Below are 70,839 nucleotides of genomic sequence, written 5' to 3'. Positions count from 1 at the left end.
GCTCTTTTCATGCCCATGATTAGGCACGTGTGTAATTTTCCCATCAGTACAAGAGATGATGTAATTACTACGTGCCTACTGTCTGCGGATATTTTTGCAGGGGTGGGGGAGTGGGGAAGTAGGTTAGCAACGCAAAACACTTGTTATTTCGTTGTTAACTCAGTGTACCGATCGGCGAAGTGCAAGAGAAAGAAACTTAAACGTGTCATCTTGTTCTTTCAGTCACATGCAGCCAAAGTATCTGCTAACTTGGAAGTATAGGGCAACTCTGAAACACACGAAAATGTGGTCAGATTTACCTTTATCACAAAATAATGTTACTTGAAGGTGGTACGAGTAGTATAAATCTTAAAATGCCAGATGAGAGTAAAGGAGATATCACCCGACTCACACACGAGAATTACACTGAAAAAATGATTTTGATCTGGGCCCCTAGACTTTGTTTGTTGGGTTTTTGCTTGTTGTCCGCGTGAAACATCACGTGTTCGTCTGATGTTGCATCTTTATTACGAGGTCCAAAAATCGTCGCCGTTTTAGGAGGCTTTGAGTGACTGAGACTATTTGGAAAGTTCAAACCGATTTTAAGTGATAATGGGCGACATAATGCGATTTTAGTCAACTTAAGGGTACTTTAGACAACTTAACGTAAGCCGATTTGAACAAAACTAACAGAAAAACAAGAGAGGCAGTAGGCACTTTACATACTGGAGTAGGTCTTGTGACTTTGCACCTTAAAATATTATTTAAAAAAACCCAATAATCTCCGTTTTCCGCATTATTGTACATTCCGTGAAGTCTGCAACCATTCACGTTGGGCGGTTTATTTCGGTGTGAGTGTTGTAAGGTGTGCAACAAAATAAAATAAAATCAGAATTTCTAATTCCCGGCTATCGAGATAAGGAAACCATGATTAACCGATTGCGCTCGTCCCCTACCTCCCCTCCCTCCCTCTTAAGTCTTCCTCGGTCCAATTAGAGGTAGTTTAAATCATGAGCTAATCGGAGAAACTCGTTCTTTCCTGCCAGAAGGTATCAGTACTGAAAGGAAGTTCCTCAGGAGAGATGAGCGTGTTTTAAAGCACGAACAGTTAGTGCAGGACGGAAGTTCGCAAAGAGGTTTGAGAGTCCTCGAGGTCGACCAAAGTCTCTTGATTGGACTTCCAGTCGCTGAAACTTCTCAAGAGACTCAACGTGACAAAGATAAGGTCTTGTCTGGCAGAACGTCCATGTCATTACTGAAATACACAAACATGGTGACGATGAAAAGGAATTTGCTCATCACCGTGCTGTAAAAACTTAGCTCGATCAAGCTGACTTTCTCTCTTACAATACGGTTTATTATTGTAAAGGCAATGGGAGAGATATTAGAGAAATGGTATTCAAAAGTCATGAAAGATTACAATTTTGAAGGCCGTTCTAATTAAGCGAAACCATACGAAACATGTTCCTAGCACTTAAAAGAACGGTGATGACAAACTTTAAGGTTTTATTCTTCTTTTTTCTTCTTTCAATCATAAACTTGGGAGATCTTTCAGCTGTATTCGCTAAAAACCTAACTCTAACCATATCTTTACAGGCACAATTTCATAGACAAAAGAAACAAGGCGTAAACATAATGACTAAACTCTATTATTTTCCATTAGGTTTACAGCAGAAAGTATCATGTGCCCTAAATATTACGGCATCGATCTTATCATTGCGTATTTCCCATTTTTTTTCTTCTGCGGGAAGTTTCAATATATTTCAGGAACTTGTGGGCGGTGTATAATTTTCAAAACTAATTTTCTCTGAAATTGTAACTCTACCACATGAGGTACACAGTTTTTCAGAACTGTCACAAATATTTATGTACATATTAAGACCCTCCACGAATGCTTATCGGACCATCGGCCGGACAAAAACGATTTTTATCTTTATGTCTTAGTTCGTGGAATCAAGAAGTCGAAAACACTTAGGATACATTTTAAGGCTTTTCCACGGCACGTAAAATGAAGAAACAATTTAAGTTGGCAGTTAAAGTGATATGAAAATTTTCGCTAGCCAAACCACAAACTTTGAACAGTTTTTCTCAAAACACACGGTGACACAAAGTGGCATGACACCTAGTCACACACCTTTGAACAAATGTAGATTATATAGGGGAGAAAACCTTTTCACTAATTAAGTTCCATATTCACATATTGTATCTAAATTGAATGTAATTTACCCAGACAAGAGAATCTGCATATTTCCATTAGATTTCAGGTATTTCCACGAAGTGGAACGTTGATTGAAACTGAAGAACTTGAGCACCGGGAGGGGTAGCCATATTGGCGAGTACTGCTGCTTCTTTACAGGGCAACCACGTTTTTTTATTATTATTATTATTTTTCCTTTTTAAAGAAATAACTAGTGATAACAGAAGGTTGGAGAGACAGAAAGGCCTCTAAAATTTAAAGTCAACAAATTAACAGCAGCTGACCAAAAGAAAGTCGAATATGGAGACAACATCAGTTTCTACCGATTTTGGACCACATTACTGGCAAATTTGAATAATATCGAAATGCCGTTCGAGGTTTCGCGTTTTTCATCCCGCGAAGAAAAAAAAAAAACAACAACAGTTACTCCATTTCCGTCTTCGCGCAGTAAGTTTGCGTCAACATTTGAACATTACGGGAACAAAGAAGCTCAAGTTTAAATTATCAATTGCCTTCGTACAGTATCTCCAAAGTATTTCACGTTTAGAGATTTCTTGTGCAAACAGATTGTATTGCAGGGAGCAGTTGCTATCTCCTGTTTAGACCGAGCTGATAGTTGCTGAAAAGTTTAACGACTTGTTCAAACAAGCTCAAACGGTGATGGCGAGGTCAAAGTGTGAAGATTGACAATGGAGAGAACTCTATTAGTCATACAAGGATGGAAGCTGTGTTTTTACTTTGATGTTGTAATTCTGTAGAAAAAGAATATATCGCAAAGTAGCTATGGCCGCTCGACTGTTGGTTTTGTTGGGGAGCATCGAGCAGCCTGGAACATGCTATAAAATAACTTTACCTCAATGATTTTATGCCAGATAGTGATAAGGAAGTCGGGCTGGTGAATCTTGTGTAATTATCTTTTTTGTCTTTTCTGTTTTCATCACTGAAGGTCAAACAATCATTACCATGTGTGTTGACTAAATTATTGGAAGTCAATTTTAATTATAGTTTCGTTCGCTTGCTTTACTAATTAGCGACATGTTTTAAATCTACTATCAAAGAAGTCTTTCATCAGTGCTATTGCATGACATGAAGGACGGTAAACCGGCTTTCCTGACATGCTTGTTCACGATTAAGTTTGGTTATTCCGTGCATGGTCAAGCAAGCTTATTTTTATCCGTGTGAAGCCTCTTATCTTTAAGACTCTAAATGATACGCTTGCTTATTCTTCACTCGTCAAATAAAGGAATTTGTAATATTTATTTTTAGCATTATTCATGTTCCCGAAAGTTTGCTTCTTTCCCGAAGAGCTGAAGAACCCCATAGAATTACAATTTCTGCTTTTAAGATTATTTAGCGGCTATCATTTGTAAAGGTCTCTAACTTTAAATCTTATCACTCCGTATCACTTGGAACAAAACTTTTTTGCCGGTTTAAGAAGATCGTGCGGAGCGCCCTGCCTGATTCATGTAGGTTCCGGCAATTTGATTCTTTGAGAAAACAAAGTTTTAACGATAGGCAAATACACTTAAAACTGTTTACGCAGGGCAGAAACTTTCTCCAAAGCAGGATGCTAAAACACAAGAACATAACACTTTTAAAAGCTTATCTGTCCGGAAATCATGCGCAACTTAGGTTTCGCAAGCTACGTCCCATGACTTATTTAGGGGAGGTCCGACATGAGAAGTTATTAACCAGCAATAACTTAACACACAGAGAAGCTCGAGCATTGGATTGGAAGAAGAGGCAAGATATTCTACAGGAAACAGAAGTACACGGTAAATATCAAGGTAAGACTTAAACCAACCACGATTGTATTCTCTCGAAGGTCAATTGAGCTCTCAATTCTTGGTTCGCGGAAAAGAGAGAGAGAAAAAAAAAATCTTGGACATGTCCTTCGCAGACTGTCAGTTAATTGAGTTCAGAAATAGGACTTGTAACTTTTTCTTACCGTGAAGCTGTATTTAGCAATTCTTAATCGCGTTTGACAATTAAAGTATTTATGCATAAAAATTCAGCGAGGGTTAAAAATTATTTAGGCTGTCTCGTGCGTGGAATTTGTTCATAATTTGAAGTGGTCGCCAATTGTGTACTTGAAATATGTCTATGTTACAAGCCCAGCAGGCTAACATGCGAGTGAATCAAACGAGGTTTGCTATATGTCTTTAAATTCGCCCAGAAGGTTTTTATTTTCGACACATAATGATAAAACACGAATGAGTTAATAAGCCTTTTACTTTTCTTTCAAAAAGGCCACTTCAAAATGATCTCCGTGGAAACCGCCTCTCAGTCGAATTATTCTTTTGTGTGGGCCCTATCAAGTAATTTTGAATTAAAATTTCAAAATTGGTTCCGGGAAAGCATGGATGTGCCAAGATATTAGAGGAAATAAAAACATACAACAAACAGAATAGCTCGACTATCAGCTTACGAAGTCTGTGGAACAAGCAGTTATAACTTTTGGATATATCTTCGCTGCTTCCATTGAGAACAATACTTTCTGGAAAACAATCGACAACTGAATTATTTTTGACATACTCGTGATCTCGGCAGCGGGAGAGAATCAAAAGGAAACAGCCGGGAATATAACGTGTGGGAGTAAAACCGAGTTAAAGTGTTTGGAGGCTAAGAAATCTTGATAAGTTTTAATTCAATATTGCTGACACTGCGGACAAAAACTACGGTGGGATTAAAATGTGTTGTTGTTTTTATAAAAGTTCTAGAAATAATCTTGTGCAATCAAAACACGTGCACACTCTGGTTTCACTTGATGTCAACGTGCTCTTTGGCGAGGCGTTCCCTTTAACATGTTTTATCAGAGATTTTGACATACAGCGGAGTCAGGACCCTGGCTGAGTGCTGTCATTGACAGATAAATGCCAATGGCGTCAGACTTATTACCAAAGAGAGTAGATGACGTCATGCTCTCATTCGTAGCCGGTGACCGCTCTTGTGTGCGGCTAGCCGAAATGATTTTTACAAGGCCAATAGACTATCACGTCTCTTGACTGGGTTGAATATTCTGCACGGCAATAAGTCAATTTTATACGTTGAGTTGAAAATCGGAAGGTGTGAAAATTTCTCTAAAAGGTATGTGCGACAAATTCGTGACTCACAGGACTTTGCCCTCATGGCAAGGTAAATTCAAACAACGAAAAAACACTGAGGGGTCTTATATATATTTTTTTCTGATTCGACAAAATGTCGTTTTGACTGAAATGGTATTTTGCTAATAATGTGGTAGTTTGTAAATAAGAACTGTGACTTGTCAAAATAAAGGATGGCGCAGACTGTTCTATTTAGTTCAAGAATGTAAGCAAATTCATTTTTCCTCATATTTTGTCGTTTAATTTCTTGGCACGCAGATGAACACGTTTCACCAGATTAGAATCATTGTTTTGGTCATGCTTGGCATTTCCCTCAGCAACAGCAGTCCGTTGGAGAGACTGAAACGTTCCTTGGACGATGAAGCAGACAGCCCGTGTATCCCAGGGGTATGGGCATGCCCCGGGCTTAAAGAGCGCAATATCAAGACGCTCAGTGAGTCCCAGAAAACCTTCCCCGAGCCGGCCAAGGTCGCCAGTGCCGTAACCGCCAAGATGGGGGTGGAAGATAGCCCAAGCCACGATGCTGCGACACAGGTTGAAGGAGCGAGAACCGAGAACAGTGTCAACACCTATGACGATGACCAGTCAGAAGACAGCCCGGACAAATGTCCCCTCGGAGGCTTGAGTTGTCGCAGAAAACGAATGCTGAACAGAATGCTGAAGCACGTGAGACGGGTGGAGAGATCGGCAAAGAAATGTCCTCCCGGAATTTGGGTGTGCTGAGAGAAGTTTGAATATTCATCTCAGATTATTTTGACGAAGTGAGCAACAAACCAAACATTTAATACCTCAACAACTGGCATTGTAGTTTCGCTTTTTAACTTATTAGTTGTAGCTTTCCAATTCATTTCAGTTAGGAGAAATATATTTAAGCTTATTTTAAAGAAAGTACCTCTGTTTAAGGGTTTTAGGAACTAAGTTTTATTTATAGCATTCATATCACGGTGGTACTATTTGTGACAATTTATTTAGCCCTTGGGGCAAAATATCGCATTAAAAACAAGGTGGTAACTCAAATTTCTTTGTGTGTCTTTTTGTAAAGCAGCAGCCGGAAAGTACTGGTCGAAGAACGAAAGCGGGAAACAACTTAAGTGGGACTATATCTTGGGATACTTGTGATAAGTTTGAAGAAGAGGCCAGGGGAGAAAATTGGGAGGAGGGTTTTCATTCTCTCTCCTCTTTTCCCCTTTATTCGAGCAAGAAACTTCCCAACCTTGCGCCCAGGAGGGGGAGTTGAAGGTGTCGCTATTCCTTGGGGATACTCAGTGATAAGTTTAGAGTAAAGGCCCGGTGGGGTTACAGAGGGAGGGCTTTTTCTTTCGTTGTCTTCACTTCCCCCCTTTCCGAGAAGAGAACGACTTCCCTGACTTTGCCCCAGGGTAAGGGAGGTCCTGATGAGGCTGGAATGCTTATGGTAGAGTTTGGAACAAACCCCCAGAGGAGACTAATCTGAACGTCAATCAAGCTTTATTTGACACTGGCCTAAAAGATATTATGCTAAAAGGACAGACAAATTAGAGACGTTGTCATCGAGCGCTATTTTAATTATGAGTGATCGATCAAATCAACAACACATGACGGCGATTTTTCATTTCTTCACGTGCGAACCTTAAAGACACGTTAACATTATCCTTTTGTTCTGAAAACCTTTTAAAAAACAGAAAACATTTTTCGTGTTTCTATCGAGTTTGAATATAAATCTACTGGCGTTCCTCACTATACATTCTGTTGTAGATAGTGAGTAGCCTAGCATTGTGCGATTGGTAACAAAATCGCGTCTGCTTCTTTGGGTTTTGGAAGTGTCTGTAAAGAGGATATAGATAAAGTTTTGAGCGACTAGTAGATTTATACTAAAACAATTACATTATTCGCTCTCCATAAAGTTTTGAACGACTAGTAGACTTACACTAAAACAATTAAATCATTCGCTCTCGGCAATTTCCATGCGTGATAGTTGACTCGGGCTGTGCACGCGATAGACTGAAATCTCGAGCTCATAATCTAATTGTTAAACTGAAAAGAAACAGGAAGTTTGTGAGGACGAGAAATGCTGTAATATCACGAACTGCATGCGTGCTTCTTTTTTTATGCACCAGTCAGTCAGTGTTTCTACATAATGACGCATGATAAGGCTTGGCTGTTTCCGCTGGAAAGTGTCAGTTCGTCAAACTTTCACGAGTGCTTTTGAAACTGGATTTGTTCACTGAACTGATGGGTGCGCGAAAACACCTTCAAGTTTCAAACAACAATTCAATCCACATGCGAATGGCTGGTTGAGGGAAATCTTGTTAGAAGGCTACTAAGACAATTCCCTCTCGATTTCGACGAGATGATAGCTGATTTCATATGATCTAATTGTTAAGTACGGCTTTTGGCACGCGCTTCCATGAGGGTTGTTTTCTGAAAGAAAATAGTTTTCATCCTTTCGGGAGAGAGAACGAACGCCCCCACCCTTTTCACTGATGTGAGTTTCCCACGGGACTGAACCCATTTTCATTTCGTCCCCCTCTCTATTAAGCACCACCACTGACACCCTCCACGTTGAGTCAGCTCTATCAAAGATCAGCATTTAAACACGACGCATGAAAATCACGAGAATATCGGAGGCACCGTAAATTGCAAACATTTTCCCAACTGTTCTGAAACTCCCACTGGTTCGTTTGATCTTTTGCTTTCCAGGGCGTGATTAGAACGCAAGTCGCTTTATTTAATTTCCTCAGTTCCACCATATATTTTTCCGCACCGTTGTTATCTGAAATCGAATGACTAAGATATTGTGGCCTTAAACTGCAAGACGTTTAAGTCACTTATGTAGGGCAGAAACCTCACTAGAACACTGAGGCACTTGTCGCCTTGTTACGTAACAGGATAACCACAAGTTCATTTGTTGATGACGTTCTACAGTCTGTGAAGTTCTTTGAATACTTAGCTTTTGCTTGAAGGAATAAGTGGCATGTAAATGTACCCTCTTTCTTTGATAGTCTTGTTTCAGATTGCTGCTCTTAATAAGGAGCTGTGCTGTCTATATCATGTACCTTATTACATGAAATTTTCGCGACACGTTAATTTCGCGATTTTGAGGTTCGCATATTTCGCGACACGTTAATTTCGCGATTTTGCGAAAATTTTACATTTTGACTCACTTAATTTCGCGTTTTTGAGTGAGACACACTATATTTCTTTGTCAATGTTATTTAAGATGTCCCTGAATTTGATCAAACAACTTAATCAACAACGTCCAAATAAACAGAAACGCAAGTAATTATGTAAACAGTAACAAGAAAGATGTTCTCACAGTCAAAATGATTGTTATAAACGTGTGTAATGGTAACAAAGTCGCTTTTTTTAATTATTGACGTAATGTGAGTCACTTAATTTTCGCATCATGTTAATTTCGCGACATTTAATTTTCGCGTCACTTAAATTTCGCGATTTTTTTTAAATCGCGAAATTCGCGAAATTAACGTGTCGCGAAAATTTCATGTAATAAGGTATACATTTTTTGTTTAACTTGGTCAGGAATTAAACTGAGCACAAGGTTAACCCGATCTTCTACTAGGCACCCAGTCCCTATGGTGTACATTGGGACGGTTTACTACATGGAGCGTTTTCTTGCAGCAGACAATAAGAAATGTTAGCATAGGGAGAGAGTTTATTTCCTAAAGAAGAGAACTTCTATCGTTTGGGAACATCAATATGGCCACCGCGACGTCATGTGAAAACGCTTATAACAAGGTGCTCCTTGATGTAACCTCTACCCGTCACTTGTGCCACGTGCCTTTCGGAGACTTTAATAGCCTTGGCAGAGACTTTCATGGCCTTACTGAGTCAGTGCCCATCCCTGAAAACAAAAGTCAAAAGAAAAGGACAAAAAGGTCGGTCACGTTTTCAGAGATAAACTGTGAACTGTTGACACGTGTAGATCAGTTTCAGTTCAACCGCCTGTGTACATGTAATCCTAACCTTCGATCAAGCGTTCTTTTTTCTGCCAAAAAAAGAACGCCAAAAAAAGAACTCCTGATCGCAGGTTAGCGGTGTAATCTGTGTCTTGTGACGCTGTTGTGATTGCACAAACAGTTTTTTTTTTGGTAGCTGGCATCCCTTTCTCTTCAAGAAAGAGTTCTTTTTTGGGAAACGGAGTTTGTTAATTTCGGAACTTTACAACAGAGTGGATTGGTGGTAGAGTCCCGCCTTTGTGGTATCCTTAGGAGGGACTTCCTATAGTAAAGAAATGCGTGACAAATACAAGAGTGAGTAGCAGCGGTAACATATAGCAGAACCCTAGGGGAGAGAAGAGCGAGGGATAATTCACGTGCCGCCGCAAAGGAAATAGATTGATAATTCGAGACAATTAAGCGTTCGACTTTCTAGTTTGACATAGGCGTTTTTCAATGCGAACTATACCGATATTTTATGGGATATTAATCTTCCAACTCTCAGGTATATTATTAAAAATTGGATTATTAAATTATGCAGTTCAAGAGTTTTCATTGGCTTAGCCATAATGGTATATGAGCCATTATACCATGCCCTACAAATTTGGTAAGCTTACAAGTAATCTTTTGGAGCGTTTTTATTTTTATTTTACTTTAATTTTCTTTATTTTGGAGGGGTCTTTAACAAAAAAAATTATTCCATTTGCGCTTGTTGGTGGTATGAAATGATTATAGCCAACTCGGCTATCTATCATCTTATATCCAACGCGCGCTCGTGTAATAACTGTTAAATGTACATATGTTGAAAGGGGAGAAGAGATTTTAGAGGTCACGTTTCAAATAAGTATGGAAAGTCATATTTTGGGCAAGGGCGGCACACTAACACAAAATATACATTGGGAGACTGCTTTGTTCTACAACAGAATGAGTAATTGTCGGCTACGATTAACCACCTCACGTGTGACCGCAGATGTTAAAAAAGAATGGAGGACTGGGAAAAAGACAAATCAGTTGACAATAAAACGTGATTAGGCACGCACAAAACAATGGGACACGCGAATTTTTTTTTCAGTTACTTTATACACTGTTTTTTTTTTTTTTTTTTTTAATAAGAATATTGTTTTTCCAGTCGAGGCTGAATATTCTAATTTTTCTGCCGATTTTAGCTCGAAAGTATTCTAGTGAATATTCTTAGATTATGGTGTATGACATATCTGCTTTCGAATGTATTTGGTGTCTGGATGATGTTTAGAATAAAGCGGTTCTTATAATGGAATACTCGCCGCTTAATTTTTTTTTACTCATTTGGACCAGTTGAAATAGTTTGCAAAATAAAGGGATATTATAGTAAGCTTTAATATTTTGTCTCTGTCTCAGTAGACAAGTTTTAAGACCAAAAATGTTGCAAAATGACTTAAAAATTCTCATTACCGAGTTCTTTTTGAAAAGCACACGTGTGAAGCAGTGGGGGTTTTTGTTTCCGTTATAAGGAAAAGAGAATTCACAGACACAAACCAGAGGAAAGAGTACTGTGCAAGGGCTTCTCGTCAGCTACTCATTTATTTCGTTTCATTTGTGTCAGTTGTTATTAGCCACTGTCCTGAAAAGACAGAGTCGACTGTCCAGAGAGACAAACAGCAAAATGTAAGCACCACTGTAATTATATTGCAAACCTTATTTTAGTGCATGTATAGCATTTGCAGGGAACATTCACTCGCCAGTAGGACCAGTAGCGCTGAAAAATTTCTCAAGGTGCTGATCCCCGTGCTGCTCCAACAAATACAACGTATGCGTTTTATTCGAGCCCATGTGGTAATTCTGAGATCAGGAAGTCGAAGAAAGAAGGGAAAATCGTTTACTTCTCCCTCTGCTGAGAAGCATGCATACCACCATACCAGAATCAGTTAAAAGTAAGTCTTCGTTATAGGTTCTTCGGTCATGGGTCACCAACTTGCGTGGCAGCGCTTAAAGGGGAGGGAGAGGGGGAAACAGGCTAATGGGTCACAATCTTAAGCAACATTTCATGGAGATGGGGGAATGCTCAGTGAATGTTTGTCTCTAGCTCTTTTAAGGGGTCCTTTGATTTTAAAGTTGATTTTGTACTATGCAAAAACAAAGTAGACCACAACATAGCTGAATCCTCGGCCAAAGGATTGCCGATAAGTTTCAAGCCGTTATACGTATAAAACAAAGCAACGCAATCATGAACATTGTCGGGACATTTTGGTACGTACATCAACTGCATGGGTCTTTCCCCCAAAACCTGAAACGTTTGGCTCTGCCATCGTACTAAATCATCACTAAAGTGTTAACACGAAGTCCGTCCTTGAAGCTTTTCCTGTTCTTTGCATCATTGTACCTCCTACTGCGAAGAAACGGCGTCACGAATATTCCAGGCAAAAACGTACGTGCTGAAACAAGGGAGATACGGTAAATGACCTTTGTACCATAGAGAGAGGCAACCGACATGACAACTGGACCCAGTATGTCCTAGAGGAACGAATGAATATAAAATCTAAAGTTTAAAATCTCAATGGCCAAGACTGGGGCCAATTTTAATTCTTACATAATAAGATATGCTTCACTTATTAAATGTTTGACGTGAAAGTTTTTGTACAGTCCGCACGACATTTGAAACGGCACGTTTATCCTTTTGTACAAAATAACTGAGATTCTACGCGCGCTCTGATTGGTCAAAAACCTATCGTTTAGTGTACCGGTAAACACATGGTTTCGGTTACGCAGCACTAATAACCGGACAAACTGAAAATGCTTGAACTCACCAGTGCATATTTTGATTTATTACATTTATTCCATATTACTTACTAGTTTTCAGGACATTTAGTAAATAGATACTTTCTTACAACGGAAAACTTTAGATACTCTTCGGTTCCCTCAGTGTACAAAACCTACGTTTGTATAGATATATAATAAACAGATGGACACTTTATAGAGGCCATTAATCTCGAAATTCGTGTTGTTGAGTCATTCCAAGGCCAAGCTGGCATGTGGTTAAGTTTCACTTCCTTGATGGGCGGGTTTTCTAAATTACAGTGTTTCAAAAGGACTTACAAACGCGGAAACATATTTGCGGTAGCATTGTTGCTCCTAATGATTGTTGGGTGAGAAAAACCAGCGGAAAGCAAAAGCTTCCCTCTCCCGCTGACCATGTTAAAGTACTTTATGCGCAGTGAAGGATGCGCAATGCAAACCAAACATGACGTCACTGCACTCAATGAACTGCTGCTGTGTGCGTTTTTTCGCGTTTTTTCGCGTTTCTGATGAAGAGCGACGATGACAGAAGGATACCAGGCTCCGATAGTAGCTGAATCCCGAAAAGAAGGGAAAACGACGGAGCCTTCGCTTTGAAACATTCAAGGAGTTGCAGTGATAACCCTATCTCAAAAGTATTTCCTCATTTGCCATCAGGATCTTAATCCCTGCTTGAAAAGAATTGGCTCTATTCCATTTCCTTCTTCTTTTAACAGTTTTCAGATGTTTATCTTAAAGGAATTTCGATTCTCAGGCGCGAAATCCGATAAATAGATAACTTGCTAATGACGCTGATAGGCATACCTACCATAAGTTTAAATAATAAGGGAAAACCTGAAGAAAATTCATTCCCTCTGAAGTAATCCCACAATGCTGGTGTTAATGAATGGTTTAGATCTCATATCTGGCTTGATTCCTAATTATAATAGTTCGGTTACCTTTAGTTCGAAAATTAGAGATGTAACTGATTATGGATTTTGGTCGCGCTTAGGTTAATCAGGAAAGAACCCTCATGATATAACCATCACGATATCTTTGAGGGTTGAACCCGCGGAAGTAAACAGGCCGTCATTCTTTGTGGATGGTTAAGATCAATCAGACATCAAATCTCTAAAATTTCGACACTTAATGGATTGTCTTTATCGTCGTTTAAGTAACTACAGCTTCCATTTACGTGTCTGTTCAAGAATGTTATCTTAAAAAAGCGGAGGCCGCGCTCACATATTAGTTTCATTTAAGGGTTTTGTTCAAATCTTTCGTCAACCTTCATCGCTCCTTTCACATGGGAGTCCCCCGATCTTTTACTGCGAGTCTGCACAAAGCAGCGAAACCTGAACGTCCACTACTGTAGTCTAGTCCTTCATCAGTTGCTCTTACTAGAATCATCACGCAACACGCCTATATGATCATAAATATTTATAAAATAACTGAGATACTACGCGCATTTTCATTGGTCCATAGATATGTTTAGATGAGAGTATGTAAACACGGTTGTGACGTTTTCAATTCGCGCGTATTCTTGAGAAATATTTTATAAAAGCAGTAGAGTACTTTTTCCGTGTTTACATAGCCTCATCTAAACACTTGGGAGGTTGAGAAAACTCTCGAAAGTTATGCCAAGCCCCGACTGCGTCTCGGGTTTGCGTATCTGTCTCAAATTCTCCGAAGCCCCCTCGTGTTTAGATGAAGCTGTGTAAACACTAGTCTGCTGGCAGCCGGTTTCTTCTCTTAGGGTCCCTTAGACGAGTGTTTAGTCATCGCGAACACAAAAGGACAGTATGGCGGTGGCCGAGTGGGGAAGAAGGCGAGACGTGCGTGCCGCGCCCATGTCTCGACCCATTCCCCTTTACCCTAAAGCGTCATTCCTCATAACCCCTGCTGAATTTCGAGAGAAAAACAGACTGCCAGCAGTCTATGTAAACACGGAAAAAGTGCTCTATTGCCTAAATATGCACGCAATACATATGAAGTGGCGTTATTTTTGGAAAAGTGGAACTTGTCGATACCTTAGCCTTACCGTTGGGAGACAATTCAGTGCACGAAACATTGCGAGAGAGGTGTCGTAACCCTTCTTGGTGTTGTAAGCGACAAAAAGTAGAATCAAATTCTAAACGTTTGCAATGATTGCTAAACAGGAAACATTGCGAGACTTGTTCGCTTCAAGGTGTTTGAGTACGCAAGGCAAATTTTCGTGCAGCGTGTGCAACTCAGTTGCACGAAAAATAAGTTGCCGTTAGGCGGTGTCTACTCTTCTGTGCCTGCTGACAATGTTTTCGTCGATCAAATTGAGATTACTTCAATTCTGCTCCGTGAAAAGGTTTTAAAATTCTCGTGGCGGCAGAGCAGTTTGTCCAAATTAATATTCCAAACAAGAAAAAGTGGGTGACTGTACAGAATTATTCTGCGCAATTAGCAATTTTTCTAAAAATTCTTCAAAAATCCTTTGGCTGGGGGCACGGCCTGTAAAAGTCATAGAGCATTCGTTGTTACTTCATTTTAGGGGATAACGTTTGTCCATAGTTCCGCTTAGGGGTGCTAAAAACAACAATGACCGTCGTTAGAGTTATCCCAGTACCTGAGTAGAAAACTTTCAGTGTTTCTCGACTGGTTTTTGAAATATAGCCATCGTCACTTTAAAAAAGTCAACGTCATTTAATTTGTTGTATTAGAACTGGTATTTTTTGAGCCGCGCCCACAAAACTGAGGAGTTTTGAGTAACTTTAACGGGTCCTTTGTAGTAGCCTGCGTCGCAGACAGTCTAAACCGCCAATTTTATGACACGTCCGCCTGCAACGCCGGCTACTTTTATAGGGGAGTCCCCTCGGGCAAATGTCCTTCACAACGCAATGCTCGGCAAAACAATCAACCAATATCATGATTATTTCGCTAAAATTAACGAGGAACGCGGGAGAAAATTTCAGAAACCCTGTAGGGAAAGCTGGCGCGTTCGTCCCTTTCTAGGAATGCGGCAAGATTATACCTTAGAGCACGTCCGATTTCCGTAGTCATTTCTCGGGCGGCCAAGGTCCAGTGTGACCTCGAATAAGTCTGCCAAAAAGGAAAATTGTTTTTCGCGTAGTTCGAGCAAACTTGCCGCCAGAAATCTCTTCTTGTTCGTTTCTTTAAAGAGACGTTTTCCTGCATACGTGCTCGTTGAAGCAGACATGGAGTCATAAATGTCACAGAGTGTCAGACAAGAATCCAAGCTGTTATCGCTCTGACCCTATCTGTTACAAACCGATTGTTTTCTAACCTTGTAACACAGTATCTTACTGGGAGCTTCGTTTCATATAAAAAGGTGTTAAAAGCTTTGAAGTGCAGTATTTCAATGCAGCAGGCAGAACTGTACTAACCTCTTCCCTAGTGTTTCACCCAGCTAAAATTTCCCAGTCATCCCGAGGGTGTGTTAGAAAGAGAGAGCTCATTTGCACTCAGATAAATTGTCCGGGAAAAGCTGGGGATTTCATACGTGACAACAAGGAATTAAGAGGTATGTGCACGAAAACTTGCACAAGGCAGGTAGATACTTTTTCTATCGATACTGTGTTTTTGCTCATTTGAAACAGCTCGTTTAAAGCTTTCGCTGCGCAAAAATGGAAGTGGAGGTAAAGCGGCTCCACAGTGAATGAGTAACTATATGTGACTCCCATGAAGTGAAACTTGTGAAAGCAGATCGTAATTATAATTTCCTATTCCTCTTGCTGGTAGAAATATGTCATGTCACACCTGAGAGAACTTAGTGTCATGAGGAACAGACAAGCTTCCTTTGTACGAGATTAAGAAGTTCAAAAAGAAGGCATGAGACAAGTTTGCACTGCATGTTTAATGTTAAACTGCAGGTTTATTCCAATTATCGGTTAAGAATTGCAGTTAGCGTTGAACTGCCATACCTTAAGAATGTCCTCTCGAAAACAAGGCAATTCAAACAATTTCAGTTTTAAGATCATTTGATTAAGAATGGAGCGAAGGTCTACCGTGATAACCGAGGAGTCGAGAAAAACAAATCCAAATCAGTAGGCCTTTTGATTGAAGGACTATGATTCGATATTAAAAATCGCTATGATGGATGCGTTCAATTCTGGGAACTCTGACGCTAAAAGAAAACATTGTTCTACTTACGCAATAGCATTTTTTCCTCCTTTCGTCATCTGCCTGGTTAGGGGGAAAAAGAACACAACAAGTGTTTTCTTTTTCAATTTACGGTTACTGTACGTCGCCGTACGCGATTAACGCTTCTTAAAAAGTTTAAACAACTACAGTTTGCTAGAGTTCCGGAAAAAATAAGGAATAAGCATAAGTCCTATACCACTTTTTCCCACGTCTCAAGCTGAAATCATATATCTTTGGAGCTTTGACCGTTGACTCGAAAATTTCAGTGACGTACTTTGCAAAGTTGTCCTGCTGATTTCTTTAGCGGAAATTCGTCTTGATAATTCTCTTTGAAAGTAAAGGTGTACATGTTTTAAAAAATTTCGTGATCACGCTAATTATAAAGTAAAGTGAAACAGTAAGTCAGAATTCACACGAGATGACGCATGAATTGCCTCCTGCTAAACGGGCAGGGAAGGTCTCCATTGATTCAGTAATAACCTAATCGGTAATTAAGGTCAGTCTCAAGACTATCAAATATGCAATATTATCTGCTCTAAATATCGTATAGACTGGAGAATACCGGATCAATTAAGGCAGACGCTCGCGTAATGAGAAAAAAAAAAAAAAAAAAACACTGCCGCTAATTTCTGAGAAAAGAAACTTACGTTTCCTATCTTTCTCTCTTCAGTTCAGCACGGAGCAGACATGGTAATAAAGGTCGTTATGATCATCCTCCTCGCAGCAAACTTCGGGCACAACTTCCCTGTAACTAACAAGAAACTGCCTTCCACATATGATGACAAGGAGTGTCCTCCCGGATTCTTGCCCTGTATTTCAGAAAAAGACAGAGACGTTCCGGGTCCAGCCAGGGGGAGGAGTTCTCCAAGCCCAGCTTCTCCCAACACAACTACTGCAAATGCCACTGAGGCGACCGCTCCAACCCCATCTCGTGCCAGGAATCATGGCGTTACTGAAACGACAAGCAAGGTTCCTCCTGGGGAAAGCATGGAGGGGACATGGGACTCTAAAGAGGGCGAGCAGCAAGGAAGACACATATGTCCCCCTGGGATATGGGTTTGTTAAGCAGGCAAGAAAATACTCACAACGCCATCTCAAATTTGCCTTTCTGGAATTAAGTGCATTATTTTTGGCTTACTAAGGCAAACTGTGTGACTATGAGACAGAGACAGAGAAAATAAATTGACGGAGAGTTCAAACAGCACTTTATTTTGAGTGCAAGTATATCTGTTTATTCCAAGTAGCTTTAGAAAGACGCGCGACAAGGCAGAAAGCTTGTAAGTATGTCATGTGACAACAACAGAGTTCACCGAGTGCCAATTTTCTTCTCAGTTAACCTGTTATGTTTTCTCTATTTATTTATTTTGTTCGAGTGACTTTTGTTGGTAGTTATATTTAAGTTTATGTTATAATTGATGTTAGAAAGAAAAAAGTAGAAAAACCGAAACACACGCTAACAACTAGTATTGAGCATAAAATTTATTTGTTCAAACCTTGTATTTTGAACTTTAGTAAGACACATTGTTTTCTTTTCGAAAATCATGTTCAAAAAAGATTGCTGGATTATAGAAAAAGTACAGTGATGCATGGTTTCGTTTCGAAAAACGATAAGTAACAGATCATATGAGGATGGCTAATGCCCGGGGGGGGGGGACTCCCAAATAAAAAGGACGGGGGTGCTAGTCGGAAATTTTGAAAAGAACCTTTAAGAGGTACCAAAATCCTACTTTGTGGGCGTAGATTGAAATGTTTTTCACCCCTAAAAGGTACTAATTCTTTAACAACACATCTCTTGTCACATTTTTTTCGGCTCAATACCCTAAAACGTAACGTAAAAGCTCCCGCTGTGGAACTTTTGAGGCTGAACACTCTGAGAGGTAGCAAAACCGCTGTTTTACCTCCTATAAGGTACGACGAGCACCCCCGTCCATTTTAAATGGGAGTCCCCCCCGGGGGGACCGGCTAATGACGTAGACGATTGAAATAAAAAAAACTAACAACAACATGCACAATCATGGTTAGTGCACTCGTCTCCGGATTGAGCGGCCAGGGTTCGAGTCCTGGCCGGAGACGTTGTGTTGTGTTCTCACAGTGCCTCTCTCCACCCGGGTGTATATACGGGTACCGGCAAACTTAATGCTGGGGGTAACCTTGCGATGGACTAGCCTCCCATCCAGGGGGAGAGAAATACTCCTATATAGCCGCTTCATGCTACAGAAACCAGAGATAAACACCAGCCTTATGGGCCACTTGGCTCGTACACACACTTTACCTTTACCACTTCAGTACACTTCAAATTCGGCTCCATTTCTTTTGACATTGGCAAAACTTTCAGTTGCAATGATAAATGAACTGACCGATGCCGCCTGTATTATAAAGATAGTTCCTACTTCTTGGATGGTGAATCTCGTAAATTTATCCTTTCTTTCTTTTATCTCGTAACTCTAAATTTGTCAATGCATTGTTCGTAGTAACGTACGTTCATTTTAAGTGGGGCTGGATGTTTTCCAGCATATTTCGTCCCTTAAAGGGGTCTTTATTAGAGGGGGACGGATTTTTCGAGGGTGAGCGTTTAATCGAGGAAATGCGGTATTAATAAAGGGCCTCGAGAGAAAAAAACAATTCACACCGAGACGCAACTAAAGGAAACCACTAAGTGCTAAACGACGATTATAAGTAGGACTTAACTACGCAACTATAAGCCCCAGATCGTGACAGGTGCAGGAAATACCGGATTTGATGGTTTACCACCCGGGCCTAATAACAAGTTATTGTGCCGTTTTTTACGGTGACCGGAAGATCCGTTAATATAATCACCAGAAACATCACGCAAAAAAGGGGATTTGAGTTTCTTTGTTTAAAGCAGAACTCGTCAACACAGCTTCTAGACGCGAATATACGAAACTGAGACCACTCTATGACCAAAATGTTTTCTTGTTACCACTTTCTGTGTCTACTTCGTTCTCTAAGATTATGTTAGAATGAAATTATCTTTATCTGTCATCGCCACTCAAACACCGATTACCTTGTAAAAGACCTCAACAAGCACGCGACTGTCAGGAAAAAATGCGTTGGTGGATCGTTTCCTAAAATAAGATTTATTTCGTAATCTTGTTCAAAAGCACTTGTAAAGAGCGCGCACAGAGTTATTAAATAAAGTGGGGTATTATGCAGGAATCTCGTGCAGGGATAACACGCAAATGACTCGAAAGACATTGTTGTGAATGACTAAATTCTTTACATTATATAACATCCTGAAAGTTAAAGGTCCCTGTCTTCTCGAAAATTTCCACTGTCGAAGCGATGTGTCAACCTTCGCCGCCATATTTACCATCAGAGCCTCTCAGCATGACTAACTAAGTAACGGAATTCCGTAAAACACACAAGAACCAACGTAGAAAACAACATACAGTATCTATCTATCCGAAGCTCCCTAACATATGGAGTGTTTTGAAAAATAAAATATTTATAAGTTCAGTTCTTCGCTCATTATTCACCTTATGGTTTTCCAGTGGTGACCATATTTCTACTGTTTTGAGCCGGTCACTATGACCTTTTTGGATATCTTCTATGTTACTGCACGCCTCCTATGCAGACATTCTTTTAGCTCATCATACTCTTCTCCGTAGAAGGCTACATCTCTACACCAGAAGTAAAGGATACCTTACAGTTGTAAGAAATCCTAATTTGTTCCCCGACCAGCTTTGCCGCTCCTTTATGTCAAGTTTCGAAGGTAAAAACGACCCCGCGATAAAATTGGTTGTTCGTAAATTGGAAAAGTAGCGACCCTTCTGGAAACTCCTCCCCAAAGGTAGCGAAGGTAGCCCAGGCATTGCCTCTTACACAGAAGCACGTTGATCTCTTCTAGTTGAGCTTGCCAAGAGTGCACGACTACCGGTACCCCAAAACGCGTCTCCGTAAGCGGGTGTCCATACGGTCCATAAGATACATTACTTGCAAAAACGTTCGGACGATTTTAATTTGGCGCAATAAAAAGTGTTCGAAAATAGAACCGTCTGAAATTTGAGAGGGTCCGAAATATATTTACAGTTTACATTTTACATTTTTTACATTTTAAAACTTTCAAGTAGCTCCAAAGCGCAGGAGCGAACTCTGTTTGAGATAAGTTGCGGCTTGATAAAATATGTTACTTTTTCGTCGGTATATCTGTAAAACCTTGAGGGTGCAGTAGAACTATCATTTTCACATGTGTTGTTTCTGTAAGTCTGCCCTTCTGTACGGTTCGGAAACATGGAGATCGACGAAACTACTGACCAAGAAATTGCAAACCGTTATCAACAAGTGTTTAAGGAAGATCCTGAACATCCGCTGGCCAGAGGTCATTTCAAATGAAGAACTATGGGAAAGGACACAACAAATACGTATAGAAGAAAGCATTATGAGAAGAAAATGGAAATGGTCGGGCATACGCTACGGAAGCCTGAGAATAATATCACACGTTGCGCTCTCGAGTGGAACCCTCAGGGCTCTAGAAGAAGAGGTCGCCCAAAGCCATCCTGGAAGCGAAGTGTGATAGCTGAGCTCGCCAAGAATAAGTTCACGTGGATAGAGGCAAAGCGAACTGCCAGTAATAGAGTTAGGTGGAGATCCATGGTTGACGCCCTATGCTCCCCTTTAGGAGCGAAGATGGCCTAATGTAATGTAATGTTTCCGGTAGTCTCATTCTTTGTATATTTCAGCAAAATGTCCGAATTTTTAGTCCGAAATCAGTCCGAAAATCCGTCCGAAATAAAACGCCCGAAATTTTTTGCAACAACGTCGTGAGAAACGTTCGGACTACCCTGGGTGCTAAAGATTTTTTCCTTCGTGCACGGCGCGATAGATCCTTCGGATCAGACACCAGAAACCGCGCATAAAAAGCCGCTGGGTACAGAGGGTAGGGCTAGATCGCGCGCCCTGGGCTAGATCGCGGTTTCGCCTGCCGTGAATATTGCCTCTCTTGCCAACGAAACCACTGACCACACAGGTCACTAGAGTTCATTATCAGGCACAGTGATCTTTTAAATTACGTTGCAAACAGTCACTTCCTTCATAATCATGGTTCGTTGAGGAAGCTAGGAAAAAAAAATACGCGGTAAAGAATAAAAATAATAACAATACGATCTGGAAGGTCTATTGATTGACGGGTAAACGGTTTCTTCAGAAAGACAAAAGGAAGTCCACAGGGACGTCAATTTTGGGAACATTTCTTTGTTGTTTAATATCTTTTAATGTGAATAATATCGGGGTCTTTATGCAAATTTATCTCTTGTTGTAACACGCTGTATTTCGTCATTGTCATTCACTGTGGACAGAATACCGTGAATGTTTTGGTTTCTCTGTACGAACAAGGCGATATTTTGATATAGATCTCTACAATCTGGAACATTTTACAGAGCGTAATACCTCATAACATTCCCAATTAGGGAACACTTTGCAAAGAAACGGCGCAGTGTGAACTGAAGGACATATTTGGAAGTAAGTAACTACTTGTTTTCATGGTAGTTTTCTGATCTGTTGATGAGGATGCTGTTGACAGTTTGTAGGACCTTCTTTGTTGTCGTTTCTTAATATGTGTTGTCTCAATTGGCAAGACAACTCCACGATACGATTATTTATCAACCTGCGTTGCGTAGCGAGAAGATCATGTCGTATTTCTTAACTATCCCGACAAATCACACGAAGTCAAGGTCACAAAGCATTGATTTCTTCAGGTTTTGAGCCATTTTAAACACACAAAGCGAAATACTAGCATTGCACCTTTTCTAAAACCGATTCTTTTCAAAGTTTAATTTTGCTCGGTATGTTTACTTGTCCATTAGGAAAGGTGTACCAGTTTGCGATTGACGTTTCGTGTCAATTAGTAACTTACGTCATGCACTCTCTTTCCGGATGAGTTAGAAACATTTCGTTTGATCCCTGAGCGAACCACCTCAATCAGATAACCGGTATACGACTCTACAACAATTCATGAACAGAATTTAGTTCGACGTTGGAGCCGGTTAGAAAGATCACGATGAACTGTGCAGTCAAAGGTAACGTTGTTGACTCATGACGTGTTTCTTTCTTCAGAAATTTACTTGCGAAATTGACATTGTTGGTATCAGTTAGCTGTGAAATAGGTTTCTCGCGGAGTAACGGATTTCCATTCGCAGAAATGGTTTACTTTGATATTAGCTTGCAAAGTGAGTTTACATATAGGCAAGGTAACGTTTTCATACTCCAACATCGACAACTGGTCAGACAACTGGTCAATATGAGAATACTTCGGGTAGTTGAACATCAGCCACAATCATTAAATATATTGCAAATGAATCACTAATAAACACAAAGCGGAATGTTTCATCAAAGTGTTATGATTCTAGCGATCAAGTTTATCCATCAGGCGAGTTCAATCACGTTAAATGTCAGTCTAGGAAATATTTTATTCTTTACCTGTGAAACTGCACCATGAATGAATGATTTATCGTTCGTTTATTGCATAATTTAGCGATTTTATCGCCCTTGGAACGAATTCCTTTCCAGATTTAACGCTTTAAATTAGATTTAATTGGCATTGGTAGACGGAATCAACGCCAGAAATATCCGTGTTATGTTTATTTGACAGAAAATCCTTAATGTTGACATTTACAATGAACTGGTTACGATTTGCATTTTTTGTTGTTTTGATTGAAAATTAGAGTGATGCATGGAGATCGAATTGAAAGCTGTTTGCACCAAAAATGGGAATAGCGGAAATAAGAAAGGGAAATCTAATCGTCTTCGACAGCTTCCATGTTATCCGGCGCCTGTTTTAATATTATTTTAATTCATAATATTTTATTAGTATTTTTAAATTATTAGTTTTTAATTTATGCTCAGTCCGGGGCTCACCAGTTCCGGGGCTCAGTCCAACTGGCAGTTCATGTGCTCTGCATTTCGATTTGTTGGTGAATCAATTTGTTGGTACTGTTCAGTTGTGATCGGAGCAAACATGGTACGATTAAACATACTACGTTAAAAAACCTGGAATGCGATGTCCCATAGGATAAGTTCCGAAAAAATACGATCTTAGAACATTCGCGGGCCTTTATAAACTCAAGATATCGGGTAAAGATTTTTTTTCATCAAAGCTAATGACTCTAGAAACAAACGCCAGAGATCAATTAATTCTTTTTTTTTTTCAGTTGCCAGCGATCAATTATTTTTTTCGTTGATATGGAGTCTTCCACTTTGATGTGGAGTCATTCACTTTCGATCTATTCCAGAAATAATATTTTACGGACATGAATTTATTTGATTCCCATATAAACACTGTATGATTTACAACATGTGACCATATCACTCACGATCTCCTAAAAAGCGCATTTCTAAGCACAAGGTCCCCAAATCAGGGATGTTACTTTCAGTTTTTGCTACCTTTTGACTTCAGCATTTTCTAATCTCGGTTCGTTATTTGTCTGCAGGAACTAGGTTCACCTCCTTGCAGTCATGTTTCGATTCTTGTTCGCTAGGAGAGGAAAAGGAAACATCTCACCGCCTGTAAAAACACAGCGCAACCCTCAGCTGGCGACAGAAAACATAGACATGCCAACTACAAGAACATTCGACATCTTAAGACCTGTTATTCTTGTATCTGCAGCCTTGTCAGGCTACACGCACCCAAGGTATCGAATTCTAGGGATTGTTGGAGGGTTTGTATGGCTCACTATGCTCCTCGCTCATGGGACATTGGACTTTTTAGCGGCAAGACAAGTCTATACCTATGGATGGGCCTCAGTGTCGTTAAGTCTCGTTCTTCTGTGCTTTGTGTGCACGATTTTTACCAACAAAAGAATGTTACCGTGGCTGGAGAAGGGTATGTCGAAGCTGGAAGATGAGCAAAGGTATCCGAAAACGTTGGAAAGATGCGCGAAAGTTTTCAAGGTAAGGGAATGAAGTTTTCTCAGAGTTGAATGACTCAGTTGGTTGGAACCACTACGGAAATGTACTTTTATCAAGTGCCTCACGCACGAAGTCGGAGAAGGCAGCATTTTCAAAATGGTTTTCAGTTTTGGATTGTCAAAAACTAAGCACCAAGTACTCCCCTTTCCTTCAAATGGCGTAATCTTTCACCCAACGGGGCGACACGATGTTATCTCACTTTCTTCCCGCTGTTGCATCTCGTCTACACCAACCCCCTACACTCTCTACATCCTCCTAAACTCTTTCCACTCTCCTCTTCGTGACCTCCACCTTATTCTTAGCCTGAAATGTCAGTCATGTCCTGCCCTTAGCCTAATCCTCTTCTTTGCTTTCACCACTTTTGTTGTTTTTTCATTTAACTGCAAGATGATATTTCAAGTTCTTAGCAAGCACCCGGCCATTGTACATCGGCCGTAATACTGTCCCTTAAAGTGACAAACAATTGTAATAGGTTGACAATCTGCTTGATTTTCTCAACAGTGGATACCACTTTTTACTGTGACGTTTGGTTTAATTTGCGGCGCGGGTATCTATGTCTGCCTTCACTTTGATAAGACACTAGACGTGAAGATCAACCTCAGCAGGGATAAATCTGAGATCCCGGATTACGCGCTGGTCATACTAAAAGCGGTTCGCTTCGTAGCAGGTTGTTACGTCATGGCAACCCTGGCCCTATTCTGGAGTGTCGCGGTGTGTGTTATGTACATAACTGGTTATTCCATGATAGAGTTCCACAGTAAGTACCTTCCATAACTGTACATATATCTTCTGCTAAGAGAAAATGTTGCTGAACGATGCATGTTTCATACGCGTTAGCTCTCTTTTCCAACCTCACTGAGGTCGAGGCAACAGAAGCAATCTGACAGTGCTTTCCTAGGCTCGGCTTAAAGTGAAGATACACGAGGTAGATTAAAAACCTTCTGAGCGGGCCTGTACCGTTACCCACTAAAAACGTTTGTTCGTTGCCTCAGGGTTGCCGCCCTGTAGCAACGTTTTATAGGGTGTCTGGAAAACCCGAATAGCGAAGAGCGAATAGTCGCGAATAGTGAACAGCGAATAGTCCCGAATAGCGAATAGCGAATAGTACGAATAGTCTCGAATAGTGCGAATCGTGGCGCACAGTCTCGAATAGTGACAAATAGTGGCAAATCAGTGGCAAATCGTAGCAAATAGGGTACCCAGTATCTGGCAGTCAACCTCGCAGCAACGTAGAACGGGATTTTCCCGCTAAAAAGCACAGACGCTTATCAGGACAAAGGGTGTTTCTAAACGTAATTTCTTCTGTTTTAACCGCTCCAAAAGCGCAAATACGTCTTTATTAGGTTATCCTTGTGTTTTCTGTTTTCTTAATGTCGGCGATGGACAGCCCGAGCCTGAGTCCGGAGAAGAAAAGGTAATAAATTCACTGAAATTCTGTTGCTTATTTGAATAATTAATTAACGCAGGATATTAGACCTAAAGCGGTGACTATTAACGACTATTCGTCACTATTCGCCACTTTTCGCGACTGTGCGCCACTATTCGCGCTATTCGAGACTATCCGCACCATTCGGGACTATTCGCGACTATTCGCTATTCGCGACTATTCGCTATTCGGGTTTTCCAAACACCCCGTTTTACAGATGGAAGTTAGTATATCTCTGCTGTTATTGAATTCCTTAGTTAGTCTTGCGTTCATGACGGTGGTGTCTTTTTTCAGATGAGATAACGTCGCACTTGATCAACAGAGACTCACCAATCACGTTCAGACAAGGTGTGGTGTCATTCTCAGAGAGAGGAAAATTTGTGAAAAAGTCTGCGTCTGCATGCAGGGTAAGGCAAATCTGATCCTAACATTTAATAAATGACAAATTAATCAATGATTGATTGACTGATTGAGCGCCCATTTAGTAAGTGAATAAGCGAATGATGTAGCATTGAAGCTAAGATCTCAATAGGCCATTTTCGAGTTATCGTTTACCTCTGTTTCAAAACGAGTCCGTGCAAAACTGTCCATATGAAAATGAGCTTGATGCAGATGAAAATGGAGGTGCCGGTGAAACACATTTTCATTTGTATGGTTTCGCACGAAGACTCGGTTTCACACAGAGGTAAGGGGAAACTCGGAAATAGCCCATTTCTCTCGCTTCCTGCCCCAAACAGACCAAACAGATATTCTTGTAGTCAATTCATTTCAGTCAAGCAGGTTTTACCGTAATTGCCACTAGTGAACGACATAGTCACGTCTATAAGATGGATAGCAAATGACGCAAGGTTTGAATACGAGAAATTATGTCCCTTCACTGATACATTACCCTGAATGCAACTCGTTTCTGCGGCGTAGAGTTTTGCCTTTCAGGTAATCAGTACTCTTTGTTATGATGGAAATATTGTTTATAGCTTTCCAAAAGCTTTTGGTTGAAACCTGAGTATGTGACTATTTTGAGTAAAAGCTTTGAGCAGAAATCCAGTGATACTGCTTATTATGTTGTTTAGAGTGGTTCAACCAGAGAGTTTGACCGCTACGAGATAGATTAGCTGTTCTCTCATGTGGCACATACAAGGTGGTACGATGTGTTAATTTTAGCCCCGCAAGCTTGTCCAAATAGACACCTTACAAAAAAAACACATATAATGTAGTTCCGTGTTTCTACCTAGTGTGGAAAATAATCGAGCACTGTGTTCCTTTTGTGCTGTCTCTTTGCAAAATGAACTTTGGAAAATTGTTTTCATTTTACAACTTCAACAGTTTTGTTTAACGAAAAAGACTGCTGTCTTCACCGTTTTTGTTTTCAACCTACAGGTTACCCTGGCAGTTCTTTTGGTGTACAGCATCGCTTCCCTTGCAGTGAATGCATTTCTGTTTTTGTACAAGGAGCGGCATAAAGTGTTCGCGATTTACGCATTGGTTCCCAGTATCGCAGCTGTCTACCCACTATGCATGGCTGCTTGGGTCACAAAGCAGTACTCGTGGTAAGGAGAAAGTCATCCCATCTTACTTATGCCTTTACATAGTAGTTTGTGTCTTGAAATCAGGGCTGAAATCCTAAACTTGGTACTAAACTGACTGGTAATGCAGGGTTGCCACAGGCCAGGGAATGGTCAGAGAAAAAAAAATTATTTCAGGCCAGGGAAAAGTCGGGGGATTTTATTTTGAGTCAGGGAACACTGATATTGTAACACTGCTGATTTAATACCATTGAAGGCTAGAAGAAACATTTCGGGTCACGTGTGATCTCAAGGCGAAAACTGTTGAAAGGTATAAAGGACGGCAGGACTACTATATCTGAAATTTCGTATTTATTTGGCCAGGGAAAATGTTTTGTTATCAGGGGAATCAAAGGGAATAGTCAGAGTGTTTTGAAAAGTGATGCCTATGGCAACCACCAAGTTGTAGACTTCACCCTTCCTTTGCGTTCGTTTAGCAAGTTACATTTGGACGGAACGAGACAGGAATATCAGGCGCCATAAGCTGACAAAATAATACACAAGTGCACGCTCAGTATCGAGTTATGGATTTGCGCGCGTCTGTCATAAAGAACCTGCGCCTTGCTGTTTGTGTGTTACATTCGCTTTTTAACTGATGTGTATATTACATTTTAGCATCTCTAACAACAAGGTGTATTGACTCAGAGGGCACAAGATAACAAACAACTTAAACATAAGCCTCTCAGAAGGCTTAAAACTCGGAATAAAATCTTCGTGCGCGCGTTCATCAGAGAACACAGCATCTAATTGCAGTAAAGCAGGACATAGTTAAGATAACGCATTGTTTCACAGATACAATAATGAGATAAAATTTGTGTGGGAATTTTCTCAGGTACCTTGCGGTGGTAGTGAAAGCCTGGGCCGAGAGACCCGACAGCAGTTCTGAAGACGAAGAACCCGAGCGGCCGAGAAAGAACGAGAAGCAAACGAATCAAAAGCGAGGACGAAGTCTGTGGAGAAGGGTTAACAGTGCAAAGAAAAGTTATCGTAAGGCGAGCCTCACTCCACTAAAGAAAACAAATTCCAATCCTTTGGCTTCACAGTCAGACAGTGAAGCTAAGTCTGGCGTGGAGGAAGTGTCAACGAAGAAGAGTTACGCCGGCGAATCCCACCTTCGTGCGCACGCCACTACAAGCGATCCGGAGTTCTCCGACTACGACAAACATCACGGACACGAGCCGGAAAATGACATGTCGGAAGACGACAAGCTTAGCGCAAAGGAGGCGGATAAGGATCATTCGGGAAACGAAACCCCGAAGAGATCCCGACGAGAAGTCATGGACATCGTTCTTCGTGGCGCTGCAAGGGCAGTCGGCAAGTTGAGACACAACGCAAAGAAACCCCGGTTTAACTTCGAGAAGTACATTTCTTATCTTCAGAACGTTCTGCCCAATATAGGGTTTGACATAATGGGAATCATCGTTACCTGGAACATGGTGTCGGCTATCATTTTTCTCGAGGTTTCTGTTTTGGCTCTTTTTGTGCAAGAGTCGATTTTTGGTAATTCAAAAGCCACAGTTGCGTTATAGAAATTCCAATGAATTCTGCACGGCATAGCGTGATTTGTGCTGTAGAATGGCCTCAGTGAAAGCACGGTCATCGTGTTTAAACACTAAACTTCCACGCGCAAATTTGATATTTAATATAGAGACACGATTTAGTGTTTCTTTGAGCACAGTACCTTTAGATTGTGAGAGGATAGTCATTCAAACGTTGACAATCACTTTATTCCATAGTTACATATAATTATGTTCAATTGTGATACTGGCCCAAATTTATCAGTTCGTGTAACCAGAAGAAAATCGCGCGAAACATTTGGACTCAGTTTCAGTTATAGTGTAAACAGATACACTTCGTGTATCTTAAATGATCAGTGCTAAATCTGCTAGCATGCCTTTTATGGTAAAGTGGGAGGTCTTACATATTCACTGGTATAGACAAGAGCACTGAAGTATATCAACTTTAAAAGGTTCGTCTTGCATGTAACTCAACAGATAGCTATAGAGAGTTTATAAACCACTAATTTCTCCCTAAATTCTCCCTTCAATGACGTTACATTACTAGCAAGATAGGTGAGGAGAATATTAAAATTCATCGACAAACAAAGCGATACTGTCTTGACGTATCATTGAATTTTCAATACTTACACAAGAAATATAGGAATCGGAAAGAGCAATGATTAGGACTCAAAATGTCAGAGGTACAAAAATATAACCCAGGATTTCAGGACCTTATGATACAAGAAAATACTTTATGTACTTGCAATTTCCAGCCATTTGTTAGCTGGAGTTTAATTTAGACTAAATTGATTACATTTAGGCTTTTTAAAAAAGACTTTGAATAGAATTATCATACTACATTTAAATATGGGGCAGATCAAGAGACTCAAAAGTCTTTCGAACAAATAAACGTAAAAATTTGAAAGTATTGCCATGCTTGACAATTAAGGTCCTATTCCCGTCCAATAAATGTACAACCAATGATGAGTTGGAGAGATATTTCGACCAGTCGTGGTTTAGGATCGTTAAAAAAGCCACCAGAGGTGCTCCCAAGAGGTTATAAGGCATTCATAGGACGTTTCTGAAGGGCCATCTTTAGGAACCAAAATAGTACCTTACAGGAGGCCCGGGTAGATCCTCGTCACCGTCACCCTCAAATGAAACGGTGAGGTCCACGTAGGCTTTGCCAGGAGCTTTTATTAGTTTGGTCATTCTGCGAGCAGTTTAGGAAAAGATGCATTAAGTACGTTAATAACCGGCACTGGACAAACCAAAATGATAAGGGCTTGTAATAATTTAGCGACACGACACAACAGGAAGCATATACCACGCATTACAACAAAGTGCAAGGAAGCTATACTCAGTCACTATCTTCAACATAAACGAGAATGAATGAAGAGAGAGGGGACTTACTTCTGTTCAAGGCGTTTCGAGTGCCCCGGCAGCAGAGGAACATACACAATTTTTACACCATGTACCACAATGGACACATCAAATCCGTACGTATCCTACAGAGGAGACAATAGCAGATGGAAATGGTTGACAAATACACTAATACTTCTGGGGCATTTCGCCAATACGTAAACTGAAAGGAGAATACTCAGAGCAGAGCTCTTTTCTTCATTTATTGTCGCCGTTTTGCGTTTTTACTGGTTTTCAGTGACGTTGTCAGTCTGACTACAAACATCCATGGTGTAGATCAGTCTTTCACGAGAACCCGTCTCTTTCAATTAGCCGGCACGCACCCTCTTGTTCCGAATCTTCACCCGGTCTTCTTCTTTTATAGAGGTAACCTCGATTTTTATTATGGGAATATTTTTTGTTTATAAATTTGAATAAATATGTATGCACGTATGTTCTCTCGCTCGCAGATACCGATAACCTTGCGTCGCAATGGATTCTATACATCAGATCCCAGTTGTTCGAAGGCTGGATAACGCTATCTACCTGATAAATCGCTATCTAGTGGAACCACGCTATCCACTGGTAAGTGATTTATCTGGTGGACCCGTTATCCAGCCTTCGAACAGCCGGGGCCTGGATGTTAAGAAGGCATCTGAAGCTTTTGCTCACGAAAATAACACATAAGACCACTAGCCAGGCTTGCACTGTTGACTAAAAGACCTAGCAATAATTTCTAGACCATACGAGTACTACAGTCGAACCCCTATTAAACGGCCACCCTCATTAGGCGGCCAGTAATCAAAGTCCAGATGAGGGCTTTTCTATTGTTTTTACCTCTTTTGAGCCGCCAGTCCCCTTTAAGCGGCCACTATCCACTTCCACAAGGGTGGCCGTTTAATTGGGGTAAACTGTATGCACATCCATAAAAGCTGCTTCCTCACCTTGAAATATTTCAAAAAGCTTTTCAGTTTATAATCTTGCGTACCCTTGACGACCCACTTGTCCCAGTTTGAGAAGGACAGGCCTTCCCTTTGGAATGAAATAAAACGAGAAGAGATCATCACTGTCATATAATCATGCATAACAAATATAAATATAATGGGAAATATCTCCTTAAATACTGGGCTGACCTGATTACTGTGACCTCAGGGGGGCCTGGTTCAGAGAAGATGACATATGGTAGTGCCAGGTTCATGAAGCAGTTTTTGAAGTCTTCAGCGGGACTCTTCATAACTACTTTGACCAGCTCGATAGCGACCTGAGACAGAGGCAATACACTCAGGTCTGTATTACTAAGCATCATGCAGTGATAAATGCTATCTTCTTTTCCCTGCATAGTATCGGGAAAACGCCCTCTTGCAGTACGTGGGAAGTTTGTCATATTTGGACCTACAATAGTTATGGGACGGCCTGAAGGTGGTGCTGGGATCTTATCACTCACCAGTTAAACTTTTGGCGATCTTCCAGCCGCTATGAGTTAAAATTTAAGCTCATTTTTAGCTATAAGTAAATTTTGCAGATCTCACATATCGGCAATCAGTTCAAAAACGCGCCACTTCTCATCTGACAGTTCAAATATTGACCAGTTATCAGTTAAATCCCATCCTAATCTCGAACCCAGATCTCCCACGTCAGCGTCAAACAGAGTGAGATCTACAAGAATAGCCCCATCCAGACACTCTTGTGTAGCTTTCTCTCTCTATACGTACATATATGAAGGCCTAGCTCTCATGAGTATCCTAGAGCTCAGTGTTACAACCTGGAAATCTCTTCCCGATTAGATTGAATCACTCCTACTTACCAAGCCGGCTACAGCAGCGGTAGTTGTAGCGATGGCTGGAACTATTTTACCCGCGATTTTCTTTGTTTTTAAGCGGTCAGCGGGTTCTATACTGTACATCGTCGCACGAAGGTTCTGAAACATATAAACATCGTGAAGAATGTTCAATCCGAAATCACACAAATACTTAAACTGCCAGCAATTAAAAAAATCTTCCAAAAAGGCAGGGAGGATAGAACTAGTAGCTGCTAGGTGACTAGGGACCTTTTCCATTCAACCGAAAATTCCTAAAATTTCGAAACAGGGACATATGGTACGGAAATTTCCCGGGAAAGTTTCCAGAAAATCCAATCCGGAAATTGTTGAATTTCCGACAAGCAAACCATTCAACCGAAAATACCGAAAATTTCACAAATTCCGGGAGGAAAGTCAAATCGAATGGAATTCTCTGTAAGAAATTTCCGAAAATTTCGGTGTACCTCGCATTCGTCACTGTAAATTTCCAGAAGTTCGTACCGGAACTTTTTAATCGAATGGAAAGCGTCATAAAAGAGTAAATAGTTATGATAACTAACCGAAGCCGAGGTGATGAAGTCGATGTGGCCATTGGAATCATCGTCCTTTTCAAATTCTTGAGGAAACATTGGCGATACATCTGAGAGCAGAAGTAAGGCAGTAATTAAACGCTGACAAAGTAATTTGGGAAATATCTCCTTAATCGATAGAAACTGACAACAAAGAACCGTAATAAAAACTGATGTCTGAGCGACTAATAGCGCCGCTCCCCTCTTCCTTGGAGATAACGGATTGTTGTGTGAAAGGGTCAGGGACGCTCGTCGTGTGGGTTACGAGTTTGAATTGCAAATTTTCTATCAGTGCGGCTGTTCAGGGCGGAAGGCCAATATTTTCAGCCGTCAAGGTATCGCTAAGGGTTGCACGCAAAGAAATGAAAACGCTGTCAAACTGTGTTTGGTGGTGCGCACCTATCAGGCATGAAAATGTTGTTAGAATAATATCATTTAAGTTTCAAGTAATGCTTTAGTCATACCCTTTGGTCTCCTTTAGCGGTCTACAATTCAAATCGCCGACACATAGACCCCCCCCCCCCCCCCTCCGCCCCGGTTAACAGCCGGCCTGAAACAAGTGATAGTCACAAAACGGTGCTTGCACACAGCGAAAAGGACTAAACACAGCAGCTCACATAGATGCTAGGCAAGCGTGTATATGGAGAAAATACAAGTGACAAGTGGGATATTCCATGGTATACCACGAGAGAGCGTTGTGTAACTATTTTATACCACGTCAAATACAGTGGTCAACACAATCAATGCGACATACGCGCGGCGCATGATGAAAAGGTTGCACGTAATACCATCGAATGTATAAGAGCTTTCCGGCATTCTGATTGGCTGTATTTTCAATGGCATGGTATAAAGAAACATATGTCTATCTCAGGCAGTAATACCACATCTCAGTTGCACGGATGGAGTGCCTTAGACAGTGCCTTGATTTACCTACCGTTGCTAGATTTTATTCCTTTTGCTATCAAGTCTTTAAGATCTGGTATTAACTTATTGACGTCATCAGCCGACAGATTAGATGACTCAGATTGTTTTGATGCCGTTTCGTCGGTTTCAATTTGCTACAAACAATAAAAAAATAAATAAAACAAATTAAAGCTTGTACACCTCTACACTCAAGGACCGAACGAAATCAGGGACCTTTGGCAATTCGTTAGTATGAACTATTAGAACCAAAATAAACTAAAAACGTGTGTGTTACTGTCCGCTTTCCACCAAAATTGCCTTGTTGCCTTGAAGAGAAAACAAATTTTCGGGCTTTCCTTGAGGCGAGATTTAACTCTGATGTACTAGCTCGAAAATCATTCTCACCAAGAAAAATTACCAAGAAAAATATGCTGAGGCTCAATAACAACTTTACTCAGGAGAATGTCTACAAAATGGTAAAATATTCCACTTGATGTTGCCTTACCTTTGAACTTGGCCTGAACTCTGGGACTTCGACATCCTGGAGTATTTCGATAATGCGACTGTCACTTAAATCCTGTTCAAAATAGAAATAACTGAGATGCGTAAAGTCATGTAAAAAACATCACAAGAAATTGGTGAAGATAGTTGCTGGGAGAGGAGTACAATCAAAATGCAATGTTGTGCAACGAAGTATTAATATTGTGCCTGCTAAAACGAAGATAATTACATGTAACATTGTGATGATTTAAATAATTTCCTTCTGAGTGTTATCCCCAGTAAGAAAACTGGCAGCCTGTCACTGTAAGACCTGCCAAGAGAGCTGGCTTTCCGGCCTGGAGAATAGGGCCCAAACAGAGCTACACGGAGAAAACATTTGTTTTTAACCCACTACTTCCGAACAATGCCACAGTCTTAAGTCTAAAATCTCATTCAAGCAAGTATTCGATTCGTTTTCAAACAAGATTCCATACAGCCTGCAAACACAGGCAGATTTCCGGATATTGTTTCGCGCCGCAAAAGCCGGAAATCCGTCTGTGTCCGTAGGCTAGATTCCATGTGGTTCCATACACAAGACAAAAATAAAAAAAAAATTATAATCTAAGTATAAATCTATCACGAAAGCCGTTAGCTGATTGGCTACGTTACTCACTATCTATTCTGTTGTAGATAGTGAGTAGCCTAGCAGTGTGCGCTTTTTAAAAAACTGGCGGCCGCTTCTTTGCGTTTTCGAACTGTCTGCGAGGAGGATTTCGATAAAGTTTTGAACGACTAGTAGACTTATACTAAAACAATTAGATTATTCGCTCTCGATTTCTATCGCGTGATAGTTGACCGGGGCGCTATCACGCGATAGAAATCTCGAGCTCATAATCTACCAATGTTTAATAGGATGAGTACCGGAATTGAATTCAGTATTACATTGTCCCTTAACATATACAAGCTCACTAGACAGCTGTGATACCATTTTAACAAACCTGTGTTGTGTACTTGACGCCACAAGTGTCAGCGTGAAGTTTACTGCTACTTTTTATGAAAAGCATATGTCTGAGGAGAGAAACAAACACAGAAAACTTAAGCTCATCATCAAAATTCTCCTAAGTATTTGTAGTACATTTCTTTGTGATTCACCTTAGGAGAATATAGGGTTCCACCAAGAGATGATAAGGTGCTTATTTCTTATGACATTATAGTATTAAGGAACTAAATAAGAAGCAAGAAAAAGTTAAAAGTCTAACCGCATTTTTCGCTCGGCTCTCGCCGTATTTGAAAGTCAGTCAAGCGAGTCATTCAAACTGACGCACATGGTTTGCATAATTGATGTAATCTCCTCATTTAAACTAACCCTTGAATGACACAAAGGAAATTTGTTCACACTAATGCCCAATTCACATCAACTAAACTAGTTGAGCTAAATCAGGTTGAGGTTTTTTCAATTTGTCCATTCCACTTTGCAGTCATTTTGAGAAAAAAAATTCAAACCATCTGGCTAATATATTAAGCTATACTTCAATCAAACAGGTTTTCAGCTTGTTTAGTTGTGGGGTGTGCACAGTATAAGCAACTAATTTTTAACCTTGTTTACTTAAACCACTTTTACATGTAAATACGTTTATCAAGTTGGTGTGGACGGGGTATAAAAGAGCAAAATACTGGACTATAGTTAAGCGAAATATTCAATCAAACAGAAAGCACTTACAATTCATTTTTAGTGCTGAACTGTTGTGGTATTGGTGGTCTCTTGGGGCTTTGCCAAAACAGCGCTGAAAATGGAGAGGATATTGTGGGTATTAAAAGTTAGGTAAGTTAAGAACTAATATGAAATGGCACTACTCGTAATTAACTTACATCCATCCTTGACCCTTGTATCCAAAGGAAATGCATGGAGCAATTGTTTGGCCTAGAAGAAAATAAAATTTTAAATATTTTATGAAAATTACAACAGATTTAACATTCTCTGCCGTGTTGTTCAAACCCCGATTAAGCCAACCTATAGGATTAACGAGAATTTTGATTTCAGTTTTGTAACGTTTCGGTGAGATTTTCTGTTTACAGTGTTTGTCCTTCTGTGTTGAATTATTTAATCTCAAACTACACAAACCTGCGATCGCACTAGACTCCGGATCGAGTTACCTGGGCTTGGGTCATTTAATCTGTCGTGTTCTTGGGCAAGACACTTCATTCTCAGTGTACCTCTTCACTCAGGTGTATAAAGAGGTACCAGCGAATTTACGCTAAGGGTAAACCATCAATGGACAATCAACCCATACAAGGAGTAGAAATACTCCTAGACGTTTTATGCGACGCATCGAAACGGAAACAGGTGACAAGCGACGGCACGATGGACCTCTCTAAATAACACTGTACCGATTTCACAAAGTCATCGGATGAAATCTTGGAGCCCAGATGTATCGCAGAAAAAAACCCTCTCGCACAACAGTCATGAAAGAAAAACCCCGACCCCGACCCCGACCCCCACCAGTCGTTTCAGCACAACCCTTTTCGACTGCGCTAACGTGAACTTTCTTTTTCTCTTGCCATTTTGTCTTTTCCTGCCATTTTGTTCATCATCGGACCAGCTCTCACCTTGTGGTTGTAGTACTTCTCAAATTCTATTCTACTACGAGCAACACAGCTCGCCCAGTCTAAAGGTCGCCGTTTTAACAGTTTTATAACCCGATAAACGCCTTCAGGTTCATTTCCAGATTGAAGGGTCTACAAAAGAAACCGAACAAGACAATGTATCAGCAAAAGCCACATCCACTGTATTAGAACATGTTACTCCTCAGTTTTATTTCTTTGCTGGAGTCTTGTGTACGGAGGCAAGCCAAATTTACAGCCGAGGACCAAACATTTCCTCCCCAATAAAATCAAATATAAAATGCGTGGATCGGACTTAGAAGGGGTCTGACAACTCAGCTACAATCAGGGAAAAAGGTAGTTGAGACACTTTCCGAAAACAAACTTTCTCCCTTCAAGTGTAATTTGTCCTACCTACACTCCTCATATTTGGCAACCTCCACCCTTTCCAATGTTGTAATCACGCGTCGCCAAAGCCTGTTTCAACATAAAATTGGGGTGGGGGTGAGGGGTAGCTATTGACGAAAAACGTGTTTCTTTTATCAAGGGGAGTGCGGATCTCGGTTCGAAAACGTCCCATTTCGAAAATGTCTCAACACTTTTGTTCCTGATTGTAGGTCCAAACTAAAACTTATGACGCACAAGGCCTCTACTTTTTAGACAAGAGAAGGAATGAGAGTTTATAATCACGTTTTTCTCTCTTATCTTTGTCTTTTCACAACGTTCATTGTTTAATGCGGTTGGCAGTAAATTAGAGCCTATTTTGTTCCCTGATACTCCGGTGTGCTGATAAAAAAAGATCGAATAATATGACTTTCTCAAAAAAATTCCTCGATGGTAATAATTTCATGACCTTATCCCACGTTGCATTACTGATACGTTGTAGGTTCACCTAACGCTTATAGCTGCTTAATTTAGATAAATGAAAGTTAGTTGCTTACCTCCAAAAGTTGTTCTGGAGATCCATTTGTTGACCAAAATGTCATGTACAATCTAGGCTTTTGAGTATAACAATTTTCAAACTAAAAAAAAATAGAGAACACACAATTGGTTAGTTCAGTCAAATATAAAGTAGGAAACGTTGTGGGCTTGTTGTAGTTCCCTTCCGAAGTAAAAGAAAATACTACAGAGGCAAAAATCTTGGTCAACTCAATACAAAATCAGACTAATTTGATATTAGATGAATAGTGAAAAGTAAAATTATATATTACCGTGGTCTTAAAGATCAGAGTTAAATTAAACAGGTTTAGCTTCTCATCCCACCCCGTACGTAATATAACCTTTCTTAAAACGTCACCCACCTGCATGATCGATAAGCTAGAGTGCGATACAGTACTCTTCGATTTCAGTATCATATACCTCCTATTCTACTACGACTATTACTCAGGGAAAACCCAATATCATTATGGGCAGGTATAGGGCAACACAACAACGTTACCTTATCTCTGGCCCATTGTATTGTGTGCTCTATAATCGCTGGAAACGACTTGAGTGTACAGTGCGGCACGTCTTCCTCTGGAGGATCTCGCTGTGAATAGAAAAAGAACCAATCAAAAACAAGCATGACACCATCATGCGCCGTCACTTAGCCCCAACCTCGTTTTCAGGGTCTCATACTTCTCTCACCCCGGTAGGGCGGGAATATGAGAGACCCTGGGAACGAGCTTGACTTGGCCCGCGGTTTTCGAAAGAAGACATTTTCAGACAACATGATATATCTTTATAACGTTATTCTACAGTAACATTTTATTTCCCTTTTCTGTAACCAAAAAGCGATGTATTTCAACGGAAAGTATTTACATACCTGACTGGCATATGATTCTGTAAGATGAGGAACAATGACCTGTTGACAAAACAGGTTAACATATTAAGGCAAACCGTCTGGCAGAGCCTACGGGAATCATAGTTAATCAAGGAAGGTACACGATAGTTTGATCCCGAAGACCTATGGGTAGATAATTACAAACTTTCGTCGCGCTGATTTCACCTAAATTGTCTGCTTTTAGGTCTCTCAGATAGAAGACTCTTTCAGCTTTTCCACCATCAAAGAGAATTTAACTTTGACAAGTTCACAGAGCGCCTGTGTAGTGCCTAAGTCGATCGTAAAAACAAAGACCATTTCTGCCTTTTCCTGTCTCGAAACCAAAATGGCCACCCCGATTTAGACCGGCAATCAAAGCTTGCCTGGGCCACAAGTTTATTAGTTGAGAATACTACGGGTTATACCTAGTTAATGAAAAGTTGCCTTTTGCTCGAATATCAGGTATTGACCCCAGCTCTCACCTGAACATGTCCCTTGGGTCCCATGGTTCCTGACTCCAGCAGGGCCCTCTGGGTACTCACGCACCGGCTAAAAAAAAAACAGTACAAATATCATTGTAACTTTACCCCAGGATCGAGCCCCCAAGAAGTGACGCACTACACTAACGGAAGACTACTTAGTGTGAATAGCGGCAAAGGTGTTTCGATGTTCACGGCACATTGTCAGTTTAACAAATTGACGTCAGTTTTTCATGCGTCTGTCCTGTTTTTGATCATGAATTTCGTCATAACATTGTCAAAGTGGCTGTGGATCCGCAGACTACTTTGACAATGTGATGACGAAATTCATTGTCAATAACAGGACAGACGCATTAAAAAGTGACATCAATTTGTTTTTTACGATAACAAATCCTCTGCTCTCGCTCGTTGACGCATCGCATAAATTATAAATTCATGTGTCTGTCCGCTTATTGACAATAAAAATTAACCAATGAGCGCGCGAGAATTTCTGCCGTTATCGTAAAATACGTAATGAACACTCTAGAGGCCAATCTCTAAGGTATGGTGAAGACGGTACATTTCTTCATGAATTGTATTTTGATAACCTGGGATGAATGAAACTTACCTATCCATGTATCGCCGCGCCTCTACATTGTCAAGAGCATTGACCACAAGATCCTGAGAATCAAAAAATTCGTCCGTGTACAGAGCTTCTTCTGTTTCTGGACAAACTGTGAAAACAGAACAGAAGAACCGTGAAAACCAATCAGACCATGCAGTTACATAACAAGTAATCATAAAAACCGAAGCTACTAGGAATTACCTCAAGATTTTATTAACAGCAGTGTTATTATAGTATAACGATATCTTTTGACCAGTTTTGTTGCCTGTTACTACAACATAACGCTCAACTTTTTTTTTTTACAAAGGAGGTCTGTCGTGTAACATCGACGAATTAAGTCATTTTGGTCAAGTCCCTCTTCATGGAGGTCTCAATACTGTGGAACCAATCTACTCGGCGTATTCGGCCGCAACCCAGACTAAGAACGTTGACTGTACCCTTGTGTTTTGGCCAGAGATGTTGCTAAGCAACACGACATGTCCCGATCACGATAAGCGGACGTTATAACCTCGGGAAAGCTCGTTCTATTTCTGATTGGTTAATTAGAATCAGAAGGTCTTCGGGTACTCGTTTCCCTGATGGTCGGAGTTCAAAAATGCATATGTTACCTTTGTGTTGATGTGGGTCCACATACACATCTGAGAGGAGAAGAACAAGAAAGTCACATATATTCGTACACAGGCCAAGTGAAGTTGTTAAGGTGTATTGCTTTTCCCCCAGGATGGAATATAGCAAGGTTTATCAAATTGATCCGATGATCTATTTTCAGTGACAAATTACGTTGTCTCGTGATGGCATTACATTGCCTTGCAAAATGCAAGAAAAATTGCCTCGTGTAACACGACCTTTTTCATTTATCCACGCGTTTAAAATGGCTTCCCTCTTATACGCTAGGATTCGACAAAATGATGACTGACGACGAATGTCACTGATCCGGTTTGGATCTCATGCCAATGCTGTTAATCTTAACATAGGTGCGATAATGGCCCGGGAAACATAATTTCCATTCAGTGACACATATGCATGTTAATTCCGGCGGTGTATCAGTATATCACTAGCGCTATAACACTGACTGCAGATCTGTTGCCACCTTACCTGGGTTTATTAAGGAAACAGATGCAGCAGCCGTCACAGATTTGGGTTTCTGTAAAAGGACAAAGGTTATTACGCACAACGATTAAGCGTTTGCAACACTTTTCCTCGTTAAGATCACGCAGGCAACGCACGTGTTACCTTTATTATGAATCAAAGTCTGAAACCAAGAGAAGTACATGGTGAAGACGTTACTAGACAACACAACCAACTCCAACAAGGTAACGCTGATGTGACACTCGCGAAAACTAGTGCTATGTTAGGATAAGAGAATGTAAATCTTCGTCTGAGAGGGGGAAACCAAAATCTTCGATCTCCTAGCCTTGAAAAAGCAAAGAAATCAAGACTCTGAGACGGCGTCGCCAAAACATTCGAGAGAGGGAGACCCCTGGAATTTTGTCAAATTTCCGCAAAACGCGTAACTTGAATTTTTTTAACCACACCCCACACCTAGAATAGGCAGCCCGTCACAAGCTTGTTCCCCGGCCGTCTGATCGAGATTCTTCGTCAACTCACAGCTCATCAGCGTTCTATGGAATCTAAGATTTTAAAAGCTGAAATTCAAACTAAGACAGCCCTTTCTTACGTACCTGGATGTGGTGAGGCCGAAATAAGAACTGACGATTCAAATTTGACTTTTCTATGAGGTCATTGTCCGTGACGGTCATCTACAAGGGGCAAATAAAAATAGAGCTTCGTTCAAAATTACTGAACAACACTAAAAAAAATGACATGCTAACATCAAACCAATTAGCCTTAGAGTACAGCCGTTTGTAATCGCACGCCAGCCGCTTTGGATGTGACTCAAAAAGTAACCAGGGTCAATGAGAGTCCCTTTTTAAGTTCTATTAGAGGTATGGATAGCGCCATGGGTATGATTTTCAAGCAGTTTTGGTGCGAACTAGGACAACGATTGCTCAGAAAAGTGTTTAGAAAATACACATTTTTGATCGCGTGATCAGTGCAGGGTTTGATTAACATCAGGAACTCATTTGAAGCCCTTCTCAAATGGCTACAGAAACAGTTCCTGGGCGAAGTATTGATTTAACGGTCTGGTCTGAAATAAAGCATCGAATTTGGCTCGAGTCTAAATAGGTAAGGAAAATCACATGCTGCTTTGGTCTGAAATATAGCAAGATCAAGGTCTGATAGCCTGCGAGCAGGCTCACGTTGGAGCACAAGCGGGCGCGCGAAATCGAGCGGCGAAGCCGCGAGACGAGAAATTTCACCAAACTCCCTCCCGCCGGATCGCGTTGCTCTTCGCCGCTTGCACATGTGGCTCAAAGGTGAGCCTGCGCGCAGGCTAAAGGTGTGAGTGCCGCTCTTCCCCACCACATTTTACGGGGAGTACCCGAGGGGATGAGGCAGGTTTATTCACAAACTACAAACGACTGAAATAATAATAAGACAATGGATATACCTTGCCACTGGGACTTCCTGCGATTCCTAAAAGAGCAAAATTCTTTAAAAGTTCACATCCTATAGCACCACATCCTACCTGCAAAAAGTAGAAATAGTCTTAAAGAAAATCAGAATTTTTCCACTCCAAAAACATTTCATAATGTTGCCGCGAGTGAGAATGACTCCCTTAACTTTTTAATACTGCTTCTAGATTTGACTTACTGTAGTACCTTGGTGGATGCATTAGGTTTTGGTCTTACGACCACACGCAAATGATAAAAACAAACGATTGTTTCCTCTACAAACAATTACTTTCAACAACGCTATACAAATGTGAGAACTTTGAAAAAGTTCTCTAATGTTATTTGTCAGCACCTGACTGAGACAGACTTCTTGTTGAAGTGCCTTGCAAAGTGATGCTCAACTTCATGTCGAGCGTTTTATTGCATAGAATAAATAAAGTGTATCTCACCATGAACAACTTCAGATCTGACAGTTTACTACGTAATTCTTCGCCGATACAAATGCGTAGACAATCATATCGATCTTGTCTGGAAAAAAAAATACACAGAATGTTAATTAGTTAACCTAAGTCGGTGTTACATTTAGCTTCGTTTAGAAAGGAAATGAGAATACTGTATCCAGTGGAATCTCGTTATGACGAACAGCCCACCGAAAGATTGGTAGCATGGATGTACGAGAAGACAGATGGAAGGGCGGACCGAAGGACTGGGTGTCTGTCTGCCTGGTCAGTTGACTGACTGAATAACTGCGACGTAAATATTCGATAGCCAACGGGCCGCCAAAATCTTGCCAGGGGGAGCATTTGCCCTTAAATCCGACGGGGGCTAGAGGTAGGCAAAGAGAATGACTAACAGGACAAGGACCTAAGGTAAGGCATATTCTCAGCTAGTAAACAAGAACATCAATCAAACCTGGGCAAAAACGACGTCTTCTCTAACTTCTCCTGCCCCTTGAGCACTTCAGTAGCATCAATATAGAGCTGTGAAGAACAGCAGAAAGAGTGATACACAGAGTCCTATAATCATCGGCATTACAAAAGTTGTCATGTTGACATCTCGCACGCATTTCAATGGTTTCTGATCGATTTTCCAGTAAAAGTCTAATGTTAACTCCACCCTTAAAGTGGTACTATGACGAAAATCCCATCTTTCCTATCTAAGCCATTTTAAAACATAAACAAGTAGTCTGTACGAGAAGAAAACGCTGTTTACTATTATCAAATATCTCTTTTCGTTCCAGAGATATTTAAGTTTTTAAAATATGCAAATTAGCCAAGTGATGACGTCATACACTCAACCAAATTTCCATCAAATATAATGAAGAAAGATATCTCAGCCAATTTGCATCAGAAATGTTTGATTCTTTGCAGGAAGATTCTACTAAATGTGCTCCACAATATGAGCTTGACAGTTTTGTTACCATGGCAACATACTGGGTTCCAGACCTCCCCAATATCAATGGCTTTTCTGGCCACCTTTGGCACTCCATTTTGATATTTGCTAATGGTGCCTCATATGCATGATCCAGAAAGCATATGAATATGTTAGGTCGAGTTCATGGCCTTTTTAAATATTTTTTGAGCTGAAAATCACTAAAATATTGAAATCAAGTGGGTGGGGACTGGAAAAGAGTGAGTTGCCATGGGAACAGAATTTTTTACTGCTGTAGGTGTGCTATCTGTAGAACTATTAGCCTTCCAAGTTTCAGTGGTCTGTGCTAGAAATTGACCAAGATAGCTCTATTTATATACTTGATATAATATTGGGTTGAGTATATGACGTCATCAGTTATCTCATTTGCATATTTTACACATTTTTCGAACTTAAATATCTCTGGAATGAATGCAGATATTTGCAAACGGTAAACAGCGTTTTTATTCTTTCATGCCATTCTATGCGATACACCAAAAAAAATCAAGGGGTAAAAATTTGATCATAGTATCACTTTAAAAGTCTTTAATTTTTATTGGTCTAAACAGATGAAACTCAAAAGGGAGCTGTCAAAAATGTTAAGTGTCAAAGGTATGGCTCGTAATTGTAACACATTTGAACAAAACTGTTTTCCAGTCGAATGACAGCTATTGTTACATAGTTACATCCGTATGGAAAATCACTGCAATGACAAAAAGACATACAGTGTCTAATAAAATGAGTTTTGATGGGAGGTATCAGTCCATGAAGTCTATCAGGGTATTGGAAAAAAGAAAAAGAATCTTTAGTTAGCAACCACACGTCTGTACAAAAATGATGCCGCCTAATTACAAATTGGCCTAATGAACTGTAAGCACAAGTGTATGATAAGCAAGGAGAGGCAGGTCAATGGTATGTACATTCTCCTACTTTGTGTAAGGGTTTGTTGTCTTTGTTATAGTTTTTAATCTTTATACGTACCCACTGTTTTAAAGGAGTGTACTTTCCAGTCAAAGCTTTCAACACTTCTTGGCCTACAATTCCACCAAGAGAGGCTGCTAGGGGTGAAAAACACCCTTGTGATGTGAATGCCAAATGGCAAAGTAGTTTTTCATCTAAACTGTCTGCCTAGAAAAACAAGAACATGATGTACCACCATTTTAGACCTTAGAAAATTATTTTGAAAAGCTACTCTTCTTCATCACACAGTGTTTTGAGTGCATGCGCACCTACACAATATTTCCATTATTCAGTTACAATCTTCAGCAGCATTTGACTTCAGCATTTCATATGTTCTCAGCAATGCATTGTGCTATTCCAGGCTCCAAAATTGCTTCGACAAATTTGCAATATGTATTACTTAAAGTAGATACCAGTTGAGAAACATTTAAAGAGGTAAAGAACATCAATTGAAGATGTGATAAGTTTCTCAGCCATTTTCTAGTGATACATGTTTCATTGGCACATTGCTAACCTTAGTAAGTGCTTTATCGCTGAGTGATATTGCCAATTTGTACAATTTAGTGGCATCACTACTGCTTCTGTAATAAAAAAAAGAAAACGTAATAACTTTAGGATGACCCTCTTTTACATCCAAATACACAGTCACTTTATTAGTCAATACTAGACAATTAATTAACTCTACAACCAATTAAACAGAATTAAAAACTAATTAACTTACAGCTAATCAAGTAGTACAAATACTATATTGGGGGTGGCAAATACATGTAGAACTTAGAAATTCATGGGTCTTAGCCCGGTGGGGGGGGGGGGGTAATCTCATTTAAAAGGATGGGGGTGCTCGTCGTACCTTTTTGGAACCCCTTAGGGTGTTCAGCCTTAAAAGGTCCACAGTGGAAGCTTTTGCAGTACCTTTTAGGGTAGTGAGCCACAAAGATATGACAGGAGACAATGTGTTGTTTTAGAATTGGTGAAAAATTTCAAGCCACACCCACAAAACAGAATCTTGCTTCGCCCCCCTCTTGGAAACTTTTGATTTGATCTCAAAATCTTGGAATGCTTCAATGAGCCTTGTAGTCTTGATTTTTTCCGTGTTTCTTTCTGTACTCAGACCTTATTGTTTAAGACTCACTCTCAAACTTTCAAATACGGATCTTGGCATCTCTGCAAGTCTCTGATTTTACCATTTGTTAGCCCTAATATTAGTCCAGTAAAGAAGGAAAAACAATGAAAAATGATATAATTTTAGTATTACCAGTACTTGACGTGGTAACTTTCACATGTCACTGACTACACCTGTAAAATGGTTGTATGGTGATCTATTAATCTAATTATTTTTACCTGATCTCAGGTAATCTTCCATACTGCTCTTCAAACAAGTGTAGAGCATGTATTCCAAAGTGCAGCTGCAATGGCACCTAAACAACAAACAACAAGATGACCCTTCCTAATTGAGCACCTTGAAAAATAGAGAATGGTGCAAGCTTTAAGACAGAATGGACTTTCTCAACCAGAGAAGTTCTGGAATCCACATTCAGGGAGATGCTACACTTTGTACAAAATAACTTCTTCCTGACCCTAAAACTGGAGAAATCCCTTCAATTGTATGTGGCCCTAAGTTTAGTTCATTCATCTAAAGTATGTTTTTGGTTTTTCATAGTCCACCACATATATCTAATATCACCCAGACACCTTGAGATAAATACAGTAGACCCTTAAACTGTTTACAAAGTAATAGTAAATGTTGATAGATAAGCCACCAAAACATTTCTCCTCACCTCCATCTTACTGAGATCTGCTGTGAGGATATCTGGCTTCCTAAGCTGTGTCTCAAGTGATTCCTGTAAAAGTGAATAATTAAACTATAATGAGAAGTCAGATTTTAATAGAAAGTTTCAAAGGAATCAAAGCCTTTCCCTCCTACAATGTAATCATCACAAACACTGCCTGGTAGCTAAATGGGTCCATACACTGTTTTGGAGAGAATATTAAGAATGCCAACCAAACGATTTTGTAATGATGTTCAAAGTGCAAACAACCCTGTGAAACTCCTTAGGATGGGCTAAATTGTGTTCAACCTTATTCAGCTGCAGTTCTGGAATGAATGCTCCCCTCTATCATCGAGCTTGTTTCAATTATTAAATGCATGTTGTAAGAGTATGCTCTGAGAGTTGTGATGTTATATTTATCAAGACATACTGGATAAAATTAGCAGCTGCAAGCTTAATTTCAAACATCTGTTAGTGCATAAAGATGCATCATCACATGACAAAAATACATATAAATAAATAAATAAATAAATAAAAAAAATAAAAAAATAAACAAATAAATAAATGAAATAAGATATTTTGATCAGTCACTCACAAATGTTATCAAAGAAGAAGAAGTCTTGACTTGTCTTGCTATTCCACCATATTGATAAGCATCATACTCTGGTCCAGTGGTGTCACAGATGCTGAATGCATATGGGGACAGTACTGCAAATTATTAATAAAACATCCATAAATATCACTTTAGAAAAAGCCAAATCACTTTAAATTGCTATATATAATCAAGTCATTATTACAGGCTGACAGTACGTCTGTTCTCTGCATACTTTAAGTCATGATGCCCACATAAGTCTACTCTTGAAACTGTGCAAAACCTAGTACAATGGATTGATTGGTCTGTGTTTGAATTTTGATAAAGTGATGCTAAGTTGTTGTGTCCATGGGCAAGACACTTAACTGTCACAAAGCCTTTTGCCAAATAGGAGTATAAAAGTTTACTGGCCAGTAAGCTGTTAGCACAACCTGACAAAATGTTGGGGTATAAACTGCAAGGAACCAAGATCCCATCCAGTATGAGCACCTAATGTATGCTTCTGCCTTTTTCATGCTTCAAAAACGCCAGCTCTTTGGGTTACTTTGGTTTGAACACATACCTTCACTGTTACAGTTGTTGGCCTCCCAAAAATCCTAAGAACAGAGATAAGTTTCTAACCTTTGACTGTCTGCTCTGAGCCATTGAGAGCTGTCATTCCAACTATCTCTTTAAATGTAACTTTATCACCAGTCTGTAATCCATGCATACGATTGTCCAATGTTGTCACCACACCAGGATTTGCCTGCAACACAGTTTTTCAACAAATGCTTTCAATTGATATAATGATAGCAAAAGATATGTCCAATGTACTGCAAATGGTAACAGCAGAATGGAACCAATATTTTATATTTGATACTGAACAATAAAAGAGTCCCAGTTTTTGCTTAGTCGTGAATAATTTCATGATACATGTATATTCCTTTTGATATTCCCTGTGCACCTTAGTGATGTTCCAAAGAAAGAATTCTTTTGGTTCTTCTCCTGTAGAGTCCAACACCTCAAACTCAGGTCCAAAATCACAGAATGCCCAGCTGAACACTCCATGTACACCTGCACTGATAAACTAAATAGAAATGCAGTTAAGTCACTTATCAGTTGGCACAAGTCTTTAAACCTACCCATCCCCTACCAGAATCCTATATCAACCCCCAACATTTACCATACTTCTCCCATACTACTAGAAGATACTTTTTTATTTTGTACTCCCTTAGATTCGAACACCTGGCCTTTGAATTCGTAGCATATGATTCACACCACCCTCAGTCAGTAAAGCGCAGTATTGTGAAGTGTCTGTACGACCACGCTAAACGTCTCGTAACAAAACCATCAGCAATCGCTGAAGAGAAGAAACATCTGTCATCTGTACTTGTTTCTAACGGATATCCCTCCTCTTTTGTACAGAAGATCACAAAGGCACAAACAACCCCAAGAAGAAGAGCCTGTCACGGAATTTAAATCCACTGCCGTTTGACCTTATGTCCAAGGCGTTTTGGAGTCTCTCTGCCAATGCCTAGAACAACAAGGCATTTGCACCGTCTTTAAGTCTGACACAACACTTCCGTCACACATAGCACGACCAAAGGACACCGTCAACCTGGCTAAACAAGATGGTGTTGTCTACAGGATTCCCTGTGAGTGTGGCAAAGTCTACATCGGGGAAACAGGGAGGTCTACGCAGGAGAGGATCAAAGAACACGACAGGGATGTATGACTCGCCCGTACCCAGACCTCCACCGTTTCTGAACACACCCATGAGACCAGCCACTATCCTATCTGGAATGAGGTCAAGTTTATTGGTCGAGATCCTCACTGGTACACACGTAGGGTCAAGGAAGCTATTCACATAAGACTTCACCCTAATAACATCAACAGGGATTGTGGAATTGAAATTCCTGAAGCATGGATGCCCACAATCAAAAAACACAACAACAGGAGAACGGTACAACAGCGGACCACTGAGAGAACAGCTACTCGCCGGAACAATGGCACAATAGGAGGATTGAAATGCATCAATCACAGCCGACCTTTGTGATATAAATGATACCATGCAATCAGTCGGCCTTATCACCTGAAGAAGACTAGCAGTAAGCAGTCGCAACGTCGCGATCTACATCTCAAGTGACTACATTGTGAGACAAACGATAATACACTTTATTATTGCATCAACCACGATGAATAACAACCTTTTCCTCGACAAGATTTACCTTGATTGTTGGCTTCTGTGACCTGCAAAATGTGTCTACTGCCAGTTGAAAGCTGAGTGGAGCCTCTGTAAGAATCACACACTAAAGAAGAGAATATCCAAATTTGTACACTAAAATTTATGAGAAAACAACTGTAATGGTAGCCATTGAAGTATCATGCAGGTGATTTACTGGTATTGATAGTGTGTGACCAGACTATATTGCACTTCTTCATTCAAACTAGAGCTGGCATATTGCTGGCAAACTCTGACTTGCTCATGAGTTTGGTCTGGGAAAATATTCTGCCTGAAAGAGTAGTTTACATGACTTTGTATTCACGAGACAGCCGATGGCAGAGGCAGTTATACCATTAGCTTCTAGGGAACCCAGGACAAAAAGATGTAAAGGGCAACATGTCCAGGGTTCTCATTAAGTATCAGCCGCTGGCTAAAAAAATGGCTACATTGTACTTCCAGTTCTGAACTGTCTACTATTCGTGAAATAATACTGTCAGTGTATGTGTGTAAGGTGCAAAGAGTAATTTGGGGAAAAACATAGGTTTTTTCAGAGGTTCCGATAGGTTGCAGAAGAAAGTCAAGTATTGGGGGATTTTCAGAGACAAGATTGCAGAAAAAAACGGGTGATTTCATGGGAATTTTGGGGACAAAATTTTGCTGAAAAAAGATTGATTTCTAAAATGGCCAATTTTGCAAGAATTTTCTGGGCACGTCTCCCTGGAAAGCAATCGGTTCTGCACTGATTTCAGGGTCTGCTGCTTGCCTGTGGTTTCAAGACTCCTTACCATTTGGACATGCGTTGCTGATTCAACATGTTTATCAACTACACTAGTGCTGTAGGATAAAAATTGAAAAAAAAACCCTTTGTAACCCCATTAATATTCTTGGCATTTTGACCTTTTCCAAAATCAAATTTTCTTTTTAGGAAATACCTCCAAGAGAATGCACAAAATAGCATTTCAGAACCTTGCAATTTCATGAACAAGCCCTTTACTCCCTAAATTAATGAGAACCCTGGGGCAAACATTTGTTTGTGTACATGTAGATGCCAACCAGCAAATTATGACTGTCAACAAGTATACCTGATAGTGAGTTAAGAACTCTAAGTTTCCATCACTAATTGAAGAAGTTGAGGTCTGAATGTTCACGTATGGATTCAGCTCAGCTAGCTGTGAAGCACTAGCCTCGGCTCTGGAGAAGCAAAATTTTAGATGATAAAATTACTAATTTTGGAAAAAATGCATCATTAATATTACTTTATCTTCCTTATTGCAGTGGACATATATATGCCAAATTATTTTTTTTGGGGGGGGGGGGTGGTACATGTATGTTAAATGACTGTGTGGTACATGTATGCTTTTGTGTGGTGTGTTATCGAATATCTAATTGTTGTTCTCCTGAATAAAGTCCTGTAACAAAGGTAAGCATTCCATAAAGGCCAGGCACAGCACGCCACACATTGCATGTTCAAGTTGATATCTATAAGTTGTAAACAATATTATTATAATATTAGTAATAATGAGTAGATAAATACCTATTTTTCTTGTCCCTAACATCTTTTTCTCGCAAGAAAAACTGGCTTCCCAGATCATGATAAGAGGCAACCTTGGTATCATGCAGTGTGATTGACTATTGAATAAATTAAATAGATATGGCAATTAAGGAACCTACCATACAGTATATTCAACCATATATGCTACATGCACAGACACTGAATGCAAAGAATTATAAATGACCTTTTGATTGAACTTGTCTATTGCAGAGATAGTGGCATGGTAGGAGGAAGCATTATGTCCTCTACTCAATAACTCGGCAATTCTGTAGCCTCAACCTGCCAATTTAATGAGTTCTTTTATTTAATTAATATAAATCAAATGAAGTATTTCATCTTATGGTATACACATTTCAACAAGTATATTGAAAAAAGTTTCTCTGTGAGTGCCAGGTGGGTAATTAAAAGCTATTAGAATACATGTGTTGAAAGCTGAACTTTCTAGACTAGCCGTTTTGTACTAGAGATCGGACATGACATTGCGTGACAAGCCAAACATTCTAGAAAAGCCATTTTGTATTGTTTTGTAACCCGGATGTGACGTTGCATGAATTGTTGTACCCCCCTATAGGGGTTGTAGAAACATGTGTTCAAAGAATAAATATGGAGTCCAAACATGGTGACCCGCAACGTGTTTAATTGCTAGCCTCGAGTGTTGTTTGCTTTCGTTTGTTGCCAACACCGATCGAAATGAAGACGAAACAAATTGATCAGCTGAAGAGAGCTCGCACTGGGTTGAGAGGCTGGATGAAAAGGGATTTTGGCGCTGTTAGAAACATGATTGAGTCCGACTCGCCTGAAATTGCTCGCGTGGAAGAAAAACTCGATTCAATTGTTACAAGATTGCAGAAAGCCGAGGATCTGCAGATGGAAATCGAGAAGCTCTTGGATGATGACTCGCAAGTAGGAGATGAAGTGGATGCCCAAGGACCATGGTTCGATATGGTAAGAGAACGAATTCATGATGTGAAATTATGGTTAAAAAACAGCCAAAAGCAAAATACAAGTGAGAAGCCTGAACCCATTGCACCATCACCAAAACATACGTCAAGTGCGCCTAAAATGAAGTTGCCAAAAACTGACCTTAGGAAATTCTCGGGCGATGTGTTGGACTGGCCAGAATTTTAGGACATTTTCAGAGTAGCAATACATGATAACGTTAAAATACCCACTGTGCAGAAGTTTGTTTACTTGAAGTCCCTGCTATATGGCGAAGCCGCAGAACACATTGCAAACATCAAAACTGAAGAGGCAAACTATGAAGTTACTGTACAACGCTTGACATCACGCTATGGCAAGGATGAAGTGCAAAAAACTCGCCTAATGACTAAACTAGCAGAAATGAAAGCACTTGAACAATCCAATAAAGCTATGAGAGATGCATTGGATGAGCTTTGTGCAACTGTGCGAGCGCTTGAAGTACAAGGAGTTACTACTGAACAATACGGAACCCTTTTGATGCCTTTGATTGAATCAAAACTTCCCAAGGATTAGAGATTGGTGTGGGCCCGAGAAAAAGCTGGCTTATCAAAGGAGGATGTAACATTCTCGAAGCTGTTGAAATTTTTGGAACAGGAACTGGAAATTCGAGAGAGTGCTGACCAGACTGTTGAGATAGAACAGCCATCTCAACACCACCAGTCTATCGAAAAGGAAAAACCTTTGTTGTCAACTGCATCTGGTTTAATGGCTAAATCTGTAACATGTACCTTCTGCAAGGGTCCACATAGTCCTAAACAGTGCTCTGTACCTATGTCGGTTGATGATCGCTTTAAGAAAGTGAAGGAAATAAGGGCTTGCTTTCGTTGTGCTCGAAGTGGACACCGAATGACTGCATGCAGGTTTCGAAAACCATGCCAGTGTGGACGAGGATCCCATATCCCTCAGCTATGCAAGACTGGCGGAGTGAAAATTCCAGAAGTTCAAAACCCCACTCCAAGTACGGGTAACCCGCCAAACCACCCAAGTTGGAATCCTGCTGCCCCTCCTTATACACCAGCTAACCAGAGTCATTTGCCACCGTTATCTCAACCTCCAACAGCTGCTGTAATGTCTTCTGCTAAGAATGCTGACATCAAAACTGCTGGCGTGATGATGAGAACTGTGTGTGTTGTTATTGGGGCTGTGGCTGTAAGAGCATTGTGTGACACTGGGGCCACCTTTACCATGATGCCATCATCTTTGGCTGCAAATATACCAAAGAGAGTTGTTGGAAAACATCATTTGCGGATTGAGACACTTGGAGATGTGCTGGAAGGCGAATTCGATGTTGTTGAGGTGACTGCAAGAGGAATAAACCTTCCAAATACCTTTACCTTCCAAGCTGTAGTGATGGATGAGTTGTCTGGTGTCTTTGAGAGGGTGGAGCCTGAGTCCTATCGAGCCCTTCAAGAGGTTGTTGGTGGTTGTCCAGTCCTTGCTGATCTCGCTGGCCCTGGTACAGATAATATTGGTATTGTGTTTGGAGAAGATTGCTATGACACCATTGTCCAAGGTATGACAATTAAATTGAGGAATGGTCTCAAAGGAACACCGACAATTTTTGGGTGGGTCCTTCATGGTGGAAGTGGATCCATTCCATTTGCGGGTGTGGCTGCCAGAGCTTATATCCATGCATTTCAGGCCTCTGTTCATGAACAACTGCAGAACTTTTGGACTTTGGACCACCTTGGTGTTGCACAGGAGGAAGTGTTGGAACGAGACATTGAGCTGGAGGTAAAGAATGCTATCCAACGCAACGAATCTGGGAAGTATGTTGTGTCGTGGCCTTGGAAACCTCAAGCTCGAAAGCATTTAGCACTTAACAAGGCCCTTTGTGAAACAAGGCTTCATCGCATGGTGAGAAAGTTGACGCCTGAAGAGTACACAGCATATGACATTCAGTTAAAAACACTCCTTGAAGAGGGTCACATTGAGCTGTTACCAGAAGCCTGCATTCCTCAGTCCTATCTTCCACATCGAGGAGTTGTTAAGCCTGATTGGGAGACAACTAAACTGCGCATTGTGCATGATGCCTCAGCTAAGTCTGAAGGAGGCCTTTCTCTTAATGATGCCCTTGAGAAAGGACCAAACTTGTTACCGCTGTTGTGGGGCATACTTCTCCGTTTCAGAGTTGGCAAAGTTGGTGTTGTAGGTGATCTTGAAAAGGCATTTCTGCAGCTGTCGCTTCGTGAGGAAGACCGAAATGTTTGTTGCTTCTTGTGGCTCAACCCGCAAGGGGAGATTGAGGTGTACAGATACAAAAAGGTTTTCTTTGGTGCCAAATCATCACCATTTCTGCTGCAAGTAGTCCCGAAACAGCATTTAGAGGGTTTCATCAGTGAATCACAAATGGCTTCCCAGCTTCTTCGCAACCTTTACATGGATGATCCAGTGAACTCAATGGAGAACACCAAGGAAGCAAGGGAGTTCTGGCACGAAGCAGCTTTAACCTGCGGAAATTTCGGTCCAACGATCAAAATCTGCTCCATGAGTTTTCAGACAGCCAAGTGCAGCAACTTCACAAAGTACTTGGGGTTAGTTGGGACTTAAAATCTGATGAACTTCTTCCACTTGTTGATCTGGAAGTTATGGTACCCAAGAAACTTACGAAGCGAGAAGTGTTGTCCTGTCTGTCTAAGATTTACGACCCATGTGGGCTAGTGAGCCCGGCTGTCACTCCACTGAAGATTATTGTCCAAGACTGTTGGAAAGAGAAGCTCGGATGGGATGAGGAAGTTAACCCGGATTTGCGAAGGCGCGTTGAAGAAGTATTGAAAGGGTTGTCAGGAGGAAACCATCTGAGAGTAAACTGATGGTTGGGAATAACACCCTCTCAGTGCAAGGACACAAAACTGTCACTTCACGTTTTCTGTGATGCCTCCTCTAGAGCCTATGCTGCGGCAGCCTACATTCGTGTTGCAGATACGAATGGGGACATAACAGTGAATCTTGTTGCTTCGAAATGTCGACTTGCCCCACCGAACGGAGACACGATTCTTGAACTTCTTGGTGCCTTACTAGGAGCTCGACTTCTCAATTCACTGAGATTGGAGTACAGCAGTGTCTTTAAGATTGATGATGAATTCCTTTGGACAGATTCCAGTGTTGCTCTCTTGTGGATAAGTCAGGGACCGCGTGTGGGTGGAGTGTTTGGCGCTAACCGTGTGGAAGAGATTACTGCTGTTGGTGGAGTGTGGTCGTGGGTTCCAACAGATGAAAACCCTGCGGACTTACCTACTCGGGGTATGACGGTAGCTCAGTTGTCTGACTCCAAGATTTGGTGGAGCAGCCCGGAATGGTTGAAACGACCTGAGGCAGAATGGCCGAAGCATCCAAAGAATGACACAGATGCTACATTGCTGATGATGGCCGTAGCTGATAATCAAGAACCAAAATATGTGGAGGAAATTGTTGACCCACCCCGAACAAGCAAGTACCTTCGCACTTTGAGAAGTGTAGCTTGGATGCTACATTGGCGCAAGTCTCCTAAAAGCACCCAAAATATGCTGACCTCAGAAGAGTTGCAATATGCCAAAATGGTCATCCTGAAACAAGTGCAAAGCAAGTTTTTCTGGAGGGAATTAGAGTCAATGGAAAATAGCCAACCAGTTTACTGCCAGTCTAGTCTGCGGTCCTTACACCCGTTCTTGGAAGGAGGATTAATCAGGATGGGGGGTCGTTTGCAACAAGTGGAGGCGACCTTTGAGGAACTCCATCCAGTGCTGGTTAAGAAGTGTGGTGTTGTCAACCAATTGGTGCTTCATATTCACGAACAAATGCAACACGCCGGTACTGCAACAGTTATTTCAGAACTGAGACGCCAAGGGACTTGGATCCTGCGCTCTAAGAAATCAGTCTCATCAGTGATACGGAAGTGCAGGAAATGTAGCAGGTTCTTGGCGGCTCCTGCATCTGAACAGACACCTCCTTTCCCTAGGTGTCGTGTAACTTGCAAGCGTCCCTTTGAAACAACTGGCATGGATCTAGGAGGACCATTATACCTGAAGGATAACAGTAAGGTCTGGTTCGTAGTATTTACCTGCATGTCAGTTAGAGCCATTCATTTGGAACTTGTGACGTCATTGTCTGTAGAAGCGTTGACTCAGGCACTGCAGAGATTTATGAACAGAAGAGGTGTCCCACAGTTGTGCATAAGTGATCACGAATCAAACTTTGTGGCGGCAGCTAAGTGGGTTAAAGAGAAGAATCTTGACATGAAGTGGCAATTTGTGGTGGAACGCGGACCTTGGTGGGGAGGAGCCTGGGAGAGGTTAGTGGGCATTGTTAAAGGCCTGCTACATTGCTAGTTGGGCCATGATGTGCTTTCCTGGGAGGAATTAGTAACTGCTCTAACTGAGGTGGAGAAAGTCATCAACCGCCAGCCTATCACTTACTTGTGGGAGTCGAGCAATCCTGATGGTGGTGTTCCTATCCCTTTGTGTCCTGAAAAGTTCCTGTTGCCACCGCGAGAAGACATCAAGGAAGAAGAAAGAGAACTAAACATCTCTGATGAATTTCAACAGAGAAAAAAGTGGCTGTCCTCCATGAATGACATATGGAGGAAAGAATACTTGCATCAAGTGCTGGGTTCACAAGGGGAAGTTTGGAAGACTCAGCCAAATCCTTTAAAAGAAGGAGAAGTTGTCCTTGTAGCTGATGACAGAGAAAAATGTCTAAATTGGAAGATGGGGGTTGTCTGGCAGCTCATTCTTGGCAGAGATGGAAGATGCCGTGCTGCGACTGTCCAGGTGAAGTCGGGACTGCTAACCCGACCAATTCGCAAACTGTACAAATTGGAGCTCTGTGCTGAATTTGACAATCTCCCGCCCATTACAAGCTCACCAAAGAGTACTGAACAAGATGGTGGGATGTTAGACAGTGAGGCCGAGACGATGGAGGATGAAGATGAAGAAGCTGAACCTGAAGTCACCCTTCCACAGAGGACTTGGAGAGGAAGAGAGATTGTTCGTCCAAGTCGCTATAAGGACTGACCAAGTCGATATAAGGACTGAACAAGTCGCTATAAGGACTGACTAAGTCGCTTTAAGGACTGACCAAGTTACTTTAAGGACTGATTAAGTCGCAACAGGTTACCGCAAGTTGTGAGGTGGAGGATGTTGAAAGCTGAACTTTCTGGACTAGCCGTTTTGTACTAGAGATCGGACGTGACATTGCGTGACAAGCCAAACATTCTAGATAAGCCGTTTTGTATTGTTTTGTAACCCGGATGTGACGTTGCATGAATTGTTGTACCCCCCTATAGGGGTTGTAGAAACATGTGCTCGAAGAATAAATATGGAGTCCAAACAACATGTAGTCTTCTAAATATTGGTCTTAAATGCCCACTAGTTCCAAAAAAAAAGTTTTAGGTATAATGCCATGGAAACCATTGTAAACAGAGCAGCTAGCCACTGCTATAGAATCTAAACTGACTATGCCAAAGAACAGTTTTTTTGAAACTGTTTTTTATCGTTTTTACTTCTCAGGACCTACTGCTTCAAGTTTTACCTTAATTCCAGCCAGGACAACGTTTTTGGCTGAAAAGAAATCAATAAACTAATCAGTAATTATTAAAACAGCTACTCCCTAGTGTAGGTACAGTAGCTTGGGTCAGGCCACATAGTGCTCCTGGAGAGCTGGTTGCAGTAAGCCTGCACAACCAGACCGCAGCTCAACACTGGCACGACATGGGAGGATTTTCGAAGAAGACCTGATCATATTGGAAGACATCTGAAGATTTTGACAAAATTCAGAAGATTTCCTAAGACATTTCAAACATTTTGCAGTTCCAGTCACAGGATGTGTAACTTTTCAAAAACTATTAAAAGTCAGAGAATTGGAGGAAGGGTACCCTTCTTTATATGGACTTTTCTTCACTTGGATCGGAACATCTTCCTATAGTTTTTGAATGTGCATCAGTTAAGGCTGCAATAGATTTATTTTTCAGCTAGGCAAGCATAAGGGCAAGAGTAAGGATGAGATCAGACTCTGATCCCCAAAATGTAAGGTTCACACCTAAGACATTAAACTTGGCAGGTATGACATAACAAAAAGCTTTAGCTGAAGCATTTGCTAGAGTGTCTTACCAATTTCTACTCCCAATCCGCCAAGCCCACTGAGAAACACTTTAGATTGTGCCATTTTGATCATTGCGCCATCACCAAGCATATATCGCTGACGACTGAGTAAATAAACACAGCTAAGTTATAATGATTCAATAACATCCTTACAGGCTTGCCATGTTTTGAGGAAGAAAGCTGAGAAGGAACAGTAGGCAGCCATAACAGTTTGTGTTTAGGTCCTAACTCTAAGACTGCAAACTATCCAGTGAAAATGCCCTAGACGTTGTACATGGGACCAATTTACAGGTCTAAACCTGCTAAAATACACTGACTGGGAAACGGATGCTTTACAAGTCTCTTTGGTGATATTTTATCAAATATAAAATCTTTTGTCAGCAAACAACGGTACAAAGAGGTAAAAGTATGTATTTAGTTGGCTAAAGATGTCTAACAAGCTGATGGTTGAATGGCCAGGCACCGGCCCTTTATAGGCAGGAAAATCTTCCTGAACTGAACTTCTTTATGAGAAAAAGAAAAATGTTGAAGATTGTCAAACCACGCAGGCATAGTCATTCTCACAATCAGTCACTTTGCCTGGTGTCCCATCTTTAATGAAATCCCTTAGAAATAAGAATAACTGGTTTATAATTTCTTTCATCTCACCTGTATAAAGAGTCATCAATTGCAATGTCAGTTGTGTTCTCCATTTTGTGACACAAAACAAAAAATTGATTCCTTTTTCAGTCGAATGGCAGTGTCAATGGCATTCACTATGGAAAGAAAAATAAAAATCACCTGGCCACTGGTGAAACTGAACCTATATTGTTACACTGTAGGTATGTATTCTTCTATATAGTAGTTAAAATTATGTGGTTAAATCTTCAATTCTGTGTGCCCTAATGAATAATCACAGTACAAAATAATAATGCCATCTTGGTTCATGACTAAGTACAAGGTGCATGGGTCTAGTGGCTCTGTAGTGTCAATCGACAATCTGCATTCCTTATGTTTCTGCATTTCTAAAGAAAAGTTATTGAAGAAAATGGAAATTTTACCAGAATGTTGACCCTGTTAAGGGCTCAAAGCCAGGTCAGTCCATCCAGAGTCCAAAACAGTGACCATTTGACCACTGCCCAAGGGTTTAGACATTAAAAAAAAGAAATGGTTTTTAATGCTTCTATGGTACATGTATTTCAACATAAACCTAAACCATGTCAATCATGTCTTCATAAGCCTAAACAATTTTTCACATTTTTGGCTTCATGAAAAGCCAAAGCCTATAACTGGCTTATAGCTCTTGGCTTTTAAGTTACCGTATACCTTCTGACGTGTGTCATGCCCAAGCGAAACTGAGGAACAATTAAATTAAAATTTAATTAAAAAAAAAAGATTTGCTTTGACCTGTAGCGGGACACCTCCAACAGTCCAGTTTCTGTACCAATAATGAAGTGATAATTAAAAGTGTTTTGCTTTTGTTCTTATATTGGGTACTGGTCAATTACAATTTTTACTCCGTAGCATTGCCAGGTTGTCTAAACAACAATTATTATTTGCCAAGAAACATTGTCAGGGTTGATTGTCTTGTCCAAGAACACAACACAATGTAGTGCTTAAACTCAGAATGCTTGATCTGAAGCCCAGCTCACTAATTGAAGGCTTTTGTGCAAAAAGGGCATACATGTATATAGCATTTTGGGCCGATTTTTATTTTTTGCAGGATCAAGCTAATTTTTGGCAGACTGACTTGTTTTGACATAAAAAGCATCGTTGTGTAATTGTTTCTGTTGATTTGAGCTTCATTTTCGAGAAATAATGTATGTAAAAAAACTCAGGCCGATTTTGACGCGGCGCAAACTTGAACAGTTACTTTTAGCAGCTTCAAAAGCACGGTTTTTTTTAAATAGATGTTTTGATTTTTGAAAGAAGAAGAGAAATAGACCGAAAAAAAAAAAAATCGATCGACCTCGTATCGAACTGGTGTCACGACAAAACAAACTCGAATCTGGCCGGTTCAGTGCCTTATTCGGTTGCGCTAACGAAGCAACAGCAAGAGAATTGTGTCATTATATCAATAATAAAACTAGCGGCAAATACCACGATTCGGTGACTTCATTGTTTAGCAAAACAAAGGTTTCTTTTGTTTTTCGCTCAACGAAAGATCTCAGAAAGATACCCTTGGAAAACTGACGTTATTTCTCGAAAACGAAGTGCAAATCGACAAAAACAATTACGCAACAATGCTTTTCGTGTCAAAACAAGTCAGTCTGCCAAAAATTAGCTCAATCCTGCAAAAGTAAAAATTGGCCCAAAATGCTATATATGCCCTTTCTGCAAGAAAGACTTCAATTATTAGACCAACTCACCTCCCATTTCATAGAGAGTGGTCTGCAGGTATTTCATACTTGCAGTGACCTAATAGTCTGAATCCTGGCTAGGCCAAAGTGCTTTGTTCTTTGGCATCAGACATAACTCAGTGCCTCGCTCTACTCATTCAGGTGTATAAATGGGGGCCAATGAATATAATGCTAGGGTAACCCTAACATGGCCATGGACTTGCATTCCATTACGCAAAGAGCAGAATATTACTTGCCAAAAATTTCACACATTTCATTTTCAGACACTTTTTATTTTAGAATTTCGGGCAAATTTTAGACAAAAATTTCAACATTTAACAAAACATATCTAAAGTAAATTTACGCATACAAAACAAAATTCAGCAGAGTGAAAATGCTAGTTTTACTGCCCCCTCAAGGTTTTACAGATATCCTGACAAAAAAATAACATAAATTCTATCAAGCTACTATATATGTATCTCAACTAGAATTCTATTCCTAACAGAAACTAAGAGCTTTGGAACTACTTACATTATAGAGGTTTTATACTGAACTGTAAATATTTCTGACGCATAAAATTTCATAAGAGTAAAAATTCAAGATGGCTTTATTTTTGCACACTTTTTCAATGTCCAATGCAAAAAAAGGTTAAGTGGGAGCCTGGTAACCCATATAGGCATGCAAATACATGGGATTACCTGGCCTTACACCATTTTGTCCCCATGCACTATAATGATAATCACTGTAAGTTACAAATTTAAAGAACCTGCAACAACCACTGTTGTAATCTATTTAAAAACTTACTGATGATAACACCTTTGGAGGAAGAAAATTGCCATTTTCATAAGTAGCGTGTACACGGTGTTGCTCCAGTGCTATATTAAACTTATCAATATGCAACAGCAGGTGAAACTCTGTCATTGCAAGTTCTTTGGAGTATTAATCAAAATAACTTTATCAACAGAAGGGTCAAAACCGTTAAAACGTTTAAAATATAATTTCAGCGAAGTATTAACAGATTTCTACACTATTATCACATGTAAAGGCTTAGCTTACATTTGTATTTCCAACAGTCGGAAGCTGCAAAAGGAGCGAGGTTTTTGTACCTGAACTTTCAATTTTGCAGATTAAAAAAAGGAAAATACGGCGATAAATCAGACGGTTGAGTTTACTATACCTGATTACCAAATTTGCTCAGGAAATACAGCTCCTAATAACTCGCACAAGAAGGCAAACGAGGTCACATTTGGTTCCTGAAATTGTTGTGGGCCGGCTGGCGTGGTGGAGTGGTGGAGTGGTGGAGTGTCTGCTGAGTGCCTGAGAGGAACTCGGGAGAGGACAACTCGGTCCCAGATCCCTAAGATAATTGATTCTCTCGACATGCCAGGACCTGTGTCACCTGTCTGTCCTTCATATTGAAGGTTTGAGACAATTGAGGCTTTGAAGACTAACCGCTTTCCCAACGGGTTTGACAGCTGATGGAATGACTGAACTCTTGAAAACTTTACTGAAGTATGAGATGTTCTGTTACGCGTACACCACTCATATTCCGGCATATGTCCAACAGCAGCCTCACTTCCAGAAGAAAATAAGGTTACTCATTATCCAAACGCAGTGGAAAACTATGTTTTGAAAGCCCCCTCTACTCTGGGTCCCTATTCGGAGGGCGAAAAATGCCGTGAGCTTGATCTTCGCTCGTGAAGCGCACGACCCTCACACGCCCCCCCCCCCCCCCAGGGCGTGTAAGAGTCACCATCCTCCCTCACCGTTTCTACACTCGCCTGCACACTCGCGTTCGCAAAAAAATACGACTGCTTTGCAGTCTACAAACGACAGAAAACTCTGTTCGTAAAAAAGGACCATACAAAAATTACAAGAGAAACAGAAAAGGAAAGCAAGAGAAATGTATTCACATTAGCGATTTCAGTCATTATACGTATACATGGACTAGTAAATTTTATTTTGGCAGCGAATTTATATATGCCGAGTCAGGGATATTGTGCAGTACATAAAGTCTGGATAAAGACAACTCCACGATTACGCAAGTCGCTCTAAACATTCATCATCTATACTTCTTCAGCGCTAGGCTCCTGCCTGACCCAATTATTACAGTGAGGGTAGATAAGGCCATTAAAGCTATTTTTACGTTATCAAAGTCATGCATAAATTCGTCAACTAATACTGGCTGGATAGCGAGACGGGACATTCTGGCCTGGTAGAACGAGGAGGAGAAGTTGGGGCTACCAAATAAAGTTTTACGCGGGATCTTCCGCCCCTTGGTCTAAACCTTTGCCATTTTTGACAGCAAGGGTAACCCCTTTCTTATAACTACAGTTACTGTTACATAGTACAGTAGATTAGATCTACCGCAACTCTTTTCTCTAACCTAAATAGTTACCTCTTTCGAGTAGCGCTTCCACGTTATAGGCAGCAGCTCATCAGAGGTAACCAAAGTTGTGACATTGAGGTTAGCTGTTAATGAAGTATATATTTAATAGATTTTAATATTTAATAAAGGTGGTCTGTCTTGTATGTTGCCTTTTTAAGCGTGCATTTGATTTGTAGTTTTTACTTTTTATTTGTAGCCTAATTGTATTATATAGCGTATTTAATTCTTAGGATTTTAACTTTTAGGATTTAGGATTTTAGGTTTTTAAAGAATTAGGATTTCAATTTTAAAGTATTGTAAAGCGCCATGGACAATTAGTGGAAAATGGCGGTATATAAATGTATATTTATTTATTTATTTATTTATTTATTTATTTATTTATTTATTTATTTATTTACGAGAGCATATGTACGGTTTTTTCACCCGGCGCGCGGAGACAAGAGACAGCCAGAAATACGTCTGTGTTCGCAGGCTACACTGGGTTTTAACCTTTTTACGAACCATCCTTACAGGTATGGGCGGTATTATAATTTTATTATCATTGTTATCAACGTTTTATATTTTACTTTGCTCGCCATCTCCGGGAGCCATCTATTATTTTCAGACATCTAATCCCTTAAATTGTAGTGAAAAAATAAATAAACTAAAATTAATAAATGATTAAATAAGCCTATTATAGTTGTCCATGTTGTGACTGACTAGCCCACTCTACCCTTGAAAGGTTGGCTTTTAGTACAACTTCCTGTTGCTCTGCTGAAATTTTTGCCCCTTTAACCTAGGACACGCAGGGATCGTAAGTTTCAAAATGTTGCGAGTTTCTTGAAAGAAGTGTGCGTGTGATAGACTTAGATGCGTGACGGCCGTCGATTGGTACCAACGAAAGCAAAGCAGTAGGTTCGAAAACATCCATTACCCTCAGCAGGAGCAGCACTCAAAATAATTTTGTCACGGCGGATTGAACAAATTCGGGCACTAACAGATTCAGACCGTTCACTAACTTACTGTAATTTATGGAAACAGCAGAAGGTACCAAGGAAGCCAAGTACATGGAGGGATATTTGGAGTTAAAAGAAGCGTCGAAGGTAATCACAAATTGATATTTTCAATGCTTAGTGTTGTGATGTGTCTGATATCAGTGACTAACATGCATGTTTGCCTACCCGAGGTGTAAGATAAACAGCAGACTATAATTAAATACGCGAAAAGCTCAGGTAGAACTTCATACTCCAAAGCGTTTGTAATGATCGATGATCTTCTTGTAATGTGTATATCAACGTGATGGCTGTAATGGTATGGGCCTCGGTAGCGGAATGACATGTTATTTTATTGATCATTATCGGTTGTTGGAGAGGAAACAGCCGCCCGCTCGGACAACAGTTCGGTGCGATACGAGTGGACGGTGAATACTGATGGCAGTAAATATTGTGCCGAGTAGAGTCTTAAGTGAATCTGTGGCGAGAGCTAATGAGTCGAAAACGAACTGCATTTTATTCCGAGGAAGAAGAAGGCATTTTGATTGTTTGAAGTCACGGTTTTTACATAGCTTGGGTCAATTAAGGCAAGTATCTTTCTCAAATTACGTATTCCGACGTTTCACCACAGTCTGCAAAAAATGCAAACAATGTGCTTTTTTCTGATCGCCACAGGGTCCCTTTTTCCTCGTGAAAGAAAATGCATCGTAAAGACAGAAAATTCTTACAAAGGAAGTTTAGAAGTCGATCGATGATGCGTTTCAGCAGGTTTAGACAAAAGCTTGAGCTACACATCCAAAAAAAATCCAAACACAATCAACACACGAGAAGTGTGGTCTATAAATTTGTAGTATGGCTAAGTTTGGCCAGCCTGTATCTCCTACAATTGGATTCGAGTGGAATTTCACCGCATGTACTGAGAAGTAATTTTGAGCAGTAGTAAGTATTTTGTATAAATGTAGCTTATTACTATAGCCAAAAATAAGTTATTCAGGCCATTTGCCATAGCTGAAAAGACAACCTGAAGAGATGTCAGGGGTCAATATCGGACAAATCGTAACATCACCCCTCCCCTGCAGTATCCACCCTTTTGTCAGAGTGGAGACTGGACTTTTGGCAGGCTTCCGCTCTGTTTCAGTCGTGTCAGTGTCGTTGGTGTGAACACAGTTAGTAGAGGGAACATAACTAGTAGGGGGAACATTACGTGAAAGGCGCTTGAAGTAACTGGATAAACATTGTCGTAAACAGTGGACAGTTGCTGATCAGATACAGGAGATACAAGAAAGGTTAGTTACATGCAACTAATATACAAGAAACTGCTCTCGGCAAGCCTGTGTTCGTCGGACTTCGCGTTCTGTGATTCCGTCATCAAGATTTTGGGTTCATATCAGGCGCTAAGCTTATAATGAATTTCAATTATGTTCACAGTAATTTATTGACGGATAATTTTTATACAGAATCTGTCGAAATTCTTTCAGCGTTTTCGTGTCGAAGAGATCAAAACATATGTGATTTGGGCTGTGTGCACGCGCGCGAAACGATGATCAAGAGGTTTTCAAAACCGGCGAATGCCTTCACCTCAATTGACACCTTGTGGATGAATTGGCTTACTGCATTTCCAACCTCCAGGTAATCTATTCATTGATCTGTTGATCTGCACGACAAAAGTGAGAAAGCCGTGAAAATTTGCTTTTTCGCTTGACTAATCGTCAAATAGACTTTGTTGGCGGAACTATAACAACAAGCTGATAATTTATAGACGACTTCCTGACCACTTGTTGAATAGTGTATCTTCTCTTCCGAAGTATCTGCAGATATAATTGCCGGATTGGATTACAAAGCTAAAGGTCGGAAGATCGAGATGCGATCCTTTCGGCCAATGCAGAATAGCGGTTCTTGAAAAGGTTGATAGGTTTTTGACTTCTAAATTCCATACATGTAATATGTTTTCTACCCTAGCTTGACAATAGTGATTGAGACTGGTTTATATTCACCTCACGTCGAAAATTTAAAAGCGTGCAAGGCTTTGAGATTTTGTGATGTGAAGGGAAAAATAACATTAGATTGATGTGTTCACTTCCAACCAAATGTTTTCCTTGGGCTATGAATGGGAATTGTATGGTTGACATGACAGACACAGGAAATAGAAGCTTGCACGAGCTCAGTGCGGAGAGTACATGCAGATTAAGTTAGCTTGAAGAAGTGACTAAGATGCACTGAACGTGAACAAACTAAAATTTAAATCATTTTAGTCATTTATATGATCATATAATTTAGATCCATATTTCAGTTTGTGTAGCACACCAGAGTGATGCAGCAAATTGATGAAAACTCATGAAAATGCAGTAGTGCACACTGAATTATTTAAATCTGATACTTCTTTTTGATTTGCCAACCAAATTAAGGTTAACTGACATAGATATGCATTTCAGTCTTGAAACTGGGGACTTGTACTGAGGGTAAAGATTTACAGGGAGTTGAAAGGAAAAAAAGTGGTAACACAACTTTGTGACCAAAATTGATATTCTCACCAAGTACAGGTATACTTATGCTCTTGCACAACTTTGGACTAATGGATACAGCCAGCTATCAGATTTGTCAGATGTTCAAGTGGAGAGTTGTCTTTCAGTAAGATACCTCCCAAACAAAATTTGATAGTCATTCAGTATCTAGAGTTGATAAAATCAGCATGAGAAAATATTGAAATTAATTAGTGTCAAATATTGTCTTAGAATGATCCAGTACAGGTATCAGTTTCACCAACTGTTTCACAAATTACTGTTGTAACTACAAACTGTCATTTCTTCTTGTAGTGAAGGACATTTGTATGTAGAGATTACTTCTATATCAATTTGCTCGAAGCTGAAAGTATCTATGTATATTTTTCTGATATTTGTTAAGTTGATTCTGTTTGTATCTGTAAAAAATGTGTTCACTGTACATTGGATTGAATTTAACAGGCTAATGGTGTTATTTTAGTGTCATGTTACATGTACTTTCATAAGTAGATTATCAATAGGCTTTGTTTGTGAGTAGCTTATGGAATGAAATTTTTGCTTGGGGTTACCCTGCGAGCAAAGCCTCCTGGCTCACAAGGTAGCTTAGGGTTTACAATGTACTTAGAAAGATAGAAACTTATTCCGTAATAGTATTTAGCTGGATCATCTATAAGAACTTGATTTTATAACTGTTATTCATGTAATTTATTATAAAGCTGTGTATTGTTTCACCATAGGGTAAATAGGGAGTTTTAGTCAGCAACCATATAATCAGGGCTCGAAAAAGTTTCCGTTGGGTTATCCGGGGCAAGTAGACTTTCCTGCCTGACAAGTTATTTTTCATTCTCACTTGCCTAATTGGCAAGGACCCAGGCAACTCGTTGACCAATTAAATAGAAGAAGGAAACTAAGACTTGCCCAGGGCAAGCAAAATTTGTGAGGGTGAAAAGAATTTGAGTCTGAAGGACAAGCTGGAATTCAAGTTTTTTTGTTTTTTTTTCGAGCCCTAATAATTAACAGACAGGTAGCAATTAAATTTCCATTGGGATTTGCCTTGTGTGAAGAGTTTAATCCATACATATAACTAAAAAAAGTGTGTTCATCTTGTAGTGGGTGAATTACTGGGTTGTAATTCGTGGATTCCAGCTATTTTTCTACAAGGATTCAAACACTGACATTAAGGAAAATGTAAGTACAAAATTATATTAAGTTTCTATGTATTGAACAATTGCAGATTTACTTGTATTTAATTTTATAGCAACATTGCACTGCTGCAGTAAATTGGGGGTGTTTTATATGAGACCTAACCTAAAACCTGCATTTCCAGGGGGAATTCCTAGTTTACAAAGACAGTCAAGTTAATAGACCACTTTCATAAATGGCGGCCAATTATAAATTCTTTTGCAAGTATTAAATTTACCCTTACTAACCTCATTTTGAAGTTGGTAATTCGAAAGAATTTTTCCTCTGAAACTAGGTTAGCAAGGTTAATTTAAATGCATACAAAAGAATATTAAACCGGCAGCCATTTATGAAAAGGGTCTATTAAGGCTTTCATCCTCAAACAATGTCAGCAATAATAATTCATTTTGAAATGAACAATTCCAAACTTTAAGCTTCATTTTTTTTTCTATTTCTGGGGACCAACTTTTAAGTAATAAAGATTACAGATTGGGAGAGACTACCTGGTTGCAATTGTTTCATTCACTAGTTCAAAGTTTGCAATTTAACTGAAAAATAATTTAAATTATCATCACTTTTATTTGTACACTGTATGTTTCGCTGAATACTTGCAGGCACAAGTACTGATTTCTAAATTAAATCATTATTTTAAGATCTTGTTAGTGTGGGCAGGATTATACTGACCTTTGATTGAAATATGGTATTGTTTTCAGATTCAATTTCATCTGGACTTAGGTGCAAAATCTAACTTTGTCACTGGTAAAAGCAGCAAAAACAAATTTGAATTTGAAGTCAAAGTAGAACGTAGCAAGAAATATTTATTTAGGGTAGGTATATACAATTTTGTACATTGTCACGAATAAGATTGTTGTACAGTTTTATGTTTTATTTGCATTGAAGCACTGCCTTTTTGAAAATATCTCAGCTTAACCTAGGGTAAATTTCAGATTAAAATGAGAAAAGTCTAAAGTTACATTGTAACATCCACCAGGCAAGTTGCTATGTTATTAAACTCACCTAAAGGACTTTATACATGTTGTTGTCTGGCATGACCTGACAACTGCTGGATCCCAGTGAAATAAGAGTAAAAACATTGATAAACTATCAACTGTTTGTGAAATATTTCATGATCCTTTGTTTTCTTGTCTTACAGGCAAATACAGAGGCTGACCGTCTTCAGTGGGTATATACGTTAGGGCTTGCTGCCCAGGTAATCTAGTCAATATTTGAATTACTAACTCCAAGGCAGTCAATTTAGTGGACCAATCATAGCTCAAAGCAAATACCTCTACATGTAGCCAAGATAAAGCTTAGGAAAACATATTTGAGCATGTCATGATTGGTTTTGGTTTTACTTTTGATGGGATGCAGGGTTTCATTACAGCAGGAGGGCAACTGGTTTTCACAGGCAGGCAAAACTATTTAAACTGAACTTTTTTATTAGAAAAACTTTCTGCTGGATGGTCAAATCAGCCAGGCAAAATCATCCTCGCAGCTGGTCAATTTACCCGGTGCCTGGCCCTCAAACAAACCCCTGGGGGTGACAAAGTGGTGCAAGTTTTGTAAAACGAGAATGTTGAATGTGAATAATTTACAGTTGTTGACTTAGAATGTCGACTCAGTCAGTGACTTCTCTAGGTGAATTTGGTTTCTGAAATTATAAGAATGAAAATTGGTGATAATATTAAATCAATTGGCATTATTTTATGAGTGCTTTGAATTTGGAAATGCTAAAATTCCATAGTATATGTACAGTAACATCAAGCACAGAATGTTATATGGCAATCATTTGGAAACTGTTGGATAGTGGAGATGTCAAAGCAGCCAACAAACAACTTTTCACTCAACTCTGTAGATGCATGACGTCTACTCAGGTTGTTTGCACTGTTAGCCACCAACAACAGTTCTTCAGTAGAACTGTGCTCATCTGGATGACCAAACTCTTGGAATTCAAAACCATTTACTTAAAATGCATGATCACTTCATGTATGTCTGGAAAATTTGTGTATCAAAAGTGTTGTAAACTTTTGTGTGGTTTTCAGGGAAAGCTTCCACCAACATCATTTGCTTGTGATCCAGATCCTGGTGACTCATCAAACAACAATAAAAAATCTCTCACTAGAACAACCTCAAACCAATACTCAGAAGGTAAATTCTGTTACCCTTTTTATGATTATTGTTTATGATTATTTATGATTATTATTTAGCATCCAGGGTGCTTATATTATTTTGGGAGCTGAATGCAGGGTGCTTTTTGGAGAGAGGTTGCTTATTAGGGATAGACTGTTCACAGCCCTCTATTTTCTTGTATTTTTATTCGATTGTTGAACACTCTGATAGAATCGCGAGAGAACTGGACACCAGTGCAAAACGGAAGACTTGACTGGGTAGGTGGTGGAGACCGAGAAAAATAGAGGGGCTGTATACATCTTTGGAAGAAAGTGAATTCCCATCGGTTGAAAGGCGAAAAAAGTGTCATCACCTTGACACCAGCTGATCATGATTGTGTCCAGCTGCGCGTTTTGCGGCTTGCAGCAGTTGTCATCACTAACACGTGCTGTGATTCATAATGGAGCAGTTGATTTTAAAATACTGTGGAATCCTGTTAAGAGAAATTTCAATGTCTCTTTGCTCAAAGATGAACAGATAGAGGCTGCTGTTCATCTCCTTTGGTCTAAAGAAGTTGTTGCAATTTTGCCTACTGGCTTTGAGGAGGGTCTGATATATCAACCCTACGCAACGGCAAAAGAAATGCAAATGTGCGAGTGTTGAACTGACAAATGTAAGAGATGAAAGAGCTTAGGATTCCCTCCATCGTTGTTTCAACAAAGGAGGACTTGCTTCTGCTGATTGGAGAAGTGAAATACAAACTTGTTTTCCGAAGACAGGGGAGGACTTTTTGGATGCAAAATTTGAAACATGTTACAGAATGAAGATTCTCTGCTAAACAATTGTGTTATGCTCATTGTAGTTGACAAATGCCACATCTTGTAACGCCTTTGGAATAAACTCGCCACAGATATGTAAGACGTCTTGCCAAAATTCCCCAAGTGAATGGCAAAAGAATGCATATCCTACAAAAATTGGAAGGAACGCTTGATTTCAGCTTTTTCTCCTTTTAGCAGCTTTTCTTGGAGTTGAAGAAGTCGTCTGAGATGACGTTCTCAACACGGGAACACACGTATGTGTTGTTGTTAGCAAACTGATACTTGCAATCAATTAAACAAGCAATTTACCGCTCAAATTTTACTGGTCTGATTTAGCTTATTTGTCAATGGGTGGAGCTGTAACAAGGCGATAACAGGGGGAGAAGCCTAATAAGTCACTTTTTTCCAAAGCTGTCTACAGCCTCTCTATCCTTCTTGCTCGCTTTGCTCGCAAACCCCACGCCCCCTCTGTGCGTACTTCGCGCTTGCTTTGCTTGCTTTTTCTTTCACATGCATGAATATAGAGAGGCTGTGAACAATCTAATTAGGGAAGGGACACTTACTCGTTTTCTGAGTTAAAACTCAACTGTCAAAATAAAAAGCCTCTTTGGTTTCAGGGAAGTTTGCTCTCACTTGGAAATAACAGTCAAGATAATTGTTTTGTCACACAAAACAATTGGTGCAATCAGACACAACTTTCTTTGCATGCTGAACTCTTAGACACTGAACTTAACTGAGTCTAATGAAACTTTGATATTGTTTCTTATTAATAAGTACATTTTCAGGGCTGTCATTACAGGTACATGTAAGTTTTGAGTAACCTGTAGCCTTGTTCTCCACATCCGTACCAAACTTGCTATGTTGTGGGCAAATTCTATCAATGACAGGCAATTTCACTTTTAGCATCACTTGAGGGAATATTACATGTAAGTGTACTCAGCTGTAACAGGTGTTACGGGTGAGGCCCTTGATGACAGCCCTGCGATTTTGTATGGCGACTTTTGCCAGTCACTGCATGGCACTTATGGAGAGACCCTGATACATGTACATGTGTACTTATAGTATAAGCTTAATGTAGCATTGCAGATTTGTGTGGCTCCCTCAGAGTGGAGCTTAAAATATAAATTTGGAATCCTTGTGTTAATAGAGTGTTATTGTTATTTTGTGTAGTACCCAACTTTCATATTAGTCCGGATGTTGCTGGGGTGACTGACGAGGAGATGCAGAAGAAAATTGTGAACATTAAAAAGCATAATTCATTCAGCAGCTACTGTAAAAATTTGGTGGGACTTAAAGACAAGCGCAATAATAAGAGCGTTGACACTGAGGTGAGGAACATTGCAAGGATGTG

The 70,839-nt window shown here is 40.1% G+C and overlaps 5 protein-coding genes across 10 annotated transcripts in view; 4 read left to right on the top strand and 1 right to left on the bottom strand.

Annotated features, from left to right (window-relative positions):
• The first annotated feature begins 3,818 nt into the window (after positions 1-3,818).
• LOC110052945 (uncharacterized) lies at positions 3,819-6,297 on the top strand. 2 transcript variants are annotated; one of them, XM_020759134.2, is made up of 2 exons: positions 3,819-3,963; positions 5,539-6,297. In XM_020759134.2, the coding sequence occupies exon 2, from the start codon at positions 5,539-5,541 to the stop codon at positions 6,001-6,003; it is 465 nt and encodes a 154-aa protein (XP_020614793.1). In that variant the 5' UTR covers positions 3,819-3,963; the 3' UTR covers positions 6,004-6,297. The 2 variants fall into 2 exon arrangements, with proteins under 2 accessions (XP_020614793.1, XP_020614796.1); XM_020759137.2 differs by lacking the exon at positions 3,819-3,963 and adding an exon at positions 5,156-5,263.
• A 9,013-nt stretch (positions 6,298-15,310) lies between these two features.
• On the top strand, positions 15,311-17,589 carry LOC110052921 (uncharacterized). Its single transcript, XM_089275211.1, has 2 exons — positions 15,311-15,477; positions 16,768-17,589. The coding sequence occupies exon 2, from the start codon at positions 16,785-16,787 to the stop codon at positions 17,160-17,162; it is 378 nt and encodes a 125-aa protein (XP_089131337.1). The 5' UTR covers positions 15,311-15,477; positions 16,768-16,784; the 3' UTR covers positions 17,163-17,589.
• Positions 17,590-21,283: 3,694 nt separating this feature from the next.
• LOC110052770 (uncharacterized) lies at positions 21,284-29,435 on the top strand. Of its 2 annotated transcripts, none has more exons than XM_020758939.2 (6): positions 21,284-21,575; positions 23,543-24,002; positions 24,522-24,777; positions 25,741-25,853; positions 26,824-26,993; positions 27,841-29,435. In XM_020758939.2, exons 2-6 carry the CDS (start codon positions 23,568-23,570, stop codon positions 28,535-28,537), a joined length of 1,671 nt encoding a protein of 556 aa, XP_020614598.2. In that variant the 5' UTR covers positions 21,284-21,575; positions 23,543-23,567; the 3' UTR covers positions 28,538-29,435. The 2 variants fall into 2 exon arrangements, with proteins under 2 accessions (XP_020614598.2, XP_020614597.2); XM_020758938.2 differs by lacking the exon at positions 21,284-21,575 and adding an exon at positions 21,968-22,132.
• Positions 28,718-60,841, bottom strand: LOC110052893 (ubiquitin-like modifier-activating enzyme 6). Of its 4 annotated transcripts, XM_089275506.1 has the most exons (39): positions 60,699-60,841; positions 60,578-60,601; positions 58,244-58,317; positions 57,852-57,958; positions 57,213-57,307; positions 56,635-56,663; positions 50,128-50,222; positions 49,676-49,784; positions 48,598-48,678; positions 47,334-47,456; positions 47,012-47,135; positions 46,394-46,506; positions 45,808-45,870; positions 45,371-45,447; positions 44,544-44,610; positions 44,051-44,197; positions 42,572-42,639; positions 42,109-42,187; positions 41,656-41,733; positions 40,826-40,903; positions 40,239-40,287; positions 39,752-39,781; positions 39,147-39,252; positions 38,543-38,609; positions 38,064-38,102; positions 37,698-37,787; positions 37,201-37,281; positions 36,266-36,394; positions 35,528-35,579; positions 35,379-35,442; positions 34,657-34,726; positions 33,684-33,755; positions 33,210-33,333; positions 32,267-32,346; positions 31,713-31,826; positions 31,042-31,169; positions 30,853-30,940; positions 29,921-30,015; positions 28,718-29,720 (listed from the first exon to the last, which is right to left on the bottom strand). In XM_089275506.1, exons 4-39 carry the CDS (start codon positions 57,893-57,895, stop codon positions 29,603-29,605), a joined length of 3,066 nt encoding a protein of 1,021 aa, XP_089131632.1. In that variant the 5' UTR covers positions 57,896-57,958; positions 58,244-58,317; positions 60,578-60,601; positions 60,699-60,841; the 3' UTR covers positions 28,718-29,602. The 4 variants fall into 4 exon arrangements, with proteins under 4 accessions (XP_089131632.1, XP_089131634.1, XP_089131630.1 ...); XM_089275508.1 differs by lacking the exon at positions 58,244-58,317; XM_089275504.1 differs by lacking the exon at positions 60,578-60,601.
• A 1,799-nt stretch (positions 60,842-62,640) lies between these two features.
• The window catches only part of LOC110052718 (uncharacterized), a 27,224-nt gene continuing 19,025 nt past the window's right edge, over positions 62,641-70,839 (top strand). Inside the window, exons 1-6 of the mRNA XM_020758879.2 lie at positions 62,641-62,992; positions 66,490-66,567; positions 67,275-67,388; positions 67,715-67,771; positions 68,604-68,709; positions 70,659-70,816. Of these exons, the coding sequence (XP_020614538.2) occupies positions 62,921-62,992; positions 66,490-66,567; positions 67,275-67,388; positions 67,715-67,771; positions 68,604-68,709; positions 70,659-70,816 (585 nt within the window). The 5' untranslated portion in view covers positions 62,641-62,920. The remainder of the gene's footprint in view (positions 62,993-66,489; positions 66,568-67,274; positions 67,389-67,714; positions 67,772-68,603; positions 68,710-70,658; positions 70,817-70,839) is intronic.

Source organism: Orbicella faveolata, unplaced genomic scaffold (assembly GCF_042242905.1).
Source record: "Orbicella faveolata isolate gen_17 unplaced genomic scaffold, um_ofav_v1 contig_36, whole genome shotgun sequence".
In the NCBI taxonomy this organism is placed as follows: Eukaryota; Metazoa; Cnidaria; class Anthozoa; order Scleractinia; family Merulinidae; genus Orbicella; species Orbicella faveolata.
The sequence above is the reverse complement of the archived record's forward strand: the minus strand, read 5'-3'. Positions and strand labels throughout refer to the sequence as shown.

Coding starts and splice junctions, on each gene's coding strand:
- LOC110052893 (XM_089275506.1), bottom strand. CDS start 57,895: ATGGAGAACACAACTGACATTGCAATTGATGACTCTTTATACAG. Junction 47,457..48,597: donor CACAGAAGCCAACAATCAAG/GTAAATCTTGTC, acceptor ATTTCTATTTAG/TTTATCAGTGCAGGTGTACA. Junction 44,611..45,370: donor GGAAGATTACCTGAGATCAG/GTAAAAATAATT, acceptor TTTTTATTACAG/AAGCAGTAGTGATGCCACTA.
- LOC110052921 (XM_089275211.1), top strand. CDS start 16,785: ATGGTAATAAAGGTCGTTATGATCATCCTCCTCGCAGCAAACTTCGGG.
- LOC110052770 (XM_020758939.2), top strand. CDS start 23,568: ATGTTTCGATTCTTGTTCGCTAGGAGAGGAAAAGGAAACATCTCACCG. Junction 25,854..26,823: donor AGTCTGCGTCTGCATGCAGG/GTAAGGCAAATC, acceptor TTCAACCTACAG/GTTACCCTGGCAGTTCTTTT. Junction 26,994..27,840: donor GTCACAAAGCAGTACTCGTG/GTAAGGAGAAAG, acceptor GAATTTTCTCAG/GTACCTTGCGGTGGTAGTGA.
- LOC110052945 (XM_020759134.2), top strand. CDS start 5,539: ATGAACACGTTTCACCAGATTAGAATCATTGTTTTGGTCATGCTTGGC.